Consider the following 72089-nt stretch of genomic DNA (forward strand, 5'->3'; position numbering starts at 1 on the left):
ATACATTGTAACTCCAGGCTTTTCTTTGTCAGTGAGCTTTGGAGTTAATTTCAGCTCTGATCACTGGCAGTTGGAACTTTTCAGTGGTACCACTTTACTATCATCACTTGTTCATTTGTGTTATGATACTACCTGGGAAACCCAGACCCCATTACCCTGGGTACTGTGCTAACATAGACCACAGAGGTGGTCCCAGGGCCCATCAGCTTGAAATGGTGGAGCATGTTTCGTTAAAAGGCAATGATAAAACAATGCCCCTACCAGATAATAAAATTTCATTAATTAATTTTACTGTCTATGAGAACACAGTCATAGATGAGGATCCCATTGCTGAAGGAAAGAAGTCAAGCACACTATGAAACCACAATTAAAGTACAGTAAACATAAGGTTGTTACAAGGTTGTGGCTTAGATTTGGAAAATATGCACAGATACTCCCTCTGATGAGGGAGAGATATGTATGTGAAAAAATAATTATTTATCTAATACCCACAAATAGGTATTGTCTTCAGTGCAAAATGCGGATGACCAACCTGCTTAGGAAAACAGGTTTTGTTCTTTGACAAGCATATTACCAGTTCAGCTTCCTGATACAGTGTTGTATGTCCCAAACCAAGAAATTAATTGCATCAGGAGACAAAAATGACCACAACCCCATCACTTTCAAAATCAGATCTGTGATTCACCTTGACTTAACATTGGTTGAGCACCTCCTTTGTAAGTCACACCACACCCACTTATGAATAAAGCAGTCCAATAAGCAACTTATAAATTATTCAGTTTATCTCTGCTACAGGCAGAGTATGAGTTATTATTATTCCTACTCATATTCCTGAATGATATCCAGGGTAAGAAACAGGTGTGTGTTTGTGTGTGTGGTGGGGGAGATGGCAGAGAGGGGAAAGCATGTTAGCATACAAGGTTCACTTTAGATCCTAGAAAGAAAGGTAGCTCTGACAATTTGCATTTTGCCTTGGATGAGATTTGAACATTTTTTTAAGAAATTGAATTTGTTATGCATGATGGTGAGCAGTACATTCACACAGATGCCACTTGTGAAGTTGTATAGAATTGTATTAAATGTGTGTAAATCTTGATGCACAAAAGTGAAATCTTGAACTGTTAACATGTTTTGTCCTTGCATCATCTCCTTGAAATCCATTCTGAAGTTGTATATGGTTTAACAGATTGGAAATTCAGTTCAATTGAAGGAGATGGTGTGTAAAACCAATCTTTATCTTACTTTGTGGAAGATACATGAGTTTAGATATGCTGAACAGTCAATGGTTTTGTATCAAGATGGCTAAGTTTCAAATTCCTTTAGTGTTTTGCCTGAATTTGACATGACTTATGAATGTAAAGTTTGGGGGACACCTTCCCACAATTAGGATTAAGGCTCCCTGGCTGCAGAAGAATAAGGCTGGAGATGAGCAGATACTATATAAAGTGTGAAATCCATAACTTCCCCAACAGCGTAATGACTTAAATACCCCAGGCCCTGAAACACTGAATTTCTCTTCTGTTGGTTGCAGACAGTAGCCCTTCTGGACTTCTATTGTCTGCTGATCTGCACTACTTGTCTGGCCTTCAGGGCAACAATAGCAGAGGAGAGAGACAAAAACATACAGAACATGTAACGTGTAGTAAGTAAAAAAGAGAAGAAAAGCTGAGTACACACCAGCTGATATGGTACCATGGAAAGAAGAGTTTTTCTCTTGTTGGTATTTGGGTTTTCAAGATTTGTGATAGAAGAGGATAATGGATTCAGTGAAGGATTGTAAGTTCAGGGCTATGTCCTCCTGAGAGTGGAAGCAAGCTGTCACAGAGGCACAGACAAATGGCATAGCAGAGCAGTAACATACGTGCTGCAGTGTTTAATTCCCAAAGAAAGTGATCTAGAAGAGGATTCATCTTGGCTGTGTTCCTCGTTACAGGCAGACCGAAAGCAAAGGAGTACGGCACCTCGACAACTCAAATCCCTTCATTGTCAACAGATGTGAGCACAGCTGCTCACACAACACCGGTGTTGAAATGAGCACTCGAGCATGGGCTGACATGTGTTTAGGGCAGAACAGGGCATAGCAAGTGTAGAAATCAAACTGGGGGTTGGGAGAACAACACTTTCTGTTTGCAGAAGGACTGATCATATGTTTAACAGGTTCAATCTGTTCTCATCCTGATATAGTAGCATAACCACATGGCTTTGTTATCCTGGTGCAGCCTGAATGCAGAAAGAAAGGGATTTTTCAAATTAGAACCATATTCCAACAGTTGCCTGCAATCCATAACTACATGTTGCTCTGTACTGTGATGCTTCAGGGCTGTATCCTCTCTGTGCCACACAACGTAGCTTGGGTTAGAGGCAGGGGAACACCAGGTTTCCCTGGCTGTCAGGGAACTCTCCCTCAGATTCTCTTTTCCTCTCTTATGAGGGATTTGGATTTTTCCATTTAGTCCAGAAATTGCTCCCTTGCAAGGTCTGGCTGACAGAGTGGTTGTGCCCATTACTTTGTTGTAACAGAAACTGGAAAACAAGAATTTGTGTGGGGTTTTTTTTCACTTAGGTGCTAAATGTTTTTAGGGATTAAATATATATAGATCTTTTCCTGAGTCTTCCTTCTGTCCCAGTTCTACTCCTGACATTTACTTTTCTCCAGCCCCTACCCTATAACTGCTCAACTGTCCTGTCCTCCTTCCATTACTGTTCTCTTATTTCCAAGCCATTTTCCAAAGCAAAGTTTCATGCAGGATCTTATCTTCTGATAAATTCCCAATTTCTAGTTTACTGGGAACTGCTTCATCCTGCTACGGATAGAAATGCTTCCATAAGAGAACACAATTACAATGTTCATCTGTAATAATAATAATAGCGAGTTTTTCCTATATGTCTCTGATGATTTGAAAATATGTCCTTAATGAAAGGACGTCCCTTTTTTTACAATGATCCCTTCCCACTAAGTAAGAACTTATGTTACTCACTTTGCAGATGGCATCAAAAAGTTCAGGACAAGTTTTTGAAATTGAAAAGCCTGACATGGTGTACCAAAATTCATATTAAGATATCAAAATAAGTAGCTTGACTCTCTGCATAGTTTGGCTCTCTCATTCATAAATATCTGCATATTTAGGTGCTTGAATATGAAGCTGGATGTGTAACTTGAAGCACTTAAATTTGACTTTGTTAGAGGGACTTTGTTCAAGGTGATATAACTATTAAGTGGCAGAATTGGAAACAGACCCATGTCTTCTAGTTCCCACAACACAGAAAAATCATTGGCTCATGCTGCTTCCTCCAAGGGTCAATCTATATTTAATGTGAACATTGTATCATTTAAAGAAAAAATAAGTGGTTCCAAAATTTAACATGCATAATTTAGTTTACGCAAAATTGACACTTTTCCTCAACAGAACATAAAATCTTGTCTGCACAAGTATTCAGCAGTGCTGTAAATGTTGAAAAAATTAAAAGTTAAAATGTGCTTGAATTTCAGATGAAAATAATGTTGGGGCACATTTCATGCTCATTTATATTAGTGCAAAATTTAGAGCTGATTCTCCAACTGAGTTAATTATGAGGAGAGCTTGATCTGATATAATTTTGGCACAATTTGCTCCTTACTGTTTTCTATCCAAGCAATTCTTCTGAAGAAATCAAATTAATGATCAAAGTAAAAAAATAATTAAAATTAAGTTTTAAAATAAAAGTAGTCCATCATAATATTTTGGATAAGAAAGTATATTTTTAGGTTTTTAAATAGAATTCTTCTGAAATTATATAAGATTACCTGATATTATTATCACATATTTAATTCAGCCCATTGAAATTTATTGTAATATTCAAAATTATAACAAAGAAGTATTCATAAAATAGTACTGAGGGAATGGCATAATCCAGGTTATAGATGATATTAAATTTTTCACAGGCAAGGGTTTTCTTCTGAATCTGGTTTTTTTTTTCTGAATCCCTAATATGAATGTTAAATAGAAAGTGACTGCTGTTTATTCTGAGATACACTGAATTTTTCCTCCTAGCTCTTGAAAAGTGATGTTACTGCCATACAGCTACAATACACCTTGTGATTCCTTAATTTATTTCAGAAGTTCTTTGAATTTTCTAGATTTGGCATGTTTGTTTTAAAAAAAAAAACTGGAAAAATTAAAAACCAATGGGATTGTCAGTATTCATAATGGCATGAAAATCACTTGCAACTTCTTGAAATATCTGCTGAGCTTTTCTCCACTTTCAGTCATTCTACTAAAACTCAATGTTATCACACCAGCTGAGCTTGAGAAGACAAAACAGTCTAGTAACAAAATGATGCCCAAACATTTACACTTCAAAGGAGCTTTGCAAAGAGCAAAGTTCCCATACTTAATGCCATTGATTTATTACTCCTTAAGAAGTCATCTTATGCCCCAATCCTTATTATTCACGGACTTGTGAGGAAACCCAATATATTCAAAGTAGCTTCAAGTACATGAAGCAAATTGTAGCATCAAAGCTCTGAACTCAATGAAATTACTCTATGCACAAAGTCATTATCATGTGTTTGCAGGGCAGTGATCTTTATGAGCATGTAGGACACTGTGATCTTGCCTTTGATTTCTCCAAAGGCTTTGCTAATTTCCACCAATACGCCATAGGATTAAGAGGATCAATTGCTCGTGTTGAGTTTGCAGGATCTGCAACAAAATGTGCCACTGAAGGGAAGTAGGAGATTAGAGGAATCAGATAGTAGCAAATTCAAAAATCAATCAGGGAATTATGGGAATAAAATTTTATCCATTCAAAAAACTGTGAGAGAAGACAAAATAATGGAATATGAAATAATGTCTTTAGGTTTCGGACTGCCGAGAGTGCTACAAATGGGGAATTTTGCTCTTGGTTTTAATGGGAGCCAGAGCAAGTTCTTTTAACTTTGGAAATTATGTGATCTAAATTGTGTTTGACAGTAGAATAAAGATCTTGAAGATATCTGACCCAATTATTTAATGCCTGTGGTGTTCCATTTACATGTCAAAGCACCTGGGATACCACAATTGAGTGCTCTGTGGGGAGGATCTTTCCACTCTGAGGATAAACTCACGCTTTGCTCAAACTACCTTTCCCAGAAAGTGATATGCAAGAGTCAGTTTAATATGGCCTTTGCTTTTTAACCAGAAAATAAGGAAAGATCTGTAGGACCTCAACACTGAGCTTAGTAAAAAAAAGCATATCTATAGGAAGGTAATGCCAAACTAACACGACAATAAAATAGAAAAGAAGAACATCCAAGAAGAACATCCGTATATTTCATGTATTCAGTGTGCAGCAGAATGAAAGGTTTTGATATTAAATGGAAAGACAATTACTATTTAAACATGTGAGAAAAAAAAATTGGGGAGTTTCCATATGCTTTTCCAGTAGACTCCTCTCAAAAGTTAACTGCTTTTCAAGTGCGTCATTGAAACCATACTTAAGAAACGATGAGATGAAATTATTTAAAATAGAAAGAGAGGTTTCCATTTTAATAATTGTGTCTCATTATTTCCTGACTATGGATTCAGTGATGCCTTCAAGAATGTATTTAGCTTTAAACACAACATTTAAGCACATGTTAAGTTAAAACCTTTTGACTTTCAAAAGTGCCTTCATGTAGTTTCTGCTGCTGAGTTACAAAGTTGGTTTTCCTCTGCCTGGCTGTATAAGAGATTTCAAAACTCAGTGTTAAAGTCATGCTGGAGAAAGTTGACTATCAGAAGTAAGAGTTTTGATTCTTTATTGCTTCACATCTTCTTCACATCCCTCCATTAACATTTGTAAGAGTCAAATACATGAGGATGTAAAATATAGTTCCCTGTTTACACTAGCGTGAGTAACTTGTACACCATTTTTGCATATGCTTAGCTAAAATTTATCATATGATTCAAAATGCAAGGCACTGGAGGATCAGGATTTGGAACTGTAAAATCTACTGGGACAAAGAGTTTTGGATGCAAATTAGTAAGATTCTTTCATAAAAAAAATCTCATATAAAGTACATCATGAGTTTCTAGCAAGCCTCAACTCCTTAACATACTGGCTAGATGGGCAAAACACACTTCTGATGCCCTCCACAGAGCAACAAAACTCAATGAGACAGTTCTAAATTTCTCCCCACAAATCAAAAGACAAGAAGTTTAGAAACACATATCTTCCAAACTCTTTCTGAACCTGAAAAATGTTCCAGGCTGTTCTGATCCAAGCTGTTAAACAAAAGTCTCTTGCAGTAAAGTAATAGCAGAAAAAATCTTCAGAAAAAAAAAAGCCAACCTTCAGTAATTCTTCAGTTTTTACTTAAAAATTATTATTATTATTTAACTTCAGTTGAATTTTTAGCTTACAGAGAATTTCTTCTGACAATTACTAGTTATCTTTTGGAAGTCAAAGATACATATTTATTTCAGTGTGTTTGCCCTCTATGTATAGCTATAAAGATACTGAAAGATCGAGTTATAAAGACAGAGGAGGATAGATTCCCAGTTGATTTCGGTGCAACTACATTGATTTACATCTGCTGAGGATTTTTTCCCCCCACAGGTTTTAGTTCTGAGTGCTTTGTAAAACCCTGCATATCATAAAACACTTGCAACACACTGTACATGAAAACATAATCTTTCTTATCAGAGGCAATAAAGATATCCATAGAATATAATTGTTCTGCTTAAGATAAAGAAAAGATCCATTTGTAATTGTATGATTAGCAGGAGGCCATGTCTTTGCTGCTCTTGCATACCAGGTCGAATTGTCTAGGGATGAGGCAGAATTCGACTGCAGTTTTTGCAGCCCCTTCAAAGAAGGCTGAGCGTGAGAAAGTGAAAACAACTCCTTTCCTGCAGACCCAAGCAATGATCCCAGCATTTATAACTCTCACTTCAGGCGCGGGTCTGCTGAGCTCTTAGGAAATCCCAACTGAGCCTTCTAGAAAACACCTGCTCAGCACTGGGGGAATTAACCTTACAGCATGTAATGCTAGCACAGGGAGGTGTTGTGCCTGCCAGCTGGCAGCCCGGTGCGGCAGTGGGCTTGTCCAATTAGTGGTGTCCACCCGCTTGCTGTGTGCTGGACACACCACGCTCATGCAACTGAGATTCAAGCCCTGGTCTCTGCTGTCTGTAGCCAATAGCTAGTACAAGGTGTGCTGAAAGGGAGCTTCTAGCTTCTCCTGTGGCCCAGCCAGCAGAAGTGGAGCCATGCATGGACTCGGTGGGAAGTTGGGATCACTGCTCTGAACATGCCAAGCACCTCCCAGAGGGGCCAAACTCCCTGACTGAAACGCTACTCTCGACAAGCAGCATGTCTGTCTGCCTTAGCAACAACAGCCATCCAGAAGAATAACAATTGCACCTGAGGATGTCCCTTGCAAATGTTTAAACACCAACTTCAAATTGAAAATCATGTGCAAAAAAAAAAGCTGGACTTGCACTCGGTTTTGTTGTGACAGATCACATGTTTCTCACCATTTTCCCAAAACTGGAAAGATAGATGTACGCAATTATTCCTGACTGTTAAGAAAACGACAGATTTGTAGGTAATATAACAGTCTGCTTTAGCAATGCCTTTCACAGTTACGGCATGATTAGAGCAAGAGACAGCAGGCCTGCCCTTACCACAAAGATGGCTATATGGTGGATTGTTACAAATAGCTAAGTGCCTTCTGATGTCTTATTAATATGCTAGCGCAAGAAGAAAACAGAGAATAGACAAAAGAGCTGAGTCTGTTCCCTTTCATGAGAAACATGGGAAACCACCAGGCAGAAAACAAAGGACACCTCGAGCTCCCTCCCTTTAAAATATTTCCCAATTAAAATGTTAAGCAAATACCATTGGGCTCAGACTGTTTACACAAGGCTGGTCTTGTCAAAGAATAAATGCTGGCAGGGCAAGCAAGAAAATGCCAAACTCTCTCATCTTCTGTATACCTGTAAAAAAACTGCATAATTAATAGAACAGCAACTTTAGACAGGCCCCAAGGGCTAGAACCACAAAATCATTTCGACCCCTCGCTGCCATGCCTACCTCCAAAAGGCAGAACCTCCAATTTCCTTGCCAGTTGCTTCTTAATCCTGCAGTGCCTTAATAGCCTAATTGCCACATTTTCATCAGTTACACTCCCCTAGTGCTTAAATGAATGCTGCTGGGCCATGCTCAGAAGCCCCTAGCTGTGCACAGCCCAAGCAGCAGGGTCACCTCCCCGTGCCCTGCTGGTCCGTGCTACAGCACTTTGGAGCCCACCCTCACATGAAAGGCAAGCAGCTGCTGCACCTTTCCCCAGCCATGTGCGTGGTTGCACGGCTTCATGGGATGCTGCAGACACATTTTCACATCCGCGTGGAAGGGCAATAGTTTTCACCCAACAGCAACTTGTCTGCTCTCAGGGGCCCATCCCTTTGCTTGCTTTCTCCGGATACACTGGGCCTCCTGGACATCATCGGAAAATGGATTGCAGCCTCCAGTCTCATGACCAAAAAACTAGTTTTAGGAATATAGACAAAGCAGAGGCTAGGAGGGACCACAGCATTGAGACAGAAATGAGCTCCAGCAGGACACAGGGGAATGGCACAACTGCATTTATCTGCCCTTGAGAGAACCACACATTGTAACAGGTGGGATGTCTTCCTACAGTCCTGCTGCTGCCATCCCAGTGGATATTACTGTCCGCTCGCCATATTTCAGGGAAAAATGGTGCATTTCAAAGGAATTTTGTGCTGGCTTGTACACTAATCATTAATAAACATATAAATCCATATATATAAGTGAATTCTGTGTGCAGATGGTCATCCACCATACTTGATAGTTCAAAAAATATCATTATAAACTAATAATAGTTGGAGGAATTTCTTTAGGCTTAGTGTTGTGCTCTACCAACCCAGAGAATTAGAAATGCTGACAAACCTTAAAACTCTGGGACTGGTAAGCAGTTACAAAAGATAATCAGAATGTAAACACCTTGGCTTCTGAATATTCATACAGCTCAGTAAATATTATGCATTTATTAAAAATCAATTGTCATCCTTCCCAGAGGCAGAGGACATACAACGCCTGGCTGGTTTAATCAGCTTGCCTACAAATAAATGCCTTCTTAAAAATGCAAAGTCAGTATCTCCTCTCAAGACATCACTGGGCGAGCTGACCTCTTTAAGCACACTGTTTATTATAGTAAGTCTGTACTGGCCCAGTAGCCTAACACTCTTCTTAGCCAATTAAACTGTGCGTATAATAGGTTTCCCTTGAAGGCTCTGTGAAAGGCTGAGAATTGTAAGTGGAGATTTTAACAGAGCCTTTTAGCTGTATTCTGTGTCTCATTCCTGAATCCAATTTTTTTTTCCCAAAATGTGTTCCCATGTCTCTCTCACTGTCTCAGGTACAAAAAGAACCTAATCACTGGGTAATATGCTAGTCTCAGCTGTTAAGCTAATTTCATTAATGCTAACATTGAGAGATATTTGCTGTTGAAATAGTTAAGGGAAAACACCAGGTGTTCTGGGATGTTTTACCAAATTTGGCATGCTTGCATCAAAAAATAACATTGCTGTTTTCTTCAAATGTCTAGTTTCTGTGTTTTATCTCAGCAATAAAACAAAATGATTGCCTGAAATTATCACTGTAAAATATACCAAAAAAAGCTAAACAAAACCAAGAACTGGGTATTTTCTTTTAGTACCATGTTTTACTTCAGTATAAAATCAGGATATTTACATTAAAGGAGCACTAGCTTGTATCTGCAGGGTTAGATTTTCATATTCAATGTCTTCAACATCTGACAACTTACACTTTTAAAGAAATTTTAACTTTCATTCTCTGGGTATGGTTAACACAAATTCGGTGAGATATTTTAGAAGTACATGCTGTTAATAATAAATTATGTAAAAACACTTGTCTGCAAGTCTAAAGGGCAACTGGTAGCTTACAAGTTTTAGTGTTCATCAGCAAGGAAGATACTATTTTTTAAGAGACATTATTAATTTCAGGACATGAGTTCATTTTTAGCCAATGGGAATACCATTCTTAGCAATCATCAAGGTGTTTTGATCATCCACTTCTTAATGTGACCCTGTAATTCTCGTTATTAATTTCTCCTTGCTTAATTTTATTTTACACCATTACCTTTACATCCACTTGTCTTAAACATGTCTTCTTCAGAGAATTACATTGGCATCTATACTACTTAAATAACTTGGTTTCTTTAGAAATAATATCTACTAGATATTAAATCTGACAACAAATATTTATTTGGGTTTTCTTTCAGATTTGTCCTGGCTTGTTAGAAAGTATCCCAGAATGACTCAGAGGGAAGATCAGGGTAATTTAAAGTAATTTTCTTTTATTATGTCTGGCTTTTATGGGAAATCCTTTCTTTGGCGGATCTGCAGCAGAGCCTTGCTATTCCGATTAAAACATTAGCTTAGACTGGTCAGTTCAGACCTCAGTCCAAGATTTGAGATTAATCCTTTTTGCTTTATGCTATTCAGTGAAAATAATAAAATTATGTACTGCATTTTTCAACTGCTTATGTAGAAAATAACTGAATGAAAAAGAAATGTCTTAAATAACAGCATAATTATTTTTAGTGATATCAGAGTATTGCTAATGTTTACATTTTTCTTCCTCCTATATTTAACTTTTATTTAAATTTTATTTTTTATTTTATTTTATTTTATTTTATTTTATTTTATTTTATTTTGGAAAAGTTCAGTCATAAGATTGGTGGTCTGACCATTTTTATAGTGAGGCCTATGATGATACGAGATATTTCTCTGTTTTTTCAAAGATTAAGTTATTTTTTCTATGACATCTTTTTTAGAAGAGCTGCTTAAGAAGCTCATTAAGAAAGGCTGCTCCACAAGTAACGTATAAAACTAGCTAAAATTCTTATTGTATCCATTTACAACAGCAGAGAAGAAAATATATATATCTTTTTGTAAAAAAAGTTCTGGAACAAATGTAAGTGTAAGCTAAAAATAGGTGCCATTTTTCGTATCTATTATTTTTCTGTAACTAAAATCTAAAACACATTTTATTTGGAAAAAGGAGCATTTCTATAAAACATTTTACCCAAACCACAACTATCAGCTGACATATCCTACATACATTTTATCTGTCAACAATTTTCAAAAATACTGGCACAGTACTGGCAAAATTTTTTTCACAGTTTTGAATATAAAGGTAGTATATGTACTCGAATTAGCATGTGAATTACATCCTCTGTTTTAAACAATACACTGTGAGCACCAAAATGTACAACATTCAGAAAACAGAAATACAATACAATTCCCAATATTAATAGACTGCTATACAATTTGATAAGAATTAGAACAAATATTGTCTGCACTTATAAGCACTGACTTTCATGGAGCTTCAATTTTACCCATGACTTTTAGTAAATTTTTTTTTTAAAAGAAATTTAAAGAATCGTGTTATAGAATGTACTTAAAAATTCTACAAAGAACAACTATTAATTTTTTGCAGTCTTCCTTGTATGGATATCCCAGTTATTTGGCTGTGCATGCAACATGTCAAAATTGGGATATTTGAAATGTTGTACCATTTGCCCTTCTATCCCCAGAGGTCTTTGGAACCTACCACATTACTATGTTTACTTTTTCTTTTTTTTTTTTTTTTTTGTTACTATATCAGCCTCCTAAGTCTCTCTGAAGCTCCTTTTCTTTTAACACCTTTGGATGAATTGATTTCTTATTTACTTTCTGATTTTTTTAATTTTCTTTTTGCAGGTGGCTTATATTTTTACATAGTTTTATAAAGGACTCAGGGGGTTGAATCTTACTCATTTGTTTTGTCCTCTAACAGCATGTGGCTTTCAAAACCTGTGTAAAAAGGACATACTTGACCTACTTAATACCTCTGAATAGGCAGATGATTATAAACATAACTATTTCCAATTGCTTCATGTTTTTCTTTTTAACTTGCATTTGTTAATTTAACAAAACATATTTTCCAAAACATGAGGACATTGTAGGGCAGGGTTTTGATTTATCTACTGATTTTTCTGAAGCATTACTGACGGCAAATTAATGCTAGATTTAAAATTATCAGTTTACATAAAATATCTGCATACAATGCACTATTACTGTTGTTTGTTCTGTACCAGTCCAAGAGCATCCTAGAAAAAACAGTGATTCATATTTACACCAAAGATGCTATTGTCTACAAAGGACCTTAGTATCTAATATGGCTGCTCTATAAGATAGGAAAGAGGTAGGACAGGTCACAAATTAATGCTACACATAATCATGTGGTCACTATCTTATATGCCTTAGTGCCATAAGACTCATTCTTTTTTAATTGCGAAAATATTACTATTTCTATGTGATTATGCAGAAACTGGAATTCCAGAGCAATTTGAACAAGAGAAAGGGGGAAGGCTGACAAAGTTATGTTGTGAGAGCTCTTTCAGCCTAGGTGTTGAGTGGAAGAAATGATGGAAGCATTTGTGAGAAGAGAAGGGGATTTGGAAATAAAAGCTGGAACCATCAGCGGAGCAGGGAAGCTTGTAATGAGTAAGTGTGAAAAGGAATTAGTTGAGAGCATAAGCAGAGACTGTGTGGCTTACAACCTTAAAAACAATCACAAGAAAAAACGAACATGAGATGAAACTAATAAGAGATTGAGTTAAGTGACTCAGAGACTATAAAAAGGGAGATGACATAGTCAGAGGACCAGGTAGGAAAAATCATCTTGATGACAACATCTGGACTAATTAAAGCAACAGAAATTAATATTTTAAGAAATTGTTTAGGTCTGTCACAATGATACTATTTGTTCAGTTTAATTATAAGGTTCCTTACAGAAGGAAGATCTTCCTAAAAGTAACATGTAAAACAACATAATACTTTTGTTATTTTCCCTGGTACTTTTTTAGATTCATAAAATACCACGTTTCAGAAAAACTTAATACAGGAGAAGTATGGAACTGAAATTTGATGCTGGCAATTTCTAACAAATTAGGCAATATAGCAGAGTTCTTAAAATATAATTCTGAGCTGGATTTTTTTTTATTTTTTATCAATTCAATCCAATCTGATATTTTCTGTTTCCTGAGTATCGAGTTGTTCTAGTCCTCAAAGACTTTTACACAATGCTGTTAAAAATAAATTAAGGTAAATATTTCTTGTCTCTATCTGTAAAACCCGAGCAATAGAATTAACATCAGTGAAACACACATTCCCAAGGACTAATTGTTCAAGTTCAAAATGCCCTCCCTAATTCCTGGAAACTACAGAATATTACATTCCCTGAATGGACATATCTCCCACAGTGGCAGTCTCTACCCCAAGACAGTCTCTCCACCTCAGCCTTCTCTCCCACCCTTAGAGAAATTCTCAGACTCCTCTGACAGCCCCCACCCCAGGTTTGGACTTTTGTCTTCCTTCTACTCCTGTGCCCTTGATGTTCTTGCCAAGTCTGCAGCCCAGCCTAAGCCAGCAGGCTGGTTGGCACCTGCTGGGCCACGCTGTCTGCTTCTTTGCCTTTCAGTCATGGTGGTGTCCAGATTCTCCCTGACCACAAAGATTTGATTCCAATTCCAGTCTTTAATCTTGTCCTGAAGTAGTAGGAACCCCATTCTTTTTGGCTGGATAAGTCATTTCTCTTTTCTGCCTGGACTCAAATTATCTTTGCCATCAGTAAAATGGTTAGTGATTCCCACGGTATTAGCGATGGGTGAAGTGAAGTCATCACTATCATATCCTCATGAAAGGCAGGTTGTAAACCAATACAGAATAATAATACTGGGTACAATGTGTAGTTTACACTTATTGGAACCACTGTTTGCCTTTTGTATTTTTAGCTTACGGGTAAAACCACACCCTGTCCTCCCTCCCCCGCCCCTTGATGGGCAAACCCAACAGAAACTCTGCAAGTTGAAACTCATGGAGCTTCCTAGCCCTTCCATAATTATTTTTATCCCCAATGTAAAGGATGATTCAGCCGTCAGTTCTCTGAAGAGAGACAGAGATAAAGAGAGAGAGGAAAGAGAAGAGTATGCTAAATTTCTGTTGAAAATAATCCTTCCCACATGAAGTAGGAGTGGGTGTTAGAGGACAGATGGCCAGTGGAAGCTGGAAGGGGGATGTTATGTGGAAAACACTGAGGGAAGTAGGGCACTCCGTTATCTGTGGCAGAACAAAGATAAATAATGTCATGTAACCACTTAACCAATGCTAGGAGGAGGGTGCACATGAGGAAGATAAACTAAATCAGTGCTGTGTTGTTTACATTTTTGTTTTCCCTCTTTACAAAGGCAGGAGGTGGTACCATGGTATATATGGTTTACTCTGAACATAAAGACACTCTCTGCCTCAGGTACCTTTGAGTGGAAGGAGGTTGAGGAGGGTGAATCAGTGAGCAAGATATAATGCAGTACAGATCTGTCAAAGGCTGATGTGTCCTGGAACTGATGCACTCTGCTTAGAAGAGAGCAGGAGAATCTCTTTATTCAGGACACTTTTGTTGAAGAGTGCAACAAATGGCAAACACCTCCCCCTGAGACATCTTTGGCACAAAAGATATGCAAATGACAAAGCAGATGAAAAGTTTGACAGTGAACAAAATAAAAGAGAGCTAAAGAAGATCTCTGGTTTGGTATAAAGAAAACCCAGAGCAAAATGGGGTCTAGAGCATGAACTGTAGATAGTGTACTCTAAGATGTGTAGTATCCCTGAGAGGAATTTTCAAAAGTGACTAAGAAGCATTAGTCCTACTGACAGTTATGTGGGTGTTTCCGCTTTGGAAATGTAATACTGAGACTGAAAGGGAAATGTGGTGGAACTTTAATAAGTTTATAAGGTTTGAAACCCACTGCAACATTCCCACACTGCTCTCCAGTCCCGTGGCCTCAGGCACTGCTGCTCACACTCCAGAAGATGTGTGCCACAGTGGGGTGTCAAACTTCTGCCTCATGTGGACCCCCCAGTCTTAATAACAGTCCTATACAACCAACAAATTTATATTTTGCGCAAAAGAGGGAAGAGGTACATGTACTTATTCTAATTGTTTGTTTTGTTTTTTTTTTTCATCTTGAGCGAGACAATTCCCAATGGTAAAGTTATTGATCCAGGAACAAAGTGCAATGAACGGTATACTCATAAAAAAGAAATTCAGGAGAAAACAGCAGAGACTTAAAAAAAAAAAAAAAAAAAAAAAAAAGAAAAGCTGGTTTCGTAAACTTGTCTGTAAAAAGTTAAAGTCTTGAGCAGCTTATTAGAGTTTATACAGTTTTCATATGTGGTGTTAAAAGGTTATTCAGTTAGCCAAGGGTGGCCTTTATGGAAATAACTTCTAACTTTGGGATCTGAGTAATGTGATTTGTCCCAGAAGAAGGAACAGTCTGTATGTAAATCTTAATTTGGATTATTTCTTGTTGTTTAAAACTTGAAATGTGTCAGACAGTCCCTTCAGTGCTGTGAGATGTGGAGTGGCTTTCTAGCTTTCCTTTATACCAACTGTCCCTCTTCTTTGAGGACAATAAATTTTATTTGTACAGTATATCTCAAACATTATTGATTCTGGCTAAGAGCAAATTAATTTTTGGTTTCATAATGAGGGTCAGGTCTCCTGACTCAGTATTCTCTGAAAAAGGCCATACTAATTCCTCAACATACTGCAAGTGTCCCCTCCTATATTCTGTCCCTGGTGCAGGAAACCATCTGCTGAAATGGGACATGTCTCTCTCAAAGACAGGTCAATCTCAGATGACACATTTGTGACATACTATAGAGATCTGTACCAAAATGTCACTGAATGAAAATGTGTGTTTCACCAGTGGCCTTGGCCCAGCTGGGCAAACCATTGCTTCTGAATGGTGTCAGCATGTCTGAGACATCACCAGTAGCAAACATACTGGATAGACCAGTCAGCAGATGGCCTTGCATGAGCTCAGTAGTAGACAGTAGTAGTCCCAGCTGATCTATTAACTCTACATTACCAATATAATTATTGGAATAACAATGGCAACTAGAATGGAGCAGCACCAAAAGATGAGTATGTTCATACATGTCTCTACACTGGCAGCCACGGGACTTGACAACACTGAACCTCTGTACCATGAATCTGAAATAACCATTTCTTAAGAGATGTTGACCACTGTTTGAAGTGTGGGACAGAGAATAGAGTGGGGAAATATGGAAACCAGAATGCTCCTTTTCTGAGCCAGTGCCAGCTTGTCACACAGAAAATGAAGGTGATTATACATATTCTGAAACTCATAACCCCCTGTTGGCCATCCCTTATCTGGGGGAAAAGGGGTTTTGTAATTGCATGAGAGGGATGGAAAGAGGAAAAAATGGACCAGAGTTTGACAGTGGCAGTCATTAGCAGCTTGGCCATGCTCCCAGTATGTGTGGGAGAATGTCTGAGACATGCCAGGTGTTGATAGCCAGCATGGGATCCTGAGTGTCCCTGTGACATGGAAAAGAAGTGAACTTGAGTCTATTGAGGTGCAGTCTAACATGGCTGTAGGCAATGGCTGTCACCTCTGCTTGTTACACCTTTGGTGTGACCTCTGCTGAGCTTCCTGTGACTCTCTCACCCAGTTTCATGAGTACAAGCTTGTCTAATTAAGCTGATGCAGCAGGACCAGTGTGGATGCTGAAGGGCAGTGAAAGGTAGGTCACCAAGGTGGAGTCATTAGATGATTACAGTGCACAGAGGTCAGGCTTTAAATGCCAACTGAAAGGGAGTGGTCAGGTGGACCTCAGGTGCTCTTTGGAAAGGTGGCAGGGATGCATCACTGACACAGCAGTGGGGACCACTCAGGGGACTCCAGTGAGGATGGGGATGGGGAACTGCAGTGAGGTTGCCCTCACTGTGGGAACCTGCAGACATAGCCTTGCTGGGCAGAATCAGAGCACAACCTTCCCCAGCCCCAGAGCCATATCAAAGAGCAGAAGACTCCTGACGCAAGGCTTAAGACTTGCTTTCACAAGAGATGCTGACTCACAGTTTTCTCTTAGTATCTGTAGTGGTAACATTGGTTAGCATGACCCCAGATGGCTTCCATGTTCTGGACATCTTAGCCATTCCTCTTCTTGTGCTACTTACTACATTTAGCAATAAGCTGTATTTTAACAAATTCTGGGTGACCACAGCAAACTTCTTTTATATTTTCTCCATGTGTGTGCATATTCTGGGGAAACTAGCTCTGACAGAAAAAATGCTTTAGGTAAAAAATTTGCAGAAATATCTCATTTATTCTCCAGTTATCCTATTCTATTCACCAAAACTATCCCTCTGTTCCAATAGACTTTAATTTTACATGAACTATTTGTTTCACCAGCAAATTAGCATATTATGGTTTCTCTTTTATAGTCACAACTAATAAGAGAGATGAACCAGTGAAAAGACTGAAGCTAAAACCAAACCCAAACTCAAATAAGTACCAGGTTAATGATGTGCCTATTGGCTAAGGCAGAATACAACAGACAAATGACCACATCAACAAAATCGATGTTTCTTCATCTATATTTTTAATTGTTATTAGTACTTTTTGTGTTCCTACAGTTGACTGTGTCCAGAGGCTAGAAATATAAGACTTGATGGTTGCAATGCTCAGATTCACTTTTAAGTGCTCAGCTACCCATGGATATATTCAGCTCATAGAAAGGTGCAGAAGTTCCCTCTAGGCTGTTTAAATGGACTTAAAATGGACATCAATAGGGGATCCACAAAATGCAGCAAAGAGGGTGCTGCCTTAGCTAGTTTCTCTCCAAAGCCAAGGAAGACTAAAGACTATCTTGTAATCTATGTTGTGACCATTGCTATTTTGCTACCGATTTTTTTTTTGCTGTTTCCAGGAGTCTCCTCTTTCGTTGCTTTCCATTCTCCATGTTCTCTTGTCCTAATTTGCTTTTTCCTATTACAGTATTATATTTTTGTTTTAAGCAGTGAGTCAAAACTTTGTTAATAAGTACCACTGATATCATGAAATTAAAATGTCAGCAAATTACTTAATTGCTGTTATCGATGTTATAACAGTTTCAGGATTCTAGGTGAAACTGGACAACTATGTCTTAGTATTGGTTTCAGATTCAGGTTTTTCTTACCTGAGTTTGAAAATATAACTTTAAGAAGTGAAACTAAATAGAGGTAAAGGAGATATTCACTGTAGCTCTAGAGAGCATTTGATAGTTCATAATGTTACAGATTTACCTTCTTTCCACATACACATACATATGACTTCTTAAAATTATAACCTTTCCAAACTTGCTATCTACGCTGAACAGAATTATGGTCTGCTGCAAGGAAACATTTGGCTGCTGCAAGGAAACATTTTTGCCTTTCTGGATGGAGCTAAAACAAAAATAGGATATAGTTAGCAACCAGATACTGGAAGAGATCCAAATGAGAGTAGCTCATTGGTCTAGAAAACAAAATTAAGGAACATACATTTGAAGAATGCATACTGGACCAGTCCATTAATAATAACCTTATGTTTCATTGTGTCCAGATACATTTGAATAGAGGGAATTATCTGTGCATATTGATAAAGGCTATCTCTTTCTAATGTGGAGGTTGAATTGTAATAAACAAAGCAGAGCTTTCAAAACATATCATCTCAGAACCACTGTTTTCACGCTTTTTTTTTTTTAAATTATTTTTGTTGTGTTTCAGGGAAGACCCTGCTAAATTTCAAGCTACTTGATGCACAATCTACTACATTGCACGTAAGTTGTAATTTCAAATTTTTTTCCTCATTAAAGGTAAATCTTGCAGTTGGCATCATTAAGCTATTGACATTCTGCTCCAGTGTAATTACCTTTATGACTCTGCTCCTAGTGCTCCTTTTACTCAGAATGGGAAATACCTCAAATAGTCTGGTAAATTTTACTACTGCAGGTGGGGAATGCCCAGTTTAATGGCCCCACTGTATTACTCTTTGTTATTCATGTGCGCCAAAAAATACACAGGATATAGATGGGGCTGAGTTAACATTGCTGGAATTTCCTGACTTTTTAAACACTTGATCTTGCATCCTTAATATGGACAGTGAACTGGCGGAGGTGGGAGGACTGGGACGGCATACTTCCATTTTGGCACTGAACAAGAGGTGGGTAAATAGTTGAAGAATTAGAAGTAATTTAATTGGACAGGTAATAGGACAGATATCCATAATACAGTCGCACATACACATATACCTGTGTATACATATTCTGCCTTGTTTGCTTCACAGTTAACAAAATGCAATGCAGAACTGTGGTTTAAATGGCAAAAATGGCATTTGGGAATCTGATGGAGGTCTGTGTTTGTCAATAATTCATGTTTCATGCAAAGAGGAATCAATAAAACACATTTTATGAGGCTGGTATATATGCTGTTCAGCAGACAAGACAGAGGTTGGAATTGGTTCCCACAGAAACTAATAATCCTCCAAATGAACAACTGATACCTGGGCTTTATCTAATGAGATGGATATTACTGGGGCTTTGGCTGGTTCAGAAGGCTAAAGAAGACTCTGAGATGTAATTAGGAGGCATTAGTTACATTGGTTTCCCTTTTAATAGGGCACAGCTTTTCGTGCAGATGTTAAAAAAACCCTCACTGATATGTTTTTTGACTCCGAGTGCCCAGAGGTGTGTGGGCAGCCAGGGGAGGCATGCCAGGGCAAGCTCACTGACTCAAAGGAGAGGACTTGCAAAACAACCTGGGAACACCAGAAGGGAAAACATCTATGCAGGAAGCTATAGTAATAGTTTGGTCAGAAAGAGAGCTGTTTTCAAGAGCTTTTCATGTAAACCATTCCCTCTTTTTTTTTTTTTTTTTTTTTTTTAAATTTTAACACCTTCTCTGACATTCAAAAAGCATAAACCATTTCTTTGGCATTGTTTTATTTTCCTACATGTTTCAATAAACCTTGGGTTTGAGGAGTTTACTGGTATATTGGTAATTTGTCAACAATATCCCCAAAGGATTTGTGAATGTCACTGAGAAGTGTTGAGGGTTAACAGTTTTCTTAAATTCTGTGTCTCAGTTATTCCTTATTCACTGGTACACACACAGGAGGCATATTATATCTGACTGGCTATATCCTGATGGGAGATCCAGATAGGTGCAGGGTTTTCTCCCAGTTTCACAGGCTGGCTGACTGAGGTCGGATGCGTGGTCCTGTGCTGGAGCCCAGAGAGAGGGCTGATGGCACTGCTGCTGCGATGTCCTACCTCTATGTATTTGTCAAGAGTTCGATATAGAGAAAGATTTAAATGTATTTTTTGTGGCAATGCAAAACTAGATTTTGCTACAGCATGCAAGATGTTTACTTAAACAGTAACTCCAAACCTGCCAGGATCAGCACCTTTGGTTAGTATTTGTGGGTGAGCAGTGGTGATAACTGTTGAACCTGCATGCATGCTAGTTGGCTTTTCTCACCATTGCCTCACTGGCAGCGTAATGAATCAGCACTTTTGTTCATGAATGTACTGTTCTCCAAGTTGGATTTTCAGCTTCCTCTCTGTACATCTGTCAACTGGATACAAGTATATGTTCTAGTGCCCTTTCATACGTTCTTGGCACAGATGCATTTCACTGGCATGAGCACTAGGCTGAGTTTGTTGGCATTGTAGGAAGTGAATCTGATTAAAAATGCAAACAGAAGAACAAATAAAATAAAGCAAACAAAGACACCAGGAGAGTGTTCCTGCAGTGGAAGCTGTGCATGGCTCACAGTTTACACATACAAGCTTATCCTTCCTGCCCTCTGTCTCCAAGGTTTACTCATCCCATCAGAGAGTGAATATGGAGTTTCAAGTGATCAGCGTTTCACTGCTTAGATGACAGATGCTTTCTGTCTAGAGGAATTCTGGCTGATGAGAAGCTTGAGGATGTCTCTTCTGCACTTTTCCCAGCATGCCCAAGGATTTGAACAGCCCAGAGAAAGGCAGTAGTCAAAAAGAGCTTTCCAAAGTCCAAGGCAAATGTATTTTCTCTAGGTGATCCACTAAACTGATTTTCTTATGCATTTTTTAAAAATGAATCATCAAATCTATAGAAGTGCAAAATTACAGATGTGCTTAAAAGCAAACAACTGCCCACCTCAAAGGTTTTCAGAATACATTTCTTACCTACTACTGAAATTTATTTTCCTATGTGGGAAAATTTTGACATACTGTTTGAGATGTTTGCCTTGATGATGTGGGTTTAGCAGGATTGCCCGAGTCCCATATTTTACCATCAGAATGATAGCATGCTGAAATGACTAATACAGCTAGCACAGGATTTCATGAAATTACATGTCAGAGAGGTACTATTAAACATATGGGAGATGCTCTAGGGTACTCTTGTATTGCAACCTAGTAATGACAGTAGCTCAAGTACAACTGTAGATGGGATCTTGAGTAAGAGCACCTTGAGGAGAACAAAGTTTTTTATGTTAAAAACCCCCCAACAAACAAGTTCTGCTACACAAAAGGACAATAGGTCATGTTCAAATGTGTATTAGGTAATATATATTAGGTGGGAGAAAACCCCACAGTATGTAGGCCATGATATTCTGAAATAGAAGTCTTTTCTGACATCACTAAGTCCATTGGTCACCTTAACAGAGGTCAGATAGTCAAACTTGAAACACTGACTTGTATTCACATACTTATTGTTAATATGCTACCTTGACACTCAACTGGTCATACAGGGATGGGTTTTACACGAAAGAAGCTTTGTGACAACATTTTGATGTGGAAAAGAATAGCAAATCCCCAAAGAACTTGTAATTAAAAGTTTTGTCACTTCTCACCATTCCTACACCCATAAGGTTTCTTTTTTCAGTCTTGATTCCCCTAAAGAAAGTATAGTAACACTATTCATGGCGGAGTAGAGAAAAACTGCTTGTGAGAAAAGTTGAAAACCCCAAAATACAATATTTGGAACCTGATTGGGGCCTCATATTTTTTCCTATTGACTTCAGTTAATTTTAATTTTAAGTTCTTTTTATTATGTTATTAAAATCAGAACACACATAGAATAAAGTTTGCTGTCTGCTCTGGTTCAGAAAAAATGAAAGCACAGCCTGTACTGAATGATAGAGTTGTGCTTTAATGTCCAGCCATGTGGTTTCTCCATGGAAAACTAATGAGTTAAAGATGAAATTCCTCTTCTAGTTTGCATATATCTTCTTGCAAGGATTCTGCTGAGCAGAAGTATAATTGCAGACTCTATACAATTGAGTCTTGTACTTTTTAATCCTAACATCATAAGCTACGAAATAATCTTTCTTCCCACAAAAACGCAGTATTTTCAGTCCTAGACATGCTCAGTTATGGACATTTTTGAAATAAAGTAAACATTCTCAAAAATACCAGGACCATTCCCCTGAATTTTATTTAACACCATCTGGAAATATAGCAGGGTAAAAAAACAGAGTAACAGAAAGATGTAAAACTAATGTCTCAAAGCAAAAAGAGCTGTCACGAGTTTCTGTACTAAGGGCTTATTCAGCTCTTACTGAATCAAAAGAAAAATAGAAGCAGAAAGCAAAGAGGAGGTTTCCATTCATGCTTCTCATGATGTTTTCACTTATTAACACAGGAGTGGGTTCACAACAGTCTTTCACATAGACATATCTGAAATTGTGTAAACTGTGTTCAAAAGTATACTGAAGGTATAAGAATGTGTTTTTAAAATCCATTATATGATACGGTGGCTTTATAATACCTGTGATGATAAAAAAAGTGTTGAAAGGTTTGAAACTATGACCCTCCGTTGCCCTATTTTGTTGCAGCTTAACGAAGGAGTCAGGGAAAATTCCCATTCTCAAAATAATTATACACAGAAAGTGTAGAAATGTGTATCTGGAGGTTTTAAACTAAATTTAGTATCAGTAGAATTTTTTTTTTTTTTTTTTTTGCTGTTGCTATTTGTATGTATGAGGTACAGCCAGAATCTTTAGGTTTAGGTCAGAAGTCTTCAGGGAAGGGACATTTTGACTGCAGTTGGACAGCACGTTACACTATGACTCTTGGTTTCTGACATGAACTCCAGAGTGCCCCTGCAATACAAATAATAAAGACGGTTTTCCACTGAGCCTGGGAGCCTTGGTCACATATAGATGCCATGGAAGAGGTAGTTCTTGCTAAAAGCTTGGCACTTGCACAATCAGAATAAACCGAGTCTGGAAAAAGGAAAGAATGTTGCAATTATCAAACTGTCTGAAGTGAAGAATAAAAAATTAAGCTGGTATTTTTCCCTTCCCTTTTGACTAGCAGAGCAAAGGCAGCCAGTGATGTTCTCTTTCTGTAGAAAAGCGATCAGCAACACACAACCAGTTACTTCTATTTCCATAAGTAGCAGTTTATAGTAGCTTACATTTCAATAGCTTTTTTTTACAAGGTTGTAAAGAAAAGGATGTCACCTTGATAAGCTGTGACACACAGCTAGCTTCCATTAGGCTAATCCTTTCAACCCTTGCAGACAGGTAGAGTTCACAAGTTATTTTTCCTATAACTCATGTAAATCCAAAATCTGCTGCAAAAGTTAGGAAGGCTTGTTTGCTTTGAATTTTTAAATTAATTTAAACACTATTGTCATATCATATAACTCCAAGTGAAGACATTCTTTTTCCAGAATAAGAATGCTTTTTCTTCCTTGCATATCTTTTTTGGAATGCAGATTTCATCCCCAGGAATGGCCTTGTTATCATAATGATAATATAACTACCCACATCTACTCATATTTGTCAAATATTCTGATATAGACAAACCCTCTATGTTTGGAGAACATCTTTTGGCATCAGTTTGGCATTATGTCAAGGATCCTCAAGATGCCATCAGCAGTAGCGTAATCTAAGAAACTGGAACTGGAAACAAAATCTAAATACACATTTCGTGTTTAAAATGGGGAGAAAGAGAGAGTGTACAGCAGAGAGACTTTAGCAGGGGGGAGCCATGTTATTGGCCAAAGGGAAGGTAACTGAGAGGCAGGGCTATTCAGGGTTAAGTTTACATGGAACACGAAAAACTGGGTTATTGATGTGTCATAACATTCCTGTGTGACCTTAGCAATCCACAGGCCCAGTTTTGTAAAGAATGTGAGACAGATAACTCCTAATTTTCATATATAATTAGTTATAAAACTAATATAGTGTATGGCTACTGCTATACGCTTAATTATCTTCATTCATGACTGCTTTTCAAGTATGAGTTTCAAGTGTTAGCATTAAATACACCTTAATTTTAAGTCCCAATCCTGCAAATATTTATTAGTGCTTGCTGTCATGAGTAAGTCATTGCCTAGAAGAAAACATTAGCTTCAGTGGAATTACTCATGCTATTGAGTGCTATCATAGAAAGAAATGTTTTCAGAGTTTTTACTTTAATTATATACATATATAGGTCATTATACATATATTTACATATATACACACACACACCCCTACAAATATTTTCAGAAGACGAATTTATAACAAGACTTTTTCTCTATATATTCCTTGTTGCCTTTTCCTAAGTTTGGGTTTTTTTCCACTAATGCGTCATCTCAATTCTCACCTTCTCTGAGGTGCAACTAACAAATGAAAATGCCGTGTGTTCTCTTATCATAAGTTTGAGTTGATGAAGAACAGTAAGTAGCTCAAGTCTCATGTTTTTGGGACAAGCTGAGTACAAGTACAGCAGTTCATTCCTTTTTTAATTCTTTTCTCTTTCTTTCTTTTTTTTAAGTCTGCATTTTTAAATTCAGCAATGCCATTTTCCAAAGCTGAAATGCAACCCGGAGGCCAGTTCAGACACGGTGTGATGCAGGCCAGTTGAATTGGCTGGTGGTTCTACTGTGGATGAGTTAAAGAAGGAATCACCCGAAGCAATGGTAGCTCTCAGAAGGGGGCCTGCCCTTCAACAGTTTAAAGCCTTTGAAGAGAGATTTCCTTTGAGCAATGTGAAGTCTTTGTGGTGATGGGAAACATACATTTATAATTACAGAAGAACACAGTGTACAGTAGGAATAGTATAAAAGCATGCGATTTACAGTGTCTAAGGAGGAGCTTTGATGTAGAGGGCCCCACTGACCTAGTTTGCTGCTAAAAGCCCTAGAAACATAAGGCTGACTGACTACAGTTATAGGGATGCAGGCTGTGAACAACATCCTTCTGCCTCCACACTGCCACCCCACACTAAATGAATATTCTGTCGCAATACTGACTGTATGGAAATACTATCTAAATACAAACTAACTGTGCTTAAAAATATGAATAGAGTTTGCTGTGCTCCTCTGGGGAAAATGTGCTAAAAAAGAACCATTGTGAATCAGCACGCAGGCTGGGGAAAAGATTTATCTGGGAAGATTATTTATGGAAAAAAACGTTGAAAACTTCATTCCAGGACAGCCACTCTTAGGGAGGGAGGGAGGGAGGGAGGGAGGGAGGGAGAAAAAAAGATGCTGATCTCTGTTAACCAGGTACAGCATGTAAGCCTCAAGAAGCGATACTGGTTCAGAATGGTTATGATATCAGGGTCCATAAGAAAGACTGTGTTTGACATCAGCCACCATGTCATAGGAAGAGTGTACCATTACCTCTGGGGTATGCACTGCTGTGAACAAATTTGATATGTGATCCAAGACTAGATATTCCCCTCCACAGGAAGAATGGGAATGGTGAAAGAGAATTGAAGGAAACACAGGCTGCCATGATCCCAACCATCCCTAAACCAGCTATGTGAAGAGGGCAGTACCAGGGCTGCAGCAGCATCCACCATGTGTCCACCAAGCGAAGAGTTTGTAATTCATGGCTCATCTGACAGAGTTGGCAAAAAAACTGTGAAATCACACAGTTGAGAGAATGAGAAGAGTTTCATAGTAGTCCCTGTAGTACTTTATAAGTTAAAAATAAAATATTCTTTACCCCATGGATTCAGTCTTGGATTTTTAGTGAATCCACCTCAGATTTAGATGCTAGTAGATTTGGATAGCTACATTCAGACCATTTCATGATTACTCTTCTTGAGCTTCAGAACTGAATTTGGATGCTGAATTGAGCTGAAGTGGGTATCTGGGGGTTTGGTTAGTGACCACATCTACATAATATTATGCTGAGGTAGTACTGTCTGCCTTATAATCACTTTGCCTGTGGGAGAGGGACAATCTGAAGGAGGTCACTGAAATTAAAATGGAAAACTTAATTACATAAAAATAATATGGGTGTGTTGGGTGCTTTGATGGACAAGGATGATGTAGGAAAAGAAAAATATAAAAGTTCAGCAGGAGCTATTTATAAATCTTACCTAGTGGGAGTAATCTACAACAAAGGATAAATCAGTGACTATTAAGCAATGTTTGTGCTAGCACAGATATAAACTTTTAAAAGTTAAACCTAAGACCTCATAAACAAAAAGTACTTAGTGAAGGATGGGAGAGATCCTGGGGATCTTGCTGACTGTAATTCAGTTGCTAGCTAAGTCTCCTGTAGTCACCTTCGACTCACCATTCACTGACCCGGTCCTAGGGCAGAACAAGCCTTAGGCTTTTCTAGGTTTGCAGATGACACCCAGGCATCACAGTGCCCAAACCACCCTCTGTGGGTTCACTGCAGTACCTTTGGTGCCTGCACGTTATGCCTGCTCTGCCACTATAAATAAGTATTCAGCAATAAAATAAATATTCAAATCAACTTTTCCAGGATTAGGTAACTTTTATTTCAAATGTGGTAGGCCCCTTACCTTAAATCTGGGTCAGTTTCATGGTGAGAAGTTACTCCCCAGACATCATTTCCAACCCATGGCCATTACCCAGCTGACTTGCCCATCCCTTTCCAACTGTTCTTCCCAGACCTGTCCCTGTCTCCATTTACCTCCAACTAAGTCTGGAGGAGTCCTTTTCCTATTGTCAGCATCAACACTGTCACCATTCCTACCAAACATTTGTCATTCATTCCTAGCTAACAGTGAAATATTATGGTTGGTCCTGCCTAGGTTAGACAGTATCCTTAACCCTTTCATTAATAGGAAATGATACAGGTAGAGAGACTAAAGTAACTTTAGAGAACATAAAAATAGACAAAAACATACTTTCTAATCTGTCTCATTTTCCTCCTTTAGAAGACTGGGCTGAGCAGGATTGGTTTAACTCAGACTATATAGAAGTCTAAGTTCTACTTCTGGACCAGTGTATAAGCAAAGTATGGTATTGGAAGTCATCCACATTAAGCGAAATGTCATGTTATGGTTCTTATTTTTAACTACACAATACTTCTCCTTTCACAAACAATTGACAGACCTGAAGGCTGCAATCCATGTGAGATTTTGACACATATTGCCCCTGGATGTTTTAGGTTTCTAACTCCCCTTTTTAAAGTCCTATCCTGGTTACTATACCACTAAGTACATCTACATTTCTAGGGAACAGCCACTGTCTCTGTCAGTGGTATTGAACTGGAACAAAATGGTCATAATTACAGATAGTGATAAGACATCCTATAACTTGACCTCACAAACAGGTCTCTGTGGCTTTGTTGCACCTGGGGGCCATAATCAAGGCCAACTTCACCTCCATTCATATGCAAGCTTGAGACAAGCTTTGCTCATGCCCATGCAACATATAGCCTGTCTGCCTTGGTGGCAATATCACATAATTGGTGCCGAACAAATAAGTCAGCCAGGGGGGCCTTCACAGAAAGGCCCAAGTGTTTCACACTGACTGCACAGCAGGTACAGTCTTGCTGTACATGCAGCATGAAGCTACAAATCCCTAGATGTGGGTGCTAACATCTAGTGCCATGGGTCTTGAAATTCTGGAGCTGGGACAGAAATTACACTTGATTTTAGCTGATCTCATGGCCTGAGCGGTATGGGGTTGTACTCTCAGTGAAATGCAAAGGACAATGCAGAGTATAGACTGACCAGCTGATTCACAGACTTTGCCCTTCCCCTGCCAAAATACCTCACACCTGGATCTGGTTTTGGCCACTCACTTGAGACTAACACATCAGTCTCCAGGAACAAGCATACAACATTAGGATTCGCATTTGTCAAACACAACCACAAACACAAAAGTGCGTGCTACAGGAAACCTTCAAACCAATTAAGAGAGACACAACATGGCTTGCATACTGACTCAGCACCAGGGAGAATTGGAGGTGTGTGAATCTCTCAGAAATAGGTGTGAAGAGCATAATAAGACTGAGTAAAGAATCTAGCCTTTATAATAGAAGCCAGCCAATGCATGACCCAAAGACAATTTCAAGGAAACACCCTTTTAACAGTCAGTGATTCTATCGAGAAAAAACATATCTGTCCATCTGCCGATACATTTTGAACTGAATATTATGAAAGACAAATTGCTCTAAGGCCCACAGTGAACTGTTATTTTATATTATGCATTTTATCTTTATCTTTTATGTAATATTTTTAGCAATGTGAAGTATTGATCTTTATCACTAGACACAAGAAATTCTCCAAGTGTGGCTGTGTACAATGTTAGTGGATTATGCCCTCATAAGGTGGCAAGTATTACTTTCTCCATTTTATATCTGAGAAAGCTGGCATGAAAAGATAAACGAGCTCCAAAATCTTGAGATATTTTTTCTGTAATACAGGGTTTGTGGGTCATAAACTCAAGTCATTGAAAGGATGCTTGCAAAACACTTTTTAAAATATATAGAGAGATATTTATACACACACATGCACATATGTAGGTTATTATTCACAACTTTAAAAAAACACAATAAAAGCTCAGCTGGACTAAGATTTTCAAGTTGATTAACAGTATCAGGTGTCTCAGCTGAACATGTCCAGTTTGAAGTCTCAAGTTGGTTGCTCTTCAGAAAAGAAACTCTAAAGACGCCTCACGCTGCATAGCCAAAATGCTGATGCACCCAGATCTTTTGAAAATCTGGACCTAAAAGTAGCCCTTATATAGATCAACCTAACTCTTCTTAGAGGTCCACTCTATTGACAAATCCTAGTTCTATCTACTTTCCCTGTCTTATTAGTATAGGATAGCCTTCACCTCCTTTCAGCTTTACATTGCCTTTTAATATTTTCCTATACACCACCTCAAAAATATTCACAATAATAAAATGTTTCTTCTCAAGAATTTGCTTTTTATAAAGTGAGGAGATGGGAGACCCACTCCACTGTAGTTTTCTCTTTCTATATCTTTTCCCTTGGGGCTTTATATAAGATTTTATGGAAGGGTTTTAATTTTATTGGGATATTTTTCTGAGCTACCCTTAAGTAACCCTTTTGAGTTCATTTATGTTCTCTGTGGTAGGGTGTTCTGTTGCAATTACAGACATACAGCAAACCAGTGACGAGCTGAAAATAGAACATACAAGTCTTTCTTCTCAATACAGTTCAGAAGGGAGGCGACGGTCTTGCCACTGCTCCATAGAGTCAGAAGAATCGCTGTGGTTCCCCCAGCAAGCCAGGACAAGAGCTTACAATGCTGTTGTGATAATGTGTGGAGGCTCCAAGTAAAATCAAAGCCTCATTTTGTTCACTGTTGAACAGCTTCTACTCTGAAGAATTTTTAAGCCAAGACTTGAATCCTGCACTTGAAGAAGTACTGCTTTTGTGCAGAAAATTATGCTCCAAACTGAAAAGAAACCCCAAAAGACATTATTTTCTTCTGTTATATATTATTTCTACTATTAGGGGATAGAAAACTAAGGTGCAAAAGGACTGGATAATAATTTGCCCAAAATCATATAGGCCTTTTATTGAAACCAAATCTTTGATGTTCTAGTCCAGTGCTGATCTACAAAACTATCCTTCTCAGCTGTAGATTTTGTGATTGTTCAAACCTGTCCTTGTGTAAGCAGATTGCTTGCTAGCTAGAGTAATCACTAGAGTTGTCCTGTGCTCTCATTTTAGAGCTGCCCGGGCACACAGAGGCCTGTAGCACATTTCTACAATCTGGAGGTGTCCATCCAGCCACCAGTGCAACCATTCTTCCATTCTTGTTAATATCTTTCTCAAGTCCTTAAACAGGGGTGCAAAATTCAAATAGTCACTGATAACCTTCATCAGACCACACACTCATACACATGGTATTTCCTTATTTTCCCTTTTCTACTCATATTTTACTGCATTATTGTTCCACTCCATTACTTTTCTCAGTTGTTTCCAAATCTGCCTTCCAAAACCAGATTGTCAATATTATCCTTCCAACAATTTGTTCCTGTGCTTCCAAGTACACATCCTGCCCCTTATTTACACACCTCATCCCTGCAGCTTTGCATACCATGTCTCTCAAGCCTCCTGCCTCACTGAAAGGGATGCCAAGGCACCACTGGGGATCCCAAGGAGTCACAAAGCCCCTGTGCACATCAGCTGTGTGTGTCTGGAGACTGTTGCTAGTAGCAGACACTCACACTGACTGCTGGGTGCAGACTCCAAGGGATAAGAATCTACAAACAGCTGTTTAGATGAGATTAAGCCTTATCCAAGACAGTCCTACCAACATGCTGCTCCTGCAACACATAGGTACCAAAATCCAGTGCCATACAGGCAGTGCCAGCTGTTGGTAGATTGTTATCTCCATCAATAAAAGCTCACAAGCATCTCCTTCATGCTTTAACTGTTGGCAGATTAATACCCCTGGGAGTAAAACTCTGCAAGCATGTCCTTCCATGCATTAGCCGATAAACAGTGATGCTGTGCACAGCATTGGCACTCTGGCTGTTTTATCCTGTCTTTGGTATGTGACTAGTTGGGTAGGGTAGTGGCTCAGTGAAGGCTTGTGTTTTCTGAGCACAGTGACTTAAACTAGTTGCTTTTGTACAACAGGCCTTAGATTGTTTCTGATTCATGCCAATTGTGTCTACACTGTGATTTGGCAAGACTGAACTCAAGCTTAACAGCTCTCCTATGGGACATCCCCACATCCAGTTATGACATGCCTCTCTAGTGCACACACCTCAACACACCTTTCTGTGTTGTAGATATCCCAAAGCTCTCCAGCAGTGTAATAGCACCAACTTCCTTATCTGCCTCAACCCCGTCAGGTTTTGAGCCAAGGTCACTATGTAGATGCCCCAAATACAAGGACAGAAAGAGCCAAGGAACTGTTTGGATCTTTCTTTCCTTGATCATCTCTCCCCATAGAGGTCCATCACCAAAAGCTAGAAGGCTTTTCCAGGTCATTCATGCCCTCTCAAAGGGCACAGGGTTGTCAACCTCAGAAACATGTACCTCATAAACTCCTTCCAGATGCAGATGGACTGCCTGAAGAGGCCTGGTAGCCCTTCTTTGTTCACGGGGCAGAACAGAGTCAGAAAATAGTGGATACCTCTGGAGATTCACTGTTGCCACCCTTTGCGAAAGCAGATACAACTTCAAAATTACTGAAGTTTGCTCAGGGTTGTATCCAGCTGACTTTGTAGTATCTCCAAAGATGGAGATTTTTCAGCCTCTCTGGTCCTTTGTTTCAATGTTTCACTCCCATCAGTGAGAAACATTTTTAATTTCTTTACTGCAACTTGAGTCTGTTGTCGTTTAAGTTTTTGCTGTGCACTGCCAAGAAGAATCTCACTCTGTAACTCCCTGTAACTACCTGTTAGGTAGTTAAAAACAGCAGTTAGATGTCCCCTTAACCTTCTCATCTCTAGGCTAAACAAACCCAGCTCCTCATATACCATGTCCTTGCATGTCTACAGTTCCTCACATACTATATGCTCAGTCCCTTTAACCATCTTGCTGACCCTCCACTGGACTTTGTCCAATTTGCCAGTCTTGTACTGGGAGCCCAGAAGTGGACATAAGATTTCAAAGGTGGTCTCACAAGTGCTAACAAGAGAGGAATAATCACTTTCTTCACCTGTTGGCTAAACTGCTGTGATACAGCCCAGTGTACTGTTGGACTTTATCCTTACATGAAGGCCACGAATGTTGGCACACATTCAACTTGTTCACAGGCTCTTTCCTGCCAAGGCACTTTGTGGTTGGACAGCCCCACAGTCTGTAATGCTGCATGGGATAACTCCTCCCCATGTGCAGGACTTGGCATTTACCTTTGCACATTATTGAGAGTTGCCTTAGAGATCAGAGAGTTGCTTTCCAGCAGCGACATTTTGTGGTCGACATTGAGGGTAATCAGCAGTGGGTGAGGTGTGAGGACACATCCTGGCCCTTTGGAGGAATAGGAGACACTTGGTTTAAGACAGATGATGAGGAAGTTTGCTCTAGGAATACATATGGGGCATGTAGTTGAGCTAATCCCATACTCTCACATGAAGCCATTTGGATTCAGTCAGATTTGACCAAGTTGCAAAACAACACATGAGAAAGTTGAGACTCAACAGAAGCCTGAACGGATGTGACAATAGAGAAAACAGGCTTAAAAACCCCAGAGAGCTGCTGTTGCCTCTCAGTCACGAAGGTAATCAGCAGTAACTTCCCAATGGCTTCTTTGCTTCTCTCGAATTCTCAGCATCGTTCCAGACATGCGTCCCAGCAGCACACGCCAGATGTGTTCTTTTACTTGATCTGTAAAAAAATTATATTGCAGGCCTCTTCTTCTTCAAACCCAGTGAGGATGCACCCTAGTTTTTATAAGCTTTGCTGCTTCTATTCCCAGTAAGTCACATGTTTATTGGAAAATCACTTAGTGCTATGACTAGATAAAATTAAATGTGATTTACCTGGTCTAGGTTTGGGTATTATGGTTCTTGAATGGTGCTGAGTAACTTATATATTCACTGTATATTCATTATGATTGAGAAAAAGCATTTTTAAAAGTGTAAGATGAATTAAAATACCTTTTAGAGGCTTCCTTCCAGAGCTCCCAAAATTCACAGAAATGAGAAATAATTACCTACACTGATGACTTCTCAAAATTTTGGTAGAGTTTCTGCTCTCTAATCATTATTACAGCTAATGGGTTTCTAGGGCTTCTGACACTGTAAGTCTCTCTTCAGAAGAACAAGAACTGAAAGTTTCATTTGTTTTCCCCTCTCCTGAGCATCCCCACACCCCCTATCTAAGGGCTTGTCTTCACTGCTGAAGGAGGTTACATGTTCTCCCTCTAGAAAACAAACACATTCAATCTGCCCAGGTCAGCTCTGATTTTTACGCGTTTGGCTTATGACAAAACCTGAATACTGTGTCCTCCTGTGATTACAAAAAGCAAGAAGAAGAAGAAAAAAGGGAAAACAAAGAAGGATGTAATTTTAGCATCCCAGCAAACCTTAGAATATGCTGTTAAGAATTGCTCAGTTTAGCGGAGTCAGTGAAAATTTGACTTTGTTAATGTTTACACTTAAATTCTGCTTCAACTATCAATGCTAAATTCAAGTATTAGAAAACTCATTTTCTTGTGCTATTGTTCAAAATTAGGACACCCACTAACCTCCATATTCAGTACCCAATAAGCTATGACTGCATTACAGAATTTTCATCCAAAATCTTGCCTTGTCCATAACTATACCTTAATCCTACCACTGTTGTGTTGCACAGTGTTTGTCCTTTTATAGTTTGGAGTATGCAAATTGTCTACATGTGATCTTTTCAGATGGTAAACATCAGTGATGTGGTTCTGATAGTCTGTATAATTGAGGAATAGTTGTATTCATTGAATATGTATTGCATATTTAGATCTGCAGACAGTCTATCATTCCTCACTGATAGACTGGAAAGGTATCATAGTGTTCCTAGTCACTGAATCTCAATAGGATTTCTAACAATGTAAGCTCACTGAAGTATTGGATTCTTAGCTGGTAAATCCTGTAAGAAAAGAAAAGAAAAGAAATTACATCTCTAATATGCACACTCAGAATTGTATAAAAGTGATGAAAAAACATCGTTTGTATTTAAAGAAAGGTGCTCAAGGCTTTGGTTTTGATGCAAACTTTTTTTAAGCAGTATGTGAATTTTCTCCAGGTTGATCTAAATTCATTTATATATACATGTGTGTCTTTAGTAGTAGTTTAACACAAGTTGAAATGTTCCTGGAATGTTGCTGCACAAAGAGTTGATTTCCTTCTGATAAAGGGCTTTTTACCATTCTATGTTCTTGTAGAAAAGAATACAAATGCAGTAATTGGATTTGACACAATGGAAGGATTTGTAAGTAGAACAGGTGAAAACATAGCTGGTAACAATTAAAAGCTAATTATGTGCAGCCATCAACTGGTCACCAGCTGTTCTGAACCATATAAAGAAGCACACACTGCAAGGCATGTAATAGCATGTCCTATGGGGAGAAGTGTTAGTAGTGACTGCAAAACTGGGAGCAGATATGCAGGAGATTCAGTTCTCCTAATCCAAGCTGGATCCTAGAAATCCTCCTGTGAGTAGCTGTATTCTATCAGGACATAGTGGTGATTCTTCTCCTGGTTATACCAGATTTTAATCACTGTGAGCTGCTAAGTTTAGAAACACTTATTCCTGTTTTACTCCACTCATGGCTTTGGTAGAATTGCTCACATTAACAAGCTGCTAATCTTAGACTTCCTTGCTGGACCCATGTTTGTGCTCAGCTGAGGAACAGAACCAGCAAACCAGTGGGGCTGTGAGTGGGGTCTGAAGGGGACTTTTTTTGTTTGGGTTTTTTTTTCACACTGGCAGTAGAATGAAAGCAAAGTGAGTTTTGAAGTGTGTTCTCGGTTCCCTTCTTTTGTCTGGTTGACTTTTATCCAACATTAATTAATGTAATTGCTACAATTTCATAGTCCAGTGGAGACTAACTAATGATACTGGAGCTGAGTGTTCTGTTTCTGCAATAAATCAAGAAAGCAGTTCGTATAATACAGCCTTCCACTTCTTCCCACCACATCAAATTAAAGAAGATAAATATTTCTTTTTCATGGCTGAGGGTCTGGTAGTTAGATCACTCCCCCATGACTTCATGGGAAGGTCTGATACAATACTTATTTCTGCCTGGGGGAAGTTCAAATCCAACACTTCAGCCATTTGAGAGAGTACCCAGTGCTCCAGTCTTGGGAGGAACAATCTCTGCAGCTTCCATTGAATTTGTTCCTCAGTGTAGAAACCAGCACAAGATTTATGGGGCCAGAAAAACAGAAGGAAGGAACATAAATAAATAGCTAGGAAACCTTCCTAGAGGTTGGCCTCTTCCAGAAGTAACTCTAGTAAATAGGTTTTGGTTGAAAAGAAACAAACCATGACACTATCCCAGCAGCAGATACTGGCTAAGCTTCATATGATTAGAGGAAGCATAAATCTGTGTTCCCAGAAGTGGCCTCCAGGATAAACCCCTGAAGGAGATGGGGACCTGCTATATGAGGAATCAAGTAATCCCACCAGAAGACCACTATTATTTGCAGTGACAAATGTCTTGTCACAGCAATACCCGGGAAGAGGAACTGCTGGTGCTGCTGCCTGACCTCCCATATGAGATGCTCAGAGCTGACCAACTTATTACTATTCCTGCTGAAGGAAAGTGGGAAACTGGAGAAGTGGATTTTTTGTAAAGTACAGTTGGCATACCTGTTCTGCCTGGTCGCTGCCAGTTAAAATGATAATTTGAGGTGAAAAAGTTAGAAAATCTGTAAAAATTCAGCAAATGTCAGGAAAGAAAGGACCTGATTAAATATATTTACTTTCTCAAGTCCATAGATGTGTCTGTAGTGACATGTCCATGGTCTACATCTGGACTTACAAACAAAAGCCTGGGTTATTCCTACTTTTTTCTGGCTTTCTTAAATAGTAGAAATGGAGGGAGGAACAGATGAGACTAAACTCAAAAAGTCAGAGTGGGGAGTTGTTTCTTCAAAACCAAAACAAATTTCAATAAATTTTCAAGAAAAACAACCTGACTATTCTTTAAATATAAAAATTATAGAGGAAAAATTACCTTCTTACCACCAGGCCCACCTCATCACAAGACTCCAGTACTATCTACCTACCCAAATTTTCAAGGCTGCAAGCAGACACAGGTTGCATGTAACATATTCAGGCAAGTTGTCATGCACAGTTCTGTATTTGAATCCTTTGTGATGCACAATAAACTATTTTTTCAAGGCACAAGAGGTTAACTTGACTGGCATATTACCGGGTAGAATTGAGAGTACATAAATATTCCACCTGAAGGTAAATCCTGAGCCTGACTTCCAGCCAAGAGCATCTCTGAAGTGAGACATGCCTAGAGACGTAATGTTTACCATTCTTTTTCAAGTCAAAAAGCTTGTGATTTTGTAGAGGGGAAAAAAACAAGACTTGCCATGTATTTGATTTTATTTTTTATAAGCTGCCACATTATTATAGGTAAGAAAAATCATCTTCCATGTGCTGGATACTAAACTTTAGGCTAAGGTTAAGCCCTTCAGAGTGGTATCTATACCAATCAGTAGGGAAACATCTGAAGCCAGCAGGCTGAGGTGTTTGGAGGTATCAGAGTAGTTGCTGTCCACCAGGAGTCCATAAGCTCTGGTCTGCTGGCAAGGTGCCCTTCTCTGCCCTGGTGAAATGCTGCTGTTGCTACCCTCATTGATGCCACAGGTTGTCACCAGAAGTGTCCAGGCACTGGGAAACCACATTAGTTCTTCCACAGCCTGAAGCTATAAAAACTCAAATCCCCCACCTTCCCAGAAAGTACTTAAGCATTCAGCCTATAAAGTGTCTGGGAGAAGAAAAGAAGGACAGCTGAAGGATGTAGAAAATGTCCACTGAATAGTCCAACCTGCTGATCTATTGGGAAGTCTGGGATCTGTGCTCTATGTGGATCCATCAGGCAGATTGGGGTCTATGTCCGAGGCCCCTGTCCACTCCCTATTCCCACAAAAGGGTTGGAGGGATTTCATTCAACAAGAATTCTCTGTAAACATATTTAAATAGTGTTATAATGTTAAAAAGTAAATTAATTAAAAATTCAAGACTCCTGATGTGTTGAGAGGGTGTGAAGAAAAGTGAGCAGAGGTTTTTTAAAATTAAAAAAGAGAGGAAAAAAAGAGTCACAAAAAACATCCAGAGAGGACATGGCACTCACACAAGAACAAGACTTTCTTTCCTGCAAGGAAGGACTTCCATCATTAGGCTGTAGCATGAGGCATAACTGATAGCTCTTCCTTTCCATCCAGTGACTCCTAAATTGTTGTCTGCACATGGTCATGTAGGTACTTCTAGGAAAGGTGTCTTCCCATTATCCTGAGAAGATCAGTCTCTCACCTTCAGGAAGAAGGGAGAGAAGGCTGTTGAACCCTCCTTTAGCTGGATCCAGGTCACCTAATTAAAAATATCATTAGAGAGCAGGAATATTTCTCCCTCAGGTTTCCCACTTGCCTAGCAAAGAATATTATATAAAGAATAGTAGCAGCAATTGCATTCATTTTACACAGAGCCTAATACAGCTGGTATGTGTTAGGTATGCTTTGATAACATCTTCCAGATCAAAGCCCTAGGGAACTGGGGCAGGGTGTGGGGAATTGAGGAATGCCTGATTTTGGATTTTGTTTTGACTTAAGAAGGAATTAAGTATGGAGCTGTTCAGTTCTCTCAAGACAAGGAATTTGGGGTGTGCATGGGGTACCACTGCTTGAGAAACACAAAAGGTAAAGCCATTAGGGATCTTAGGTGCTTCCTGGGATATGTAACAGGAGATTTCAGAGCCACAGTTTTCAGTTTAAGTGCTTAGATTTCTTTAAACTCTATTTAGCACAGCTACAGGATCGAGTGCACCCTCAGTAAGTTTGCAGATGACACCAAGTTGGGTGGGAGTGTTGATCGGCTCGAGGGTAGGGAGGCTCTGCAGAGAGATCTGGACAGGCTGGAGGGATGGGCCAAGGCCAACTGGAGGAGTTTCAATAAGGCCAAATGCCGGGTGCTACACTTCGGCCACAACAACCCCCAGCAGCGCTACAGGCTTGGGGAGGAGTGGCTGGAGAGCTGCCAGTCAGAGAGGGACCTGGGGGTGTTGATTGACAGCCGGATGAACATGAGCCAGCAGTGTGCCCAGGTGGCCAAGAAGGCCAATGGCATCCTGGCTTGTATCAGAAATAGCGTGGCCAGCAGGGAAGGGAAGTGATCTTACCCCTGTACTCGGCACTGGTGAGGCCGCACCTCGATTCCTGAGTTCAGTTTTGGGCCCCTCACTACAAAAAGGACATTGAATTACTCGAGCGTGTCCAAAGAAGGGTAACGAAGCTGATGAAGGGTCTGGAGCACATGTTGTATGAGGAGCGGCTGAGGGAACTGGGGTTGTTTAGTCTGGAGAAGAGGAGGCTGAGGGGAGACCTCATCGCCCTCTATAACTACCTGAAAGGAGGTTGCAGAGAGCTGGGGATGAGTCTCTTTAATGAAGTAACAAGTGATAGAACAAGAGGGAATGACCTCAAGTTGTGCCAGGGAAGGTTTAGACTAGATATTAGGAAGCATTTCTTTGCAGAACGGGTTGTTAGGCGTTGGAATGGGCTGCCCAGGGAGGTGGTGGAGTCCCCATCCCTGGAGGTGTTTAAGAGTAGGGTCGACATAGCGCTGAGGGATATGGTGTAGTTGGGAACTGTCAATGTTAGGTTAATGGTTGGACTGGATGATCCTCAAGGTCTCTTCCAACCTAGGTGATTCTGTGATTCTGTGATACAGGGCATGTTCTTTTCTCTCTCTTCCACCAATATGGATACACGTTAAATGAGACGTAGAACACATCTAAGACTGAGAAGGGAGGTTAACCTGCAACCTTTATGCCATTGGTTGTCCTCCTTGAACCATCCATCACTTACTAATTGCACGTCCAAAAGAGTATTTATATTGAATATTGTGATGTGTCAGCCTGAAGTAGATCAAATTGGTTTCACTCAAATTTATTTTTGTCTCATCAAATAAAATTCACTTACTTAAACTTTACTCTAAAGATTGGCCTTTTGAGGATAGGAATTTGTCTATGAATAACAACATCCCAAAACATCTTATCTGAAGTTTATTGACTTACTGTGCTTCTGTAGTATCTATTTCTTATAACATTAGTCATGAAAGTTGGTACTAAGGAAATGAGGGCCTTCCTTCTTATGCTCAAATTCATCTGCTTTGTAAATTCTGCATAGATACAGACACATTTCCATCTGTTTTAGGCTTTTTTGTTGTCAGTCACATATGCTCTGAGAAATACTTCTTATATTTTAGCACTAGACCTGATCAGAAAATTCACAGTGAATACTGTATTTAAGCAAATTTAGGCTTTTCTGTTTGTTAGTTGTCCATGAGCTGTTTTTTTATTTTCTTGAATTTATTCATTATTCAAAAGTATTTGCTTAATAACTTCTGTGAATAACTTAATGAGCAAAGCTTTGTTTGTGGACTGTTTGTGAGCAGTTTGATATGAGTACTAAGAGCTTGGTGCTGTTGCTCAGTTTTTTTAGATACTGAGACCATAAAACATTTTTCTATTTCTTGACTGGATGAATAAATCGAAGCTGTCTTATGTGAATAGTTACATTCAAAAGTTCAAAATTTGCTTTTCATAACAAGTAGTAGTCAGTTTTAATGTGCTGCAACTGTGTACATCCCTAAAGTAAATATTTCATTTCCATACTTCCAGGACTGCAAATAGGCCTTCCCTTCTAAAGGGATTTTAGTTTTGTACAGGTGAGTCTAGATGAAGAGCTATTTTTAGGTAGCCAATCTGCATTTGCTAGATGTCTGCTCTTTGACTCTATAGTTGGAAGAAGAAAAGAGCCAATAGCTATCAGTTGTTTTAAATAAGAGTACTATTGCTGTTAGAATATAAGCTACTGCATTGACAAATGTTTAAAAATTCTTTCTTCTTTTATCATCAATGACAGCTTTGTATTTTAAAATATAGCCTTAATGTTGTGTCTATGAAAAGTTAAGTATTTGACAACAAACATCTTGAGAACCAGTTTCCTCTTGGAAAATTGGAACAGATTTATACGAAATAAACAATGTCCCTTTTGTTATTTTTTTATGAATTAAATATCAAAAACTTTAGGTAATGAATGTTAAAGGTAGATGTTCATAGGAATCTTCAGAATTTACAGAGTCTGATGAAACAAATGGGATAATTCAGTGATGGAATTGTATATTTGTATTTTAAAGCTGATTAACTTAATTTTTGTTTCTTTTAGTAAATGTTACAGAGACTTTCTCTGTAATTATTTTCATTAGATGCATTAAACCTTTCTGAGATATTCAATACAAAAAACTAAACAGAAAAAGCACAGTTGTTCTATGACTTTTAATGATGTGTAAAGCACAGTAACCATGATCTTATTTTGAATTTTTGTTCATCACAACACTTGTGTAAGATTGATGAAAATGCATTAAACAGGATATATTTATCTCCCTTTATATTCCTTTGGAAATGTCATTTGTATAGCACCAAGATGCTATGTTTTAGTAAGGCTGCTGCATATTTGACATGTAACTGACAGATTATGTCTAAGCATTATGCAAGGCTATTAAAGATGACATAGAATGCACAAATGTATCAGTACATGAGGGAGAAAGCTGGTGAGATTTTGGAAAAAGTCTAACGACTGGGTGAATGTCACAAGTGTAGTGATATGAATTAAGGGAGAGGAAATGCATCAGCAGCAAGGTGAAAACCAAAACTCTATGAGGTAGTGTATCAGGCCTGCAGTAATAAAATGAAAAAAACACCAAACAACAAAAGCAACAACTAAATATGAGGAGTGCAGAGTAAAATAGCCTATTTCATATCATTGTGCAGATCTGATTTAATCTGAGAGCAATAGATTTTCTTCTGGTTGAACATTCGAGTGAGATTTAGGAGACAGTTCAAATCACTTGTGTACACAAGGAGCCTCTCATCTCCTATCTCCCACTAGATTTCAACATGTCTTGAACTTCAGTCCCCTAGAAATTTCCAATGAAAGTGTGGATCCCTGCAGAAGAAATTTGAGTCCTTCAGTACCGTGTTGTTAGTTTTTCTTAAATATATGTGTACAATGTCTTAAAAATAGCCCACGAACCCTTTTTCCTCTCCCAGGGCTTCATGGACCATGAGATGGTAACTACCATGCCCTAATTACTAGCAGACACAGATTTTTTTACAGAGGATTATCTCAGCCCTTTTTGTAAAGTTTGATCAAATGAGTAGAGAGAAATAGCCATTAAAAGGGCTAGGGAGATGCAAAAAGAGATCCGATGACTGAATATGAGTAGAACTCTGTGTAAAATTAAGAAAAACTTATCTAGCTGACCATATACATTTATACTTTCCTCACTGACTAGAATTTATACAAGAGCCTGAAACATGACAGGAAAGTGTGTCTGGATAGCAAAATAATTTATCTCCCATTTGTATTCTTGGATCTTGCATCTGGACTATCTATATAGCAGAAATGTGTGTCCACAGTTGTGATTTCTGTTGGAATGAAGTAGTCCCCTCTGAAACAGAGCCTAAATGTGGTTCTGGGAACAGTTCACTCCTGTTAATAGATATCCTGTTAATAGATATGGGCATGATCGCACCTGTCTTGATGCCTTCTGGTCTAGCCTGCCCCAGTAAGCTTTTCAACCTCATGAACTTTCATGTCCATGTACACCTAGTGGTGTGCCATTAAAGAACTACTTTGGTATACAGCCCTCACTTCTCTTCTAATACTCTGACTCAAAATCAGTCATACTTATATATTATATCAGTCATAATTATGTATTATATCCAAAGGGATGTCACATAGGACCTAGAGGAGTCACAGAGCTGAACAACATGAATGCATGTCTCCAGAATGGAGTGGATGTGACCACTTCTGCCACATGGCCTGTGGTCTGGACACCACTCACAGGGGTTAACTCACTCATTTATCCAGGTGATTCCAGCACACAGGCCACAGCCTTCTGGCTATCAATCTCCTACTCTCACTAGGTGATAGAGCAACTAGGTGCTTGAGTTTGGGCTGGAGATTTGAAGCATCAAACTGATAAGTCACGGAAGCATTTTGCTTGACAATATCTAAATCCACTTCAGGGTAACTGGCCTGCTCAAGTACATCACAGGGATATGAAGAGCAAGTAAATAATTAAACCAGAATAGTCCAAGTTGCAAAATAACACTTCAGTTATGGGACAGTCTCTTAAACTTTGAAAAAGTGACACATTGCAATGAACTGATGGGCACATTTGCATCCGAGTGCACTTCACTCAATGGAGCTGCTCAGCTGCAGTTCACTCCACCTGGCCCATGTCCTTGACCCTGTCCTTTCAACTCAAGAGCTTTTACTTCTTCAGCAGCGGGCAGGGAGGGAGAAATGAACATTCATTGTTATAGTGACCATTGTATAATGACCAATGGAAATTGTAATAGTGACCAATATTTTACGTACTAATTTGGTAGTACTGAGGTGAAATAGTCTGTGGGAATTACACACTGAAAGCAGTGGGAGTTATGCAGTGATGTGTTTTTGAAAATTCTAATAAATGTCTCTTTTATATACATATATATATATTTATGTAAATATGTCTTTAAATCCCTGTGCATTGGTGACTCATGATAAATGGAATAGATGGCTCTTCCCTACTTCATAGGTGCTGTGAGGACAAATGAATGTTTATGAGAGTCTGAAAGTTTAGGTACTTAGGACCACAGCTTCTTAAGCAAATGGCTGCATAGATGAAGTCTGATTCCTTCCCAGCTAGGTCCATTTTACTCATACAAATAATGCTGTTGCAAAGGCCATGGGTTTAATATTTTTTTCTACAGATATCCAGGTCTGTAAAGTTGGGGCTATGGGCTTCTTCACCTTGTGTATGGTGTTCTCCAACGAGCACACTGACTTGTCCACTTACGTCACATGCAGTGAATGCTGGGTTTTGTATTTCTCTCATTTACTCTCTGTCATGTTGATGTTCTGGTGGCTGCTGCAGACCTTGGGATGAAACAGGTCTACCCTGTGAGTCACAGTGTTGTATCCACTGTGCCTTGGGATTACACCTCTTGGTTTGTGCCTGTTCTGCACCACTAGCTACAAATTTTGCTCTCAGGAATGCATTAATCGATGTATCTATTCTATTGGTTTTCCTCATTTAAGTTTGTTTTTTTCAACCATTTAGCAAAGCACTCATGTCAGAGACTGTGTTCTGCAGAAGTAATGGATATGACTAAGAGTGGAGAGCACTATTAGAGTAGAGAGGACAGTGATAACCACTGTATTGAATCATGTGCATGCATATACAAAAGCAACAAAAAAGTTAGTCTCTCAAGTAGGATTTGTTGATATTTTACCCAGGTTTTAGTTTGAATGTTAGTATAACTTCCAGTAACACTTGCTTTTATTTTTCTCTGGTGATCTCATCTGCTTGGTTTTACATTGATCCATTTTGTTTTGCTTTTAGCTTTATATTCTTTCCTCCCTCCCTTCTTGACTTGCTGTGCTTTTGTTTTTCTTGTGATATCATAGTGGCAGCACAGTAAAGCCCCAACAGAGATCTTCTTGCTTCAATTCAATTTGATTCGCATGTATTGCTCTGTTTCTTCCTGAAATTGTATTGCCATTTCCAGAAATGACATGGCAATATTTCACTTGAGTTCACTTGCCATTTTAAGTGGACCTTCATGGATTTGCATTAATGATATGAAACCATGCCTAATAGAACTGCAGTGTGGAGAAAGGTAAAATAAAATCACTTTATCTCCTTGTCTGCTGTACACTGAATTGGCAGAGAAAATGAAATTGTAGATTGCTATAACATCTATAAAAATCCTGCAGGATCAGTCCTACACTATCCTCAAAATCTGTGCATGCTGATAAGCAAACTACAAACATAAAGTTACTGTACTCATCTCTGAGGAAAAAGTAAAGTTGGTGTGGTGGGTTGACCCTGGCTGGATGCCAGGTACCCACCAAGCTGCTCTATCACACCCCCTCCTCAGCTGGACAGGGGACACAAAATATAGCAAAAGGCTCATGGGTTGAAATTAGGACAGGGTGAGATCACTCACCAATTACTGTCATGGGCAAAACAGTCTTGACTTGAGGAAATTAATTTATTACCAATCAAATCAGAGCAGGGTAATGAGAAATAAAAACTAAATCTTAAAACGCCTTCCCCACACACCTCCCTTCTTCCTGGTCTTGACTTTACTCCTGATTTCTCTATTTCCTCCCCACCAGCAGCACAGGGGATGGAGAATGGGGGCTGTGGTCAGTTCATCACACGTTGTCTCTGCCACTCCTTCCTCCTCAGGGGGAGGACTCCTCACACTCTTCCCCTGCTCCAATGTGGAGTCTCTCCCATGGAAGACAGTTCACAAATTTCTCCAACGTGAGTCCTTCCCACAGGCTGCAGTAGAACAGCCTGCCTTACCATGGTCTTTACCACAGGCTGTAGGGAAATCTTTGCTCCAGTGCCTGGACCACCTCCTCCCCCTTGTTCTTCACTGACCTTGGTGTCTGCAGAGTTGTTTCTCTCACATATTCTCATTCCTCTCTCTCTGCTGTTATTGTTATTGTGCAGTTCTTTTTGCCCTTCTTAAATGTGTTATCACAGAGGTGTTACCACCATTGCTGATGGGCTTGGCCTTGGCCAGCGATCAGTCCGTCCTGGAGGTGGCTCGCATTGGCTCTATTGGACATAAAGGAATCTTCTGGCAGGTACCCACAGAAGCCACCCCTGTTACCCTCCCCCCCCCCCCCCCCCACTACTAAAACCTTGCCACACAAACCCAATACAGTTGGTGAAAAGAATAAAAGAGCTACATACAAAGATTTCAAAACTATTTTGCAGTTTTCTCAAAATATAGCTTGTTCTGTTGCTCTTCAGCAAACAACAAATGAACTTCTGAAGATGTCTGACTAAACCATTTTGCAATGCTTTAAAAATTTCAAAAATTGGTGTATTGAAATAAGATACAAACAAACAGAAACCCCATCAACTAACTGTGATTCACTTTTCTGAGCAGGCAGCAGCATTGCACAAGAGCTTGAAATTGGAAATGAGAAGGATCCTACATCCAGATGAAACTTCATGGGGATTTCAGGCAGAATATAATTATTTCATATAATTATATTATATACGAGCAGAATATAATTATGCAAAGCTGGAATTTTGTCAGGACACTGTGGTGAGCACCTATGCTTTGTGAAAAGCTTATGGGGATTTTTAATTACAATAAGTGGTCAGAATCTTAGTTTGATGTCTCAGCCAAGAGATGAATTGATACTGAACTACTAGACTCTCAGTACATGCCTGGGTAGTACGAAAATAACAGAACTATTAGACAGCTTGACTCACCATGTAGTGATGGCAGAATGGGCTGTATCTGAAATCTGGAACAATGATTAAAAAATACTGTTGCTATTCCACAGAAGAACAGTGATTATGAGGGATGTAACTTTGTATTCAAGATTCTTTCATTCTGGGGAAAGATATGCATCTGCTAAACATGCAGATATGTTATCTGTTCACTTCAGAAACACTTAAACAACTGAGCATCTATCCTTAAAAATTACCACAGAATGGAATAACTTTTAAGAAGTTATCACACTGTGGAATGAGTCTTATGATATGAACTCATTATGAGTTGTAGAGCCTTCAATCAGCAGAGTGGATATTACACTGGATAGCTGAATACCCAAGAGTTTCTTAACTGGTTCAGTCCTATCTGTCTAATCTATCTATCTTCTCATGTCACACCCAGCTCTACTGTATCTGAATGTCTTCCAAGTCTCTCTGGGGCAACAATATTTTTTTTCATTATTTTTGGTAATGTAATATAAACTGGAGTCTACAGTATCATTATTTTATTGCTACCCCTGAGATATTTTTGTCAGATGTTAATTCATAATTTTGCAAAGTTCCTTCAAAAGAATAGGAATTAGAGTTGATACTTTGAGAAAATGGTATTGAGATGCTCATTAGTAACTTTTCCACTTTTCTATATGAGTTGTATTAGACATTTCCAAAAGTACTTTGAAAGGTTACTAAGATTCCTACTTTTACAATTCCTAGCAGGTGGGGTCTTTTTTAACTTGGTGATGCTTAGAACTTGACTGAGTCCTGGACTGAGCAAAGGGTATCTGATTCAAAGTTCTGACTGACATAGATTTTCTTTTTTTAAGGGCCCATACAGTAATATTCCTGTGAGTTTGCATTAGGTTTGTAAAGTGATGATTATTGTCTGCCTCACAGATTAAAGGGTACGCAGTCCTGAGTGTGCCTAAATAGGATTATGAATCGGGATGGCTTGTATATTTTTTTAAATGTTGGAAGGAGAAAGAACGAGGTAAGTAAAACTGACTGAATTGCTGTCCTGGTTTTTCTGTAGCTAACATACACAGATGCATATAACAGGTAATAAAATGCATTTGTCTATAGGCTCTCAACGTGAGGCAACCTGATTGCCAGAAACATAAACTCAAGCAAAAATATGATCCATATACAAAAAGTCAACTTACCTTTAGCAGAGCTGCTACTGGCTTCACTGTAATTAAGTGCTAATCGTAGGGGTGTGCTGTTTTGCAAGGCAGTAAACTGGTTTCCTGAGCGGATAAACTTGGAGGTCAAAGGCCGGGGAGTTGGCTCCGTCAGGGGACCAGGATCACTGCTGAGAAAAGCAGCACACCTGTCCTGTTATTGTGATTATGAGACAAATGTGAATAAAGCCAGTAAAACAAAGTAACTTGAAAGTCTGGAAAATTTATTGACATCATTGTAAAGAGTGGCATATCGTACACACAGTGAGCAGGGAGCCGGGCTCCGCCGGGTCCCGCGGGACAACGCTCAGCTCCCCAACATGAAGCAGATGAAGGGGAGCTACCCACAGGGCTGTGGGGCCACTGCCTCTCGGTCAGATCTTGGGAAAGCCACTCAGGCTTTCTAAGGTTATGTTTTCTGACCTATAAAATGAGGATATTAGTAAACTTCACAGAGGGGTTTCCAAGCGTGAATAACAAATTACGTATAGCTCTTCAGTATAATAGGATGGAAAGTTTAATCTATAGTAAATAAATATGGCAGCTTTTCCATATGTTTCACCAAGCAGCACTGTACATAAGAATTTCAAGAATAGATGTACTTAAAATCAAGAAAAAAGCCATAAAGTTTCATGAAAAAGGAGAAAAAAACCCCTTTGAGAGTAAGTTAAAATGACTGTACTTTATTCATTGGCTTGGAAAGAAAGGGAAAGAGAGAGGTGTTGTGATTTTTATCACCAGAACAGCACATTTATCAGTAAGTAATTGGACTGTTAGTAAGCACTGGTAGGGAACATCCATCCCAGCATGAAACTCTGGGACCTGACACAGGGAGAAGTATGGATGGATTGTTTCTGCATCATGGAATCCAAACTTCTGAGGCTCATTTCTATGGCAGATAAACTCATATAGTTTGAAAACCAGGTCATTTTTTGATCCAGCAAGAATTTTATATGAGCAAAGAAAAAGTAGTTCTTCCTCAAACACCAAAAACAAGGGGAAAAAACCCGAAACCCAAGAGCTGATATTTCAGCACAATTATACTAACATTTGAAATAATCCTGACATATGGAGAAATGAGCTTGTGGAACTTCCTGTCACAGGAATGAGTGAAACAAAGAGTTTAGTTATTTCACGAAGGCTGACACACTTCTAATCATAAGCAAAAATATGCATATGCATAACTTCATATGCAGATGTTTGTTCCAGCAGCACATACTGTTAAAGTCTTTAGGGATATATCTGGAAGAATAAGAAAGGTGGACTTGTCTGGGGTCTAAATGAATGTAACTCTCCCCCATTAGCCCTCATGCTTGTCTCAAGACACTTCACACAAACCTGGGTAGCCTTCTCACATCCCTACAGCACAAAGCTCCTGCAGCCAGCCATTATGTAAATCAAAAAGGGAGAGAAGACCCCTCCTGTCTGCACAGCTTATTAAAAAAAATGGCATTTTCCCTGCTTCTTATGTTGGAGAATCTGATACCAATGGTATTAGTGAAATGATACCACAGAAGTTGGATTTGAGGTCTGATCCCACCTCACAGTCCCTGAGCTTTACATAAATGACAACTGTTAGCCTTCAGTGCTCACCCTGTGTGTCTTCAAGGCGATGAGATGATCATTTTTCTCATATGTATCGTATGAATCTTACCAATATGTGTAAATACCTGATGAGGAGATTAAAGAAGATGGAGGCAGGCCTTTCTCAGTGATGCCCACTGACTGGACAAGAGTCAATGGGCACAAATGGAAATACAAGAAATGACACTTAAACGTAAGAGGCTTTTTTACTGTGAGGGCAGTTAAATCCTGGAACGGGAAGTATGTGGAGTCTCAAGGATATTTTGAATAACCTTGGAGATACTCAAATCCCAACTGGACACAGCCCTGAGCACCCTGCTCTCACTGACCCAGCTCTGCACTGTGGGGCTGGACTAGATGATCACCAGAGCTGCCTTCCTACTTCAGCTGTTCTGCAAGTCTGTCAAAATAATAGTCAACCTTACAACCAGCATGATGATTGTTCTGTTTGAGTAATCTACCTGTATCTTTATTGATGAAGAAAATAAACTGTATGGCTTTCGCATCCCCTAGACAGAGTATATAGTATTAATGGAGGATAGCAGAATTGACTTGTAATTAGATTTTTTAAAATCTGGATGTTACTGATTTTCAATGGTGCAGAACTAATTTATGTACAATAACTCTCCACTCACATACACACTCCAGTAATACTATGTGGTTAGTATAGAAGGCTTTTTATTTATAGATCTCCAGGGACATTGCAAATGCACTATGCAGTTACACCTGATTTCATACAATCCTAGAAAATTACACCGGAAAGGACTCTAATCCCAAAGCAAATTAGCCTAATCTGTTAGATAAAGCTCTTAAGGATCTCCAAAATGGAGACTCCAAAACTTCCCCAGGCAATCTGCTACCGTGCTTGGAGAAAGCTTTCCCTTACAGCAAAAGTGAATCCCCTTTCCTGTAATTCTTATTTTATCTATCCTGGACATGAAAAATAGGCTCTTTTCAACAGCCTTTTATGTACTTGAAAGGTTGATGTCTCTCTTCTTGACTGAACAAGGCCATGTTTTCTAGATCTGCAATCACTCTCACTGACCATACCGGGACTCTTTCCAGTTAGTCTACATCTTTCTTTAATTTACACAAATTACATAAGAGAAAGGTCTGGCTTTATAGATAGAATTCCTGCACACACAGGTTTTTGGGAGTTGGGGGAACAAACCAGAAACAATGCTGGCTTTTGGAACAAAACCAAGTTTTAAAAATATTTCAAAAAATGCCTTAGAGGAAAAAAAAAAAGCCTAGAATATCCTAAAGGTCTCCAATCCTTGTTCTCAGAGCAAGTACTTCTAGTGGTTTAAGATGCTAGTACTCTTCTGGTAGAGGTTTTTGCCTGAGTAGTAGTGTTGGCTATATTCACAGAAATTAAATCCAGATCATGATGCACTTCTAATTTAACCTCTTGTATAAAACCCCTACATCAAGCCCAAGAGTTGCTGATTGAGCTAGGCATATCTTTTAGAAAGACAGCCAATCTTGATTTAAGGACTGCCAACGATAAGGAATATACCAGATCCCTACATAAATTGCTTCAATGGTTAATTACCCAACCTAATTGCTAGTTTGAATTTGTCCAGCTAAAGCTTCCAGTCATTGGATACTCTTATGCTTTTGTTTACTAAACAAAAGATCCCTCTACTATCAGAAATATTTCTTCAGCTGCTCACTGTAATGCAGCTGTCTCAGATGTTGGCTCATTTCTGCAGACATCTTTCTAATATGCTAATATTTTATTTAGTGTGTTTAGTGTTTGCTTATTTATTTAGTATAGCAGAACCACTGGGGTTCAATAATCATCTAGTGGTGCATACAAAGGTAACTACAACAGCCAAAACTTTTGAAGCTATTTCATAGTGATTCAGATCAGATCCTTACTGTTTGGGACCCACTGTATATGGATTTCTTCAATGCCATGCAGAATGTCCCTTGCATCAATGTCTTCCCTTTTCATCCAGTAGCACAGCAAAAGGGGTGAGCAAGTGACTTGACAGCTCAGTTCCACTTCTAAAGAGCAACTGAAGCACCTTAGACTGTTGACTTAAGAAGGCTTGGTTTTGAATGCATTAGTTGCTTCTTAAAGTGGTGTTTTGCACTTTTAAGGGTCTTAAAAATTGTCCATATAGTCTTAGCCATAAGAAAGGTGAACAGAACTGTAGCCATCTGTCCCCACCATGGTGTGGGGAAGTCCTGTTTAAAATCTGCAGCTACAGTTTGTTGTCCAGTAGCGTTACTGAGTCATGTCTTCTTCATGAGGTTATTTTATGTCTGGATTCTGTGGAAACTTTGAGCATAAACAGAAGATGTAGGCCTTTTGTCTACTGAGAATTTCTTGATATTTGTCAGATTGGACAAGTAGCTACTGCACATGTGCAGATTGACTCAAACATGCATGTGCAGTGAGCTGGATTTATCCTGGATATGTTGACTTTAACAGCACAGGCACTGGAAGTGTGATACTTACCAGACGCATCTAGTACCTGCATCTGTGTTGTAGAGTCAGTCTGCTTATGCACAGTTATCTGCCACACCTAGAATGTATCTAACATACTGCATGTTTGTATAGGCTATTAAGGTCACTTGAGTCCTGCACCTGATGTGTACCCTGAGCACACTGGGCATTGGCATTGTGCAGGCAGGTGCAACTCCTTCTTTGCCTAATGGTCGCGCTGATAGTCACTGCAGTGGGACTTATGCACTGATCAAAAATACATAATTCATAAATTCAATTTTTTGGAAATTCCTTAAAAGAGTATATCTTGTCTTGTGATTTTAATTCAAACTGATTGATCTAGAATATATTTTATCTCCAAGGTACTACTGTCCTCCTTTTGATTAATTTTTCAGAGTTTTAAGGTAGCATCTTAATGAAAACTTGTAGTGCTAACACTGAAAGTTTTTCCACCTCTACATTTTTTTTTTACTTAGCTGTGCCTTTTCACTGCAAAATCAGAGGAAATCTATTAATGTTGGCTAATTAACAAAACATTCCACAAGCCCTGAATTGTTTAATTCCACTGTTCTGTACCATTGCACCCAAAACACAGACATTTAAATTGGTTATAAACACTTTCTCAGACATTTTTTATTGCTCTTTTACTGTTTGTAGGTGTTAAAAGTCAAAGTGAGAATAACAGTAGATAAGATCACCTAGTCCTTTTTTGTTGTTATCATTCTTTAAGGCTATGTTAGATAGCACTTCCTTCTAGCACAGAGAAAAGAATGGGACCATCATTGCAACTCCTATCACATAAAACAAGGAAAGGAAAGAATCCAAGTAATGTTGAGAGTAGGCCATGTGATGATAAGCATCTTCACTATCTGTGCCATACATAGTTTGCTTCTAAAATTACTTTGATTTAATACACAGCCTTTAATCTAAAGAAATTAACCATCTTCACTTCTCTTGCTGAGATGAAGGTGAGACCATATAGCCAGCTTTAGTAGCAGGATACTTTATTAGTTTGGTTCACTTCCCATTTTGCTCCCAGAAAGTCCATGTACGTGTGCTGCTTTGCTCTTGATCTGTTCTGGGGCAGCTAAACCTATCCTTTCCAGAGAAGCATCCAGTTCACTCCAGGGTCTGCTCCAGGTGGAGTATTCAAACCATGCTTAATTTGGGTCCTCTGACTCCAACAGCATAGCACTCTCAAATGTCTTTCTGTACTTGTGTCCTGCAACATGCATCCTTGGCATCAAAATTACCATGTGAATGGCTACAGCAGAGCTTTGTCATTATTTCAGGCACTCAGAACTGGAAAAGCCCATAAAATTGCCAATTGAATTTCAAGACCGGCAGGGGATTATACTGTACCTTACAGTTCCAGCACTTAATAGTGTGGGTATGAGCCAGAGCACACCAACTGAGCAGGGAGCCAGCACTCCGCGTACAGACACAGGTAGCTGCCAGAACCAGCAGTGGCCAACACCAATTACGTCAAAAGAAACAAGTAAAAAACTAAATTCACCCATATATATATATATATGAGTGGATTTATAAATATATATATGTGACTTCTGGTGTGGGTTTTCCCATTTAAAAGTTCTTCCTCCCTCACCAGCTACATTATTTGGAGCAGGACTATACCACTACAACATTGCACAGGGTTAATGCTTCTGTAGAGCTCATGACTCACGGTGTGCATTTCCTTGTCTCTCCTACGTGGAGATTATATAGCTTTTGAGCTGATAAGTACTGTTTGTTTAGCTCAAAGAGTAAAAGCTTTCACTTTTTACATTTTCTAGTCTCTCCCTGTCTTCTGACTCATAATGACTGTTCATTCTTCTCTAATCTTTTCTTCCAGATGATGTCAAAGTGCAAAACAACAAATACATTTGACTACATGATAACACAGTGGGTTGGTTCCAGGATGTGTAACTCTATTTAATCTCGTAGCAATCAATCTGAATATATTCAATATATTCTCTCATCATCGTAGCATTTGTAGTGTTATCCAGCAGGTTGTCATTCCCTATTTCAAAGTGAATAGGAGATCATAGGACGTAGATGTAGCTGACAGTTTTAAACCAGATCTCAGACAGAAAGGAAAATCTTTTAAAGAGAATTATCTGATTATTCTCTGAGAATAAGTGAAAGGTTATTAGCAATCACATATTGCTAAATTTTCTGTCGTAGGGCTGCCTGTGTATACGGGCTTGTGTACGGATTTCATCAGACGATAACTGGACATTCATAGTAGAATGTCCTGATGACATGCAAAGTTCCAGGTAAACTACACACTCAAAACCTAGAATATGGACTGGTTTAATTTCTACTGCCCTTCTGAACATAAAAACTTATATGTAAAAACCAGCCCTGAACCCCTTTCTATCAAAGAAAGAGTATGATGGTTTTTATTACATTTTTATATGAACCAGAAATAAAAATTAAACAGGCATGAACAGGTTCCTAAATAAAGCAGCTAATGACATGAAGAAAAAGCAGTCATTCTTCTAAGCTGTATTGCTTAGTTTAACATTGTATGGACATAGATGTTTGCTCACTTATTTAACTTCATTAGCTGGTAGATCTTATCTACTCTTGAATATGTTCAGCTTTCTGCATGGGGACCAAAAACCATGCCCAGATAAAATTCCCACTGAAGTTCATAGTAGTTTTGTCAAAACAAAAACTCTGAAACTCGGCAAGAGAATAGGAAATAAATATAATGGATTTTTTTATCTTTTTTTTTTTTAAGGTAAAAGGATGGGCTTTTAATGGATTTTAGGTATGTGGTTTCTAGATCAAATCTATATATGTATTTTAGAAATGGCCTTCATTAACAAACAGCTGTTTTCCATACAAATAATGAAATGGTAATGCTAAAGGGTCCTGATAGGACCTCGTCTTGAATACTTTCACAGTTTTGAATATCCCTCTGTACAAAAGATAAACTGAAACTGGACATGGTTCAGGAGGAGTTTTTTCAGTCCTCCTCTGATCCTCCCTGTATTTTACAGGATGATGATACTAAAAAAGGTGGGGTTTTTGTTTTACTCAGCAAAGCAAAAGTTGAAATAAGAGCTATAAATAGATCAAAAGTATAATACCAGACCTGGTAAAGGATTGTTTAAACTAAAGGACAATTACAAAACAAACGGGAATAAACTAGCCAGGAATAAACTAAGAATGAAAATTAGTGTATGGCTTCAGATCAAAAGTGTGGTAAGGTTTTCATTCACCTGTCCACTGAGAGTGGTGGGACATGGCCAGGACTCCTGCTGTCCCCTGGCACAATACATGAACAACATCAGTGGAGTAATGTACTTCTTCCACATTATCTAACCTATGTACTCTTAAAACAGTATGAGATTAGACTTCGGCTCTGGAAACATTGACAATCTCAACACTTTCTTTGGCTATTCGTAGAATACTTTTGTTTAAACCACAACATCATCAGTAAAATGCTAGTACCCAAAACTTTGCTTGCATTCATGTAGATGTGGAACTAGTCTACTGGTGATGATACCTGTGTTGATCTCAAATTGAAAGAATCTGGTATTGAATTATCCTTATATACCCAATGACATACCACCCAAACCTCCATAAAATCTCACTAAAATCTCTGGGTTTGCTGAGTTCACATCAAAATAACTGTATCCCAAACTGTAGCAACTCGAAGATGTGATGCCAATTTATTTCTTTTTTTCATTTTTGGTTTTGCCAAACATGTTTGGTTTTCATATTTATAAAGACTTTTTTGTAGCCTGTTTAGTTCGCTTTGATTACTTTCAGTTCCAAACCAAGCTCAGATAACTTTATCATCTTTTAGGTCTGAAAAATTACTATAAAACAGTCTGTCTCTTGTATAATCACAACATAAAGTATATTTTTATGTTTAATATAAGGAAATTATGCGTTGAAAGGTAAAGCAACATATAATTAATAGCAAACCTGCCTAATGATAGCTAAAATACATCAAAGCATGCTCCAGCCCATTGGCTAGTATACATGCTTTTGACAAACTAACTTCCAAGCAAATTAACTTCTTTTCTAACGAGGGATCTTTTTAAGTTTTATAGTGGGAGACGCTGATTGAAGCTTTGGTTCATTAATAAAATGATAGATCCATGTCATTAACTCATGCAGTTGATGCATGATCTTCCTCTAGTATTTTGCTTTATGACTGCTGAACATGTGGTACTTCTATATGTGTTCAAATACAACATTGTTATGTTAGTTGCATTTGTGTCATATATTTGGGACTTAGGTCAAGGGCTAATGTAACAAAAGGAGGCCCTTTTTAGGAGTTACCTTGGCTGTTGATTTCATACATACTGTTTCCATCAGTTTGTTTTACTCATCTATCAGCAGCAAAATGAAGGCTTAGATGTTTTGCACGTGATTTTTATGAATCTGTGGATGTTTATGGCCAAAAAACATTGCAAGGACTACTCTAACTTTCTGCATGATACATTACATTGACTTCCTTCAGTGAAGAGAATCACTAGGGTCTGTTACTTAAGTAAATTCTATCAAGTGAAGTTATATGGAGCCAAATTACAGCTTACCTAGCCTAGAATTAGATTGGGATCTTCAAAGAAATCACAGGGAGTTTGCTAGTACAAAGTCTGCCCATCTTCCTACTTCTAAAACCTTCACTGTTGAGTTGACTTTGTAGAACTGAATCTGCATGAGAAAATTATATTGAGAAAATAATTACTGGCAAAGCTATATATAAGGTTTGAGAAAGAACTTGCACATGCCTTCATTTGTTTATAAAGTTCTCTCCTGTCTGTGTTGTGGTTAATTGCTAAGTGAGTCATCAGGATAAAGCTACCATTTTTTGTCCTGTTATCAAATGTCTTGAAGATAGCTGTGCCATCCCCTCTAACTCACTGGGTCTTTCTTGCATATTGATTGTTTATCTCATGAGGATTCAATGACATCATGCTTCCTTGCCCTTGAGGGTTGGGCCTAAACTGAGCACAGTAGAATTACAGGGTTTCAAGAAGCCCTCTGTTCAAAGTGTCCTCACAGCTGTGAGTCAACTTTCCTTCACTGATGCTGTATTTTCATAGCATTGTTCAGCTCTAATGATGAGAAGCCAGTTGCACAATTAAGATAGATGCAGTCTTGTTTCCCTGCTTACTAATCTCAAGAAGCTGTTGTGCTTTATGTTTCATCTAACAAGAAGTGTAAGGTGGAGCTTTGAGAAGATGAGAACATGTTCAGACCCATTTTCTGATGAAGTTTTTTCAGATGGCTCTGAAATCATATATGGCCATCATCCATCATTAATAGCTAGTTTAACTATTATAGGAACGCAGTTCTTCATCAGCTGAGTAGCATTTCGGTTGTGCATGTACTGAAGTACAGATGGAAAGAGAGGGAAAGTGGTAGAGAAAAAAATTAGAAAGACAATGTGTTTGATTAAAAGTTCTAGATCAAAATTAAGAAAATACATAATCTCATACCCCGTATATTTGAAACTCTACACAAATTCACATCTTCTCCTCAGAAAATACTCTCATCTCCCTGATTATAGAATTATTTCTCTGTATGCCCCTTATTCATCACTATCATCCCGCATTACTACATCCTCATTTTTGCACCTACTCAATCAGAATCACTTAGTTCTGCACTTCTGATCAGCTATCTCCTACTGCCCTGGAAGTGTTGCAGTAAGAGATTTTTCTGATGTCATGGCAACATGCTGTAAGAACTAATTTCTCTCTAATTCAGAAAAAATGTAATTAAATAGAAATAAGAAATTCATTCTAAACACAGTTTCTTTACTTGCAAAGTATTACAGCAACTGATTTCTTTGCAAACCTTCTGAAGATGGTCCTATCACTTCTGAAAAAAAGGCAAATCTCCATGCCTTCGAATAGGAAACAAATCACTTTTGTCATTTGCATAAGTCTAAATATGGAGTCATAGATAGACACTGATTTTAGTTTTCCATCATAACCCAAACTGGAAGCAGTAGTGTTTCAGGACCTGATTCACGAGCAAATCAGACAGCCTGGCCCTACAGGCAGCAATATCCATCGGAGAAAAAGGGTGGGGAATTTCACCTTTTTTGATACTAATCAATGTGCCATTCCTAAAATAATGTGGTCTAAACACTTCATTGGTACAATGGTGAAATTAAGAATTTAAGATGAATTCTGTCTTTTGTTGTTGCTAAGAAGGTGACTACAGCATGCCAGGGTGACACATAGGAACTCTAGATCCCCAGTAAGGGAATTAAAAAAGAAAGAGGGGCACAGGACGGCTTGTTAAAGACAGTCTTTTGAACCCCAGTGTGTGGGACACATCAGAGGCAAGGAATAGAGAAGAAGATGCAAAGAGGAGGACAAGACACGCACTTGATGCCTACAGGGATTTGGGATAGTGCAGAAGCCCACAGCACAGTCTGGGAAGGGAGCTATAACATACCTGGTAGGAGAAGTGGTGGCTGGAAAAGAGGAAGAAGGAACAGCCATGACTTCCTATTGAAGGCACGTGGGAAATTGATCCTATCCCAAAGCAGCTCATAATGACTTCCATAAGCTACCTTAACTTCATCCTTCCCCTACATAAAAGGGACAGACAGTGTACAGTGTCTACCACAAGTGTTTTTTCTCATTGGGTTTGGTTGGGGTTTTTTAGTACACTTTTTTTTAAATACACTACTTTTTTTTTTTTTTTTTTTTTAAGCCAGCTGAAAAATGGATGTCTCTGTTCATGTAAGATTTCAGAGCACAAACACCTGTTTTCTGTCTTAATCAGCACAAATGTGAAATTATGATGACAATTTCCACATACAGGAATTTCTGTAAAAGAAACTACTTCTTTGGAAAATTGAAAGGTATCAAAAATTTAAAAATCCAGGGAAGAAAATAGGCAGATAACCAGGTGACCAGTCCAAGAAACTGGCTGCCCAGAGAGTGCAACAGGCCATAACAAGAGCCTGCTTACTGTCAGATTTCACAAAATTACTGTGTGTCATTGTTTCAGTCCCAAGAAATCAACATTTTCTGACAGTAAACTAGGCCATTGGAAAATTTTCTCAATATATTCAGAGTATGCACATGTATGCAAGTGTGAATTTGTATGTATATCTGCAAAAACCTGTCAATTACTTATGTCCACTCCCACCGAATCCAGCTCTGCTCTGCTCCTGCCAGCTGGTGCAACATGTGAGTTTGGTACCAGATAAGTATCACTGGTTGTGTTTATGTAAAATAAACAATAGATACATCTAATAAATAAATGGAATTGGATTTATATTGTTAGGGTCAATATTTTCATAAATTCCATGTGCAGAGACACTTTCCTGTCCATTCTCCCCCTCCTGAATCAGTGTCTTTTCTGCAAATAGAGTTAAAAAATATTCACTTGAGAAATGGATTGTTCCAGCATACCTCGTTGCAGCTGCTGCCAGGAGGCAGTTTTCATTTGCATTGAAAAAGTGGTATCCTGTGAGATTTGTGAGTCCTTTAAATATAGAAATAATTCAATAAAGCAGCTGAAACCTACGTAAGGAGGTTCAACAGACCTCCCCAGTAAACTGAGCACCAAGAGAAAAACTTCACTTGTCAGAACATGTTTTTTTGGTTTTCATGGTGACAGTTAGTCTGGTTATTAGAGTCACTTATTATTGCGCAGAGACAGTGCTAGCTACCTGCTCAAGGAGACAATTGGATTTATCCATTTGCCTCCGAAGTCTGTGGGATCCCTTCCTTGAGGTTCCATGTGAGCTAGACCTGACCTGATATAAATCGCTGCCTCCAACTGTTCAACTATTCTTGTGCTGAGGGACTGAATTATCCACACAAAAGGTACCACACTGGGATGACAAATGCATACCTACTACCCACTATGCCACAAGCTGGAGAGCATGATTATTAAGTATCAAAGACAGAGATTTTTATGAAGAAGAATGAGTCACAGAAGCAATATGTTCTTTTCTTTCTCACTAAACAAAAGAAGAAAGACAGTGTCAATTAAAATCAGATCATTCCTCCTTCTAAACAGTAACATCCATAGGTGCTAACCTAGTCAAAAATATCTTTCTGTATGTTCACTCACTGTCAATGTGATAATACTTCAGTGGCAGGAGCCATGAGTGTGGCACTTTATAATAAAAGTCATCTATTAGAGTGCTAAAAATTTGGAAAATAAGACTGTGATTATTGTTTACTGTTCATTTACATAAATTTGGGGTGTCTCCCACTTATTACTATTCTCATTATATTTCTCTTTCCTGTAAAAAAGTAATTTTCCTGTATGTGGGTATTTATTAGAAATGAAATATTTCTTCTGTATCTGATAACCTTCAAAAACTGTGCAACAATCCCTGATGGTTTGCTCAAGGTTTGGATATATACTTTTATCATACCAGGACAAATGGAAACCCAGAAAAGGATTTGAAATTACAGATGCTGATAAGCATGGTGCTATAAAAGTAAGATGAAAATACTCATCTGAAATTATAAGGCTTGCAGACTCACACCATGCTGAGGTTGTGTTAGCAGACCCATGGATGAATGGCTGTGATACTAACCACTGCTGACCACTGAACCTACATTTTGCACACTATTCCTTTGATTTCAGCTTTATTATGGTTATATAACTTTTTAAGAATCCCCAGAATCATCTTTATTTCTTGCAATCCAGCTTGTAGAGAAATGTTTTTTCTTTCTCCCTTCAAACATCTACCTGCCATCAAAGCTTCTAAATAGTTATATTCAACAGCTTACTTTTTCAAGCTTACAATGGACATTGATTCAATCCTGCATCTGCAGCTGTTTTTCCACAACAATGTATAGGCTGTTGCTACCCTACCTATTGATCTATAGCTGTAGAGAGCAGTGATATTTATATCACTGTTTCATTTTCTAAATATCAGTTCTAAAGCAGGTGTGTAAAGATGGAAGGGTTTAAAAGTAGCCTCTCTCTGCATGAGTGTATATATACTCACCACAACATTTGTAATGCCATTTTACAGGAGATGTAGCATAGCGAGATTACAGAATGGCAATACAAAACAGGACGTGTTTAAATGATCTAGGGGTCGTAGCAAATTCATTTGACTGACTGCCCTGTATGCAAAGCATATGACTCAGCAAAAGACCGCCTTCCCAAATTCCTTTCCCATTAAGAATGGGGTGTGGCAAGGAAAATCATGTGTGATTACTTTGGTAAAAACGTGTTAGCCATATAAGTTTGGGATGGCTGTATTTTTTTGGGTGCCAAAGCAAATGAGTAAGTTATGTTGGTCATCCTGAATATGTATCAGTATGGCCTTTGTACCACGTGATACAGGCACTTCTGTATTGTTCCAAAAGCAGCAAGAAGCACAGGTCATTAATTTTTTTTAGAAACAAAGAGTTTTGAACTTCTTTGTTAGCACTTTTTTCCTCATTAAAAAATTGTTTCACAAGATACATAGAGGGGAAAAAGTTACTTTGGACTTAAAGTAGACTTTTTAAACAAAACAATGTATTCTCGGTAATATACAGTAAGATACAGATATTTTAAGATTAGCCATTAGTATAACATCCGTTCCATAGTTCTTCTGCCAGTTTGTCAAGTTAGTGATAATGAAAATGTCATTGTTATTAGTGATGATGATGTGAGAAAGAAGGAATCAAAACCTGTTTCTAAAGTCTAGCATTAGTGTATGTAGACTAGTAATTATAGGGGGAAAATAATTTATAAATTTTTTTTAACAAAATATATGCTGTAGAAGGTCCTGAGAAGAAATAAAGTGCGTAGTTCATAATGTCATTGTCCATCCTTTCACAAATTAGGTGCTGCTGTTGAGCAAGAGCACTCAGATAGATAGCTCTGTTCTTCAGACACAATAGAGCTGTTCACAACATGAGCAAATTCTGTGCAGGAGGAACAGGATGTGCTCAGCAGTCAGTCCCTGGCAGTGAGGCGTGTGCTCACAAGCCATGCAAACCACCTTCTTCATTCAAAAAGTTTAATGCACTTCTCTACCCTTGCCTTTGTAAGCACTTAGCACAAGAGATGGAAAATATGTTTTGGGAAAGGGAAGACAGATCTTGTGAATAGCAAACCAGCAGCCAGTGTGCTTCTGGAGATGATTCGGGGGTTAAGAAAGGTAGCAGAACCTGATTCATCCTTTGAAAAGTGACAGGATTTGAACTTTGAAAATACCTGTGCTGATTTGCTAAATTGTCTTAGTGATGATCTACATGAAAGAAGTGTTCTTGTTTTATTCATGATTGCAATACTTCTCACTTCTTCAACATACTTTTTTTTCCTATCTTCTGCACAATTTTTTACATATAGAATTCATAATAGGAACTCAATGTGTAGAGTAGCTGAAAAGTGGGAGCCAAGAACAGAAAAAAAAAAAAAATTAACCATACTTAATATTCTTTTGCTTTTGAAAACCTTTCAGCTTAAAGAACTAAAGAATGTGTCTTTTATTCCCCCCCTGTATTTTGATTTAATTGGTCTTTTAATAATGCTGAAGTGCAGGAGGAAGGCAGACTCCTTCTTATTCTGATGATAGCGATAAAGGTACACAGTCTGCATAGAAGTTGTGCATATGGGAGGACTAATGACCCTGAGGAGCAATGGGCTATAAAAGACTACATGAAGCCCAAGGTGAACAGTTCCTGTGTGGTCAGACAGCAAGAGAAGCCAGTTTCTTGAAAAGAGGAACAGTTGGGACCCTCTGCCCACACTCAGGAGTGTTTCTGAGACCCAGCAAACCCCAGGCTTTGTGTAAACCCATATAATACATCCACTACTGGCTTTAAAATCTCCTAGACATTGTACGAAAAAAACCCCTTCTTTCTCACAAACACACTGGAAGAAAATAAAGTGCCTCTTTCTAGTGAAGTCTGATTTTTCTACAGGAGTGGGTCAATATTGCAGCTTTTGTATAAGCCTTTGAAACTGTAGTTTGATTCTAAAAAGTGTCTCTCTTAAAATAGAATTCTTCTCATTTATAAATCTATTGATATTGAATAATAAGAACTTTTTTTTTTTTGCCAAACAGTAAATTTTACTGTTTCTTTTTCTAGTTTTGCAAAACTGAGTAATACAGAGAGAAACTGGATTCTGTTCTATCTTGAGCAACTTCAGCAGAACTCGTATCAACATCCAGTCAGCTACATGTGAATAAATTTGCAGAAGACACCAAATTTGCATGAGTGTCATGAAGAACTTTTATTGCTCTAAAGATATATCCTCCTGTGTGCAGGACAACACACAATTTCTGTAAAATATTCTTCAAGACTTGCATGTCAGAGGTATCCATACAGCAGTACGCTCCTTGGCAGGTGTCTTGTAAGCTTCTCTATACAGATGTGCAGTACCCCACAGGAAGAGACAATTCTAGGGATTTTTTTCAATGAATTCTGAAAACTTTTCATGCTTGAAAAACAGCCTTCTTCATGAGAAATGTATACATTTTATCAAGAACTTGTCAGGCAAAGGAATGTCTTCAGAGATTTCTGATCAAAATGAAAAGAAATTCGCTTGGTAGTAGTCAATAGTCCAATGTTCAGGACACTGAAAAGGCCTAGAATATGCAAATTCAAATATTTTCTCTGCTGAATACACTGCATGAATAAAATGCATGAACAAAAGCTATTCACAGCATTTTTACATGTGTCAGGTGAGTGGGTTTGCTGGCAGGCTTTTTTATATAGGTGTTTGGCAGTTTTGTATGTTGTACAAAAACAAACCAATTTTAAAAATTCATCATCATCTGAAGAGAACATGTGAATTGTTGACTGGAGTGCTCTAGTTTTTGTCCCCAGCAGCCTTACTCCAGCTAAACTCTGATGTTGGCCTTGTGATAACACTTGGTAGGAGATGTTACCTCAGTACTAGAGGTGTTTCTCCACCAACCTCTGCTCAGGTCTTACTTTAAGCCATTTCACCACGGCCTGATTGATTACTACAAAGCAGGAGGACATGACACCCATAAGACCATCCAGATCCTGTTTCACAGAGTAGATTACATATTCACAGGATAATAGAGCAGCTTAATTAACCTTTTGGAAACTACTGCAAATTAGCTGTCTGACCATTTTACCTCCACAGGCAGCTAAACTGCAAATTTGCTGTTTTGTGATTATATTTGCAAATGCAAATTGGCAGCATTCACCTCCAACATACAGGAGCATAGACAGGGAGAGCAAAGAGCGATCCTCCTCTAATGGTTACTCCATGATTCATCTTCTGCTGCCCCTTGTCATTTGAGTGTCTGCTTTGCTGACACTGCTGGACTTGGAAAATTTCTGCATCCACTTAGCCAAATGAAAGTTGATGAATATTTGCTGAGGATATTATGACCATTTGCTATCTAAATGTCAAATAATAGGGACAATACAGTCCTTTAATATTTCCTAAAGAAATCTTAAACTGTCAATGGAAATGGAGTCTGATGACGACTCCTGCTTAGATGCACCTATGTTCATTATTTCATTGGTCCTCAGTAGCACAGAACTGTATTTGTCTTTGTGGTGGGTTGACTCTGGCTGGATGTCAGGTACCCACCAAGCCGCTCTATGACACCCCCTCCTCAGCTGGACACGGGGACAAAATATAGCAACAAACTCATGAGTTGAGATAAGAACAGGGAGAGATCATTCACCAATTACTGTCACAGGCAAAACAGATTTGAATTGGGGAAATTAGTTTAATTTATTACCAATCAAATCAGAGTACGGTAATGAGAAATAAAAACTAAATCTTAAAACACCTTCTCCCCGCATGTCCCCTCTTCCCAGGCTAAACTTCACTTCTGATTTTCTCTACTTCCTTCCCACCAGCAGCACAGGGGATGGGGAATGGGGGTTGTGGTCAGTTCATCACATGTTGTCTCTGCTGCTCCTTCCTCCTCACAGGGAGGACTCCTCACACTCTTCCCCTGCTCCAGCATGGAGTGTCTCCCCTGGGAGACAGTTCTCCAATGTGAGTCATTCCCATGGGCTACAGTTCTTCAGGAACTGCTTCAGCGTGGGTCCCCCACAGGGTCACCAGTCCTGCCAGCAAACCTGCTCCAGTGTGGGCTCCTCTCTCCACATGTCCACAGGTGCTGCCAGGAACCTGCTCCAGCACAGGCTTCCCACAGGGTCACAGCTTCCTTTGGGCACATCCAACTGCTCCAGTGTGAGGTCCTCCATGGGCTGCAGGTGGGTATCTGCTCCATCATGGACCTCCATGGGCTACAGGGGCACAGCCTGACTCACCATGGGCTGCACCATGGGCTGCAGGGGAATCTCGGCTTCAACACCTGGACCACCTCCTCCTCCTTCTTCTTCACTGACCTTGGTGTCTGCAGAGTTGTTTCTCTCACGTATTCTCACTCCTCTCTCTCTGCTGCTATTGTTATTGCACAGATTTTCCCTCCCCTTCTTAAATATGTTATCACAGAGACGTTACCACCGTCACTCATGGGCTTGGCCTTAGCCACTGGCAGGTCCGTCTTGGAGCCAGCTGGCATTGGCTCTATCAGACATGGGGGAAACTTCTAGCAGCTCCTCACAGAAGCCACCCCTGTTACCCTCCCCTTCACTACCAAAACCTTGCCATGCAAACCCAATACACTCTTCATTTTAATCAAATTCCCTTCCATCATCTTTCCAACACATATCCATAAAAAATATATCTTCAGGTGAGGGGGCTTCCTAACACGTGCCATGACATCTCACAGTACCCTCATTTGCTAGGAAGGTAGCTTCAGTAATTATAAAAACTATTTGGTTCTTTAATATCATTAGGCTTATTCTTAAATTTTCAAGTACAAACGTATTTAGTAATAAAGTAATTGCAAAGCAGAAAGCAAAAGGTTTACAGTGAGAAATATTTACTCCTTTGAAATGTTTTCCTATAGCATGTTTCAAACATGGAGTTCTGTCAAAACATACCTGTTCCCCCAAACAACTTCCTTTTCACTAGTCCATGTTTGTCGCTGAGAATATGACTTACCTGAAGTTTCCCTTTTTGGTGTTAACTCTCTCCAACGTCTTACTGCATCAACTGAAGGGAACGAGCCCATTATCCCTGTTACAGTCTGGTCTCTGATTATTTTGTCTAAATACTCCTTTAAAGGGTTTATAATTCCAGTGTCACTCTCTGACAGTTTACAGCTCATGCTACAACTTTCCAGGAGTCATGCAAAAAAATATATTAGCAGAGAGAACAGCTCCATCACATGCCAGATTTGGCTCTAGATGAGTGATAATACCAATTTCTGTACCACTCTGGCAAACTGCATACTCTTGCTTTCCTTACACTCTTTTCTGGCAGTCCTAATTGCCTTTTCATGCCATTGGAAAAATCTCCCCTTTTTTTCAGTCTTGGTAAGAAGTAAAAGTATGTTACATCAGTTTTAGCAACAGATTATTTGGGGGGGGGGGGGGGGGTGGGTTGGTAAAGCAACAAAGAAGAGTAAGTATACTTGGCAATCAATTAAGACTGCTAGGAAAAACCTATCAATTTTGGCCCTTTCATCTGGCTCTAGAGAAAAGAGATATGTCCAGATGACAAGCATGCTTAAGCTATCCTTTCTTCTTCATATAGAAACATAAGGTTTATAATATGTACTTGGAAAAAAAAAATCTAGTTACAATCTCAGGCTAATGTGTGCTGTGAATTAGGTCTAGCCTTCCAGAAGTTTTAATTTGTATGTCTGTTTTCTGGAAACTTTCCTAAGTCAGCTAAGAAAATGTTCCAGATACTGCTTGTGTGAATGCACATACAAGTAAATGCCTCTTGGATCATAAAATTGCTCCTGTTCGCCAAGCATACTTCTGTTAGAAGCCTTACCCCTGATTCTGATCTCACACTACTGTTACACCAACCCAACTGAGGGATCAGAAACAAGAACAAGAAATTAGAAATTCCTTGTCTTTTGACAGTAAGTAGCTTTTTTAAAATTAATTCCACAAGTCTCAATGGAAATTATCCTGATGGACAAGTTATTTATTGGCAAAACTGCATTATTTTATGGCCCTGATCCAGTGGAAGACTTAAGCATGTGCTTACTTTTTAGCATAAGAGTATTCTCATTGGTTTCAGTACAGCTTCACATATTTAAGGCTAAGCTGGGTTTAAGTGCTTTGCTGGATTGTGGCCTGTTTCTTCTGTCAATAACAGGAACTTAATGGAGATTATAGCTGCTATGGAGAGATGATATAAGTTTAAACAAGTGAAAAAGATCAGACTGCATAGGACTGTTGAGTTCTATCAATCTTGTATATATCTTAGATTGCAGTACACTTACTCTTCTTCTTAAAAATTGCAAGTACAATTTTCTTATTTCCTGAAATGTATTTACTTCTTTGTCACAAATATCCTGATGGTCTCTTTATTCATAGGCACATCCAAACTGAACACGTGTGACCACCGCTTTTGTGGAATAGCTGTTCCCTGGCTGATCATGTAACTGATGAGTGCTGAAAGATTCAGAATGAGAACAGGTTTTTATTTTGCTATCTCTTTATATAATGAAGTGAAGCTTTTCTAGCTCCTCATTTATCTCCACCACACAGGAGTACACCAGGTCTCCAAGATGCCTTTCAAGTAAAAGAATACTTTTTGAGGAGATTTTTTTCTGTGTGAGTTTCCTAGGACAGAGATTTAATAAATAAGTTTCTCATCTGTCTTTCCCATAGTGGCTGAGTGCTTTAAGCACTTAGGTTGAGATTTGCAGCCTGAGATTTGCAGCTAGTAGCCGTGCTGTTGGGTGACTTTGTTCCTATGGTCATACTGTTATCTCCTTTGAAGAAGGGCTTGGAGGTGGACTGGTGAGTACTGGCAGATTACCATTATTATATTCTTTAATATAATGTGCTTTAAGATTATTAGAAAAGGCAATACCAATTCACTTAGACTTTCTACTTCATCTTCCCTACATTACCTCCCAGGGACATTACAAATTGAAGCTGTTCAGTCCTATAAATGTCTATAAAGTTGTATAAATTACCAGATACTATTATCCGCTGTAACTAAGTTGCTGAAAACACATTCCTTTAATGACCATATTAATGAAACCTCAGAAAGATTGTTGGATCCATACACTAAGAAGCACTTTACAGGTAAGTAGGAAAATGCAGGTATCATTTCTGGTTGCTCCAGTAAATTTCTAAAGTAGTATTACACCCTATATACCAGATGCAGGATATATGACCCCATACAAAGTACCTCTGCAACACTGCTGTTCTGTTTCCTCTACTCTACTGACAGACTATCTATTCATAGTGATATATTTTATTGGGAAGGTTTTCCTTGTAGTCACCTGAATGCTGTCAAACTTCAAAATATAGCACACTTTGAAATTATGTGCAACAGAGAGGCAGCTACAGATATCTTATGTCTAATGGAAAAGCTTCTGAGTCGGGTTTTTGAGGCATTCAAGATTGGGTATGCCTGAAAAGTTGGGCCACTGTGTAGTCTGCCCAAATTGCTGGCTACTGAACATCTTGGGGCCAGATTTTTGTCACTGCATCATCAACTCAGGTGATGAGTTTTCAGGTCTTGGTATCCATATGACAGAACTGTAAAGCCATACATGTGCTGTTGCGTCAGTCCAAGTCTGTATGTTTCCATGTTTCATGTGGGCACATCACATAGCCCTTGTTTGGCTGCATTAAGATAAGCATAATTCATCCCCTGTTCACTGCCCAAGAAATCTTCGGGTGTGTGGGGCTGGAGCTGTGAAAAGACACTGGAGAACTGTTTCATCTCCACATGTTTTTGCTGTGTTCTCATTGACAGTTTTGACAAGAAACTAATTTTGGCTTTTAATATGTCCCCATTTATAAGATGAAAACATTGCTAAACTAGTGTTTGGTGAAGTGAAAAATTACTAGCAAATACCTGAGTCTAAGTTTACTCTGAAGTGAAATTAAGTGAAACCTTAATTCTTGAGTTCTTTAGGGAAACACTGCCCCACAAGTCATCCAGGCCACCTGGCAAGCATTGGCCCCCAAGTTCTTAATCCTGAAAACTATAACCATGCAAGATCTCTTTGTTGTCAACAAGGACAAAACAGAGATTCAGAGCTACTTTTTATAGACGTGCTTGGCATGCTCCTGATCCGCAAATCAAACTGATGGTTTGATGAAAAATGCATTTTCGCTGTCTATAAATCTTATCTCACAAAGCTGTTGATACAGGTACAATTTAGGGATGGAACAGGAAACGTGGTATCTGAAATGTCCTTCTGACTTTCAATATTCAAATATCTTTTTCATCATTCATATGAAACAATTCTTCTTTTGATATGCTATATAATGGATGAAATTAATTTTAAAATACATACATTATAGATTATTTGTAAGAAAGCTAAAGAAATACAGCTGTATGCTCTATGCCTACCTATAAGGCTTAACAACAAAGCAGTGTTTAAAGTTGCAATAACTGTACTCAGGTATCATCATAATTTGATAGCTCAGGTAAAATAGACAGAATAAATATCACAGTATCACAACTTGTTAATAAAAGCAGTGAGAAAACAGCTTGGCTATCTTTGTACTGAAAAAAAGAGAACCAAGTAAAATAGTTACTACACTTAAGCAAGAATATTTTTCTTATGCAGACTATATTCCACTCATGCCAATATCAAGTGAGAACAAATGGGTTGTGTGAAAAGCAACAACAAGAAGAGCAAAAGGCAATGCAAAATATAATTTAGTTTTCAAGAAATGTTCATGGTATGTATAACAAGTAAAGGGAAACCATTAATCTGCAAAAAAAGGAATGAGAGCCTAAACTACATATGCACCAGTTTCTGATTCAAAAATAAATTTACTCAACTCTTCAGAAAAGAAACTTTTAATAAAACAATGCTGGATTCTGTATAGAAACAAACACAGATCTTAACTACTTTCCATTCTATCCTTAATCTAGGAGCCATGATTTTCAAATGTATACAAACGTGATAAAATAATTCTTAAACATCTGGCCAAAATTGTTTTGAGCAGTCACTGAATAAAGTCCAAAAGTGGAGAGGATTCATTCAAGAATATATTTGATAAACCAGTGTAATGAGCAAAGTACTTGAAGATTGATTTGTACTAATAGTAATGATTAATAAATCCTAAAAATTTATGATGTTATTGTAAGAAATTACATATGAGAAAGAACCAATAACTCCACATTGCACATGCATCCTGCTGCCTGAAGACAGTTTAACTTTTTCCTTGTTTCTGTTTTTGTTTTGATTAGTTGCTGGCAAATAATGCAGAAATCTGGCTCATTAATAGTTCTTTCCAATGATTGCATGCTAAAATGTTGCACCTTTAGCAGACAATCTACACAAAATTTACGCTGGTGTCTGAAGATTTTGTGAGAATACTGGCTTTTCAGATTCTTGGCAGAGTTGAGCTGTGAGGCTTTCTGATGAAGACATCAGAAGAAATGAAAAATAATTTTGTTTCCTTGGACACTTTGCCTACCATCTTGATGCTTTCATATACAGACTAAGAGACATTGGTAAAATTGGTTAAGATGCTTTTAATAAACATGGTTTCCATGGTTGTTATTGTTGGTCAGTCAACCATACCCTTCTACTGCTTGATGCAGAAAATTTTTTCCAAGCTCCTCCCTATGTGCTGTTGAGTGCTGTTAAGCATGAGGTAGGAGATACTGACATTTTGTTCGTTCTTATCTTAGTGACAAATGAAACAGGATATAGTCTAAGTGGCAGACTTCTTTTAAGGTAAGTGGTCTGTGATATGAATGATCTCCTCCTTTCTTTAGAATGAAACCAGAAAGTTACTTAATACAGCAAGGTGATTCAGTTTTTCTTAAGGATATGTGTCCAAATGATTGGTTGAAAATTTCTAAATTTCTCTAGTTTTGTATTTTTGTATTCTGTAAATGACCAAACGTAACTTCAAAAAATCATAATAGTCATTCTCCATACTTTTTCGTAATATAGTCCTCTCTACGTCTTGCAGGCAAAATGAGTTGCAATTGTGTCCAAGCATGCCTTAGGCCTTATAGAAAAAGAATAATTCCTGAGAATAAATAGCAATCCTGTGTCCTTAGGAGAACTCATAGACCTCTATGGTAGGATTCATCTCACTGATCTTTATATGCCTGGAGTATAGAGGTTTGTGTTTGAACTATCTTTCTAGACTCCTCTTATACCCAATGGCAAAAACTGGGCATCTGACTTCAGCAGTTAACTCACAATGAAAGTAATATTCAAAATAGTCCAGAACTGTGCCTAAAAGTGCTACTTTTCTTTGTCAACTCTAGTCAGTAAGACTTTCTAAAGGAAGACAGTGTATTTAGATCAAATATATATCTCTATTTTTCATCAAATAAATTCCACTCCCATCCTCTCTTTAAGGTCATGATTAAGGCAACTTGTAATCATAGATATAACTATTCGAATACTTGATATTTTATTATTCTTAGAACTTTTGTGGTACAACTTTGGATTGCTGATTCTACTAATTTGTCTCTGTTGCTGGGAGATATTTGGATATATTGTTTGTAAGTTATCTCAAAGGTTTTTCATCCTAAACTTTGCATATATTTCTTCTGGGCAGATGTTATATTGTCACAACATGTTTTCTCTCTTTCTGTTCTCTTTACTGTGGAAGCATATGAAGGAGAAAAGAGAGGAACAAAGTGTAGAGAGCATGCCCTCTGAAAGGATAGCCATGATGCATATTTCATGCAGAAACAGTTGTTTATTTTATGATAACCTTATGACAAGAAAACAATTCCTCATGTACATAAAATTCAATTATAGTAATTGTATGTTTGAACAATTTCTTTCAATCTGGTGGATGTGGGGGTAGTTTACACTTGAATAGCCTATGTGAACAGGGAATGCCAAATGGCTGAGTGTATTTCAAGCACACTTAAAGGTCTAAAGAGCATTTCATCCTACTGTGCTCACACACAGGATAAATAGAAATGAAAAAACTCACAATGCTTAGCAAAACTTTTCCAGATCACCTTTCTTGTTTCTCATTTAGGAACTCATTTAAAAATGCATCTCTTCTTGTAAGTTGTACCTGGAGGGGATGGAGAGGAGAGAAAGGAAGTGATTCTGGAAAAAATGCTAGTCTCACAAAAAGACAAAAGAAAAAAGAGTTTCTCATTATAAAGTACTGTATTGAATAACACACAGCCTCTTTAAGATATCAAAGCAGCAGCACCTGCAGTGTTCTGTAGGTGTTCTGCAGCCTGAGAAGATAGAGAAATGTCAGTCTGTATTATGAGTTGAAGACTCAACTAGATGGTTGGCTTAAGCATACTTAAGGGCCCTGTACTATCTATTCACTGTCTTGGTTGTAGCCTCAGTATATCTTCGTCTCAGAGTAACCACCCTGTTCCTATAAGTTGCCAAACCAAGAATTGGGATTGCATTGTGTTTGCATGGCAAGGTTTTGGTAGTGAAGGGGAAGGTAACAGGGGTGGCTTCTGTGAGGAGCTGCTAGAAGTTTCCCCCATGTCTGATAGAGCCAATGCCAGCTGGCTCCAAGACGGACCTGCCAGTGGCTAAGGCCAAGCCCATGAGTGACGGTGGTAATGTCTCTGTGATAACATATTTAAGAAGGGGAGGGAAAATCTGTGCAATAACAACAGCAGCAGAGAGAGAGGAGTAAGAACACGTGAGAGAAACAACTCTGCAGACACCAAGGTCAGTGAAGAAGAAGGAGGAGGTGGTCCAGGTGTCGAAGCCGAGATTCCCCTGCAGCCCATGGTGCAGCCCATGGTGAGTCAGGCTGTGCCCCTGTAGCCCATGGAGGTCCGTGATGGAGCAGATACCCACCTGCAGCCCATGGAGGACCTCACACCGGAGCAGGCTTCTGGCAGGACCCATGGACATGTGGAGAGAGGAGACCAAGCTGGAGCAAGTTTGCTGACAGGATTTGTGGCTCTGTGGGGGACCCACGCTGGAGCAGTCTGTTCCTGGAGGACTGTACCCCGTGGAAGGGATTCATGCTGGAGCAGTTCATGAAGAACTGCAGCCTGTGGGAAGGACACATGTTGGAGAAGTTTGAGGAGAACTGTCTCCCATGGGAGACACTCCACCCTGGAGCAGAGGAAGAGTGTGAGGAGGAGTCTTCCTGAGGAGGAAGGAGTGGCAGAGACAATGTGTGAAGAACTGCCAGCTACTCCCATTTCCCATCCCCCTGTACTGCTGCAGGAGAGGAGGTAGAGAAATCGGGAGTAATGTTGAGATCAGGAAGAATTGGGGGGGTGGGGGGAAGGTGTTTTTAGATTTGTTTTTATTTCTCATTATCTTATTCTGAGTTGATTGATAATAAATTAAATTAATTTCCCCAAGTGAAGTCTGTTTTGCCTATGACAGTAATTGGTGGGTGATCTCCCTGTCCTAATCTCAACCCATGAGCCTTTTATTATATTTTCTCTCCCCCTGTCCAGCTGAGGAGGGGAGTGATAGAGCGGCTTGGTGGGTACCTGCAGCCCATCCAAGGTCAACCTACCACAGGGACCGTGAGCTAGATTAAGTTCACCTCTTGAATAAGAATTTGGTCATGATCTTACAGCATCTAGTTCCCTTGAATTTTCTTCACCCAGGCATACTCTAGTTCTAAGAAGAGGCTTGGACCTGTGATGAACTGACTCTGTGGGTACACCCTCACTCTCTCCAAAGTCCTAATTCTAATGATGTAGAGTAACATTTGCAAAACTTTGAAGGACAATTTATTCATGAGGAACAAAGACCTGTCTAGATGGAGTGTTTCTGCAGACCGTGTAGCAATCTCTAGATTCCTGAAATTCTTAGCAAAG

Source organism: Strix aluco, chromosome 1, assembly GCF_031877795.1.
Source record: "Strix aluco isolate bStrAlu1 chromosome 1, bStrAlu1.hap1, whole genome shotgun sequence".
NCBI classification, from domain to species: Eukaryota; Metazoa; Chordata; class Aves; order Strigiformes; family Strigidae; genus Strix; species Strix aluco.